Genomic DNA, 72089 nt, shown 5'->3' with positions numbered 1-72089 from the left:
CAGTACACAGTAGTATATATGCTGGAAGTCAGCAATAACTGTGTTCCAATAAGTTGATCGTTATTGTGCATAATTAATGAAATTAATCATATCTTTAATAAAGATAAGAGAAACAACCAAACAGCTTTTACAAGTTTAAAATGGCCTTGAGCAAATATATCACAGACATTCTGCAAATGGCTATCAAAGACACTCAAGATCTTCAGTGTCACGTTGGAGCAGGTGAAGGGGTCAACACAAAGACTTAGCATTAGCCATCAAAGCCTGTTTAATGTGCCCTTTGCATGATATGGTACACTGTATAAAATTTTACGGCTGACTAGCAGGGCTCTTATGCATGCATTAGGCCGGGATAGAAAGAGCAATCCTTATTGGTTTAGACTCTTGACAATGTATCCAAATACACAAAGCCCACAATCCCAAAATTTCTTCTCCTACTAGCTAACTTATCAGAATAGTAAAGTTACATACGTACCTTTTCATTGCAGCTAAACAAATAGATTTCATACAAGATGAAATGCAAGCCCATTAAAACCATAGTGGAGGAGCAAAAATATACCTGAACTTCTGAAATTTAAAATTTATTTGTTGGACACACAGATAAGTGATATCACAAGGTGGTGCAAACATTTTCTCCTATCAGGTGTAACTTTAAGCAAAAGCACAACCCTTGCTTCTGAATATCCTGTACTTGAAATGCAAGGTACCACTCACCTAGAAAACCAAACCGTGTATATCAAGGCCAGGGTTACAAATGAAAAAACAAGCGAACTAACGTCAAGGTCTTGAAACGCCACAACCTCTATCCAAGACTTGACCATAAACGATTGATGATGCTTTGGAGGCCTTCAAGGCAATGAAAACCTTGAACAACTTCTTAACTTTATCATTCTGGAAAACGTTCAAACATAAAAGGACTGATGCCACTAAGGCTAGAAACACTCTAAAACCTTGGCATGGTAAGGATTGCTGTTACTGAGTAATTGGTTGTCATGAAAGCTGACCACAGTGCTAAGGCATGATTATCATAAATATAAATAAAAAAGTATTCTACCAATAATCCGAGTAGCTACTCAACTCATACTGAAGGTTGACTGAAGACTTGGTCCTAATAACAAATAATAAGGAAATAATATGATGTATAATTTTACCAGAAGTATTCTGAAACATCTTCATCTTTAAAAGTGCTCTCAGCTGGGAATGTCAAGTAGATCTGTCTTGAAGCCGAGCTCGCCTTTTCAACTGAAGACATTGCCAAAAGGTCGTTTCTATCAGGTCGACATCTCCCAAACTTGTAAAATTCTTCCCCCATCATCATCGCTGCCACTCTACAATGCAACAGAATGCCGCCAGGAAAAAAAAATATATGAACCCGAAAAGAGAAAAAATCAATAACCAACACAAACCACACTTAATGACAAAGAAAATAATCTATAAAGAGCAAAATGGGTTGTCTCCAACAGACTCAAAATCAATAACCACACCCAAATAAAAGCAACAGCAAACAGAAAAATGGACCACTCCAATATACCTCTGAGGGTCATTTTGTTGTTGCAAAAGGAAATTCATGTACTTGCTGTAAGGAGTAGGTGACCCTCCACCCATGAACTGAGAAGCAGCAGCTAATCTCTGTTGCTGGGCAGCCTTCAACCTCATCATCTCCTCGTGCTGCTCGAAACTGTCTAGATTACTCGGAGACCCCACAATGGCACCAGAACCGTCCAAGGAATCAGCAAAACCGCCATGCACAAACTTGCAATTGCTTCCGTTCTTGCAAAACCCTCTGGCAAAGTACAGGCATGGCTTGAACCCCCCTCCCAAAGCAGCATCTTCGGACCCGAGACACGCATCGCTAGCCGAAAAGCTCCTTCGGTGGAAATGGGCATCACCATTGTTGACAGAATGAGCCCAATCAGGAACCACCTGACCCAATTCGAGCCGAGGATCGATGAAATCCTCGGGCCTGGACGAGGACGAAGACTCATTGAGAAATGAGAGGTACTCATTGAGTTGGTGCTCGTCAATGAGGTCGCCGCCAGGCCAAACATCACCCCCACCATCCTTGCTGTAGCGGGGTGAATGTACTGGAAGTGAAACTGACCCGGCTCGGATATTGTCGTAAGAGAGTAAAGGGCTTGACTTTGGGCTAATGGAGTTGTTTGGGAACCCAGAAAGTGGCCAGGCATTTGAGGAGGCAGAAGATGGGTTTTTCCCAAAATCAAAACCGTTCGGGATTCTAGGGGAAGACTGTGAAAATGGGTTGGCGTTAGTTGGTCTGGCTATGGGATTTAGCGGTGAAGGAGAGGAAGGTGTGGAAGATGTAGTCGAAGTGCTCGAGCAAAGGCCCAACTGGATTTTAGCCCTCACAATCAGCGAGTGCAAAAGGGTCTCCGGACCATAAGCCAAGCGAATCAAATCTTTCTCGGCAAGATCTTGTATGAGAAGATAACCCATGATTTTGATGGCATTTTCTGGGTCTAAGGCCTTGATCTTAGTGAAGAGTATGTTTGTAACTTCATAGGAACCCATGAGGGGTTTTCTTGGGTCTGCCTCTCTCTTTCAGAGAGAGAAAAACAACAGAGTGAGAGAAAAATGGTTTTTGGGGCTAAGACAACACAGTTGTTACTCAGTATATCACTACTACTCACTCAGTAGGGTTTCAAGTGTAAACAAGCGGGTTTTGCTCAGTGGAGAGTTGGAAAGTCTCTCTCTTTCTCTCTCTCTCCTTCTGTCTCTCTCTCTCCTCTCTCTCTCTGGAATCTATCTTTTGAGGGAGACTGGGGAGTGGTAGATTTCAGATCTACTTGAAAGGTTAATTGTCAACAGCACCCCGCTTGATTGTATGTGTGGCTAAATATATATAATTAATTATATATAAATGTGTGATTACAGTCATAACACTCATCATAACCCTACTTCCAACATTGTCCCACGCACCCTCTTTTTTTAATAACTATTTCAAGAATAAAAAGTATTTTTAAAAAGCATCCAACTTTTATCCCAAAATTCAAATTTTGAATATAAAATCTGTTCCATTTCAGTCAAAGAAAATTGGGTGCTGCAATTTGATAAGTTCTAGGCCAGTTTGGATGGGAATTAAATATTCATTTTCTTTGGTAGGAGGGAATTAAGTATTTTTTATTTTGTGGATATGAATCATATGATTATATACATAACTTGAACTCCCTCTTGTTGAGCATTTCTAGTCAAAATTATTTCGTTTGAATTTATAAATTACTAACCCAATTTTTTTTATATATAAACTTTTTTTTAGGAAGTTATATAAATTCATGTTTTCAACATTGTGTTGAATATTTGATCAAAAACATTGTGATGAATAGTTAGTTAAACACAACTTTCATGCAATCATTTTCAATGACCCTTGTTATTTACCATATTGATGGTGTCAACATCTAAAATTATTAGCAAGAGACTGTAAAATTTTTGTGAAATGTTTGTGTCAATGAGATATAAAATGGAAGTTCAATTTTTAGTTACCACATTGTAAAATATTTTCATATGCATCAAAGAATAGAGCTTCACTTAGATTTCAAGCTCATGAAAGGGACTAGAGTTGGAGTATCAAAAAGAAAAGACCATTCAAATGTCTGAGACTGAAATCACAATAAGAGTTAAATGGCCAAGTGGGTTTAAACGTGGAACTATTTATCCTTTATTACATCAAAAATAATAGTTATGTCACATTTATATATCACATTGTATATCACTTTTTTAATAAAGATGGACCCATTGTATTAGTGAGCTAAACCTATTAAAGACGTAGTATGCAAATGTGTATTGGTAGGCCCTACCTATTTTGTACCCCTTTTTTGAAAATTATTTCTTAATTCTTTTTATTAAAGAAGAGATTATTTCATCTTAAAGAACCCAATACCTAAATATCAAATGATAGAAGATTAGCTAATAAAGTTGCCACAATCCACTTGCAAGCCTAAAACATAAAAACACATGTTTAGCTATTACTAAATGGATCATGAGGGTCATTCACTCACTCCCGCATTGGGCGTCCCTCCCCCCTACGCTTTTTGGGCTGCGGGGGGGACGCCCTGAGTGCGTTCGTTCATTCTTTGCATTTACGTCACGTGTATTTACCTGCATTTCGTTAAATCTAAACCACTTAAACACTCTAACGATTTAACACACAACACGTCATCAAACATTTAAGTCAGATTATTTTATTGTATTTTATTTTTCCAAAACTCATTAAACCCTATCCTTAACGGCGTTGAGGATGGGTATCTTCTTTTTCTCTAGCGAGCAGACTCTTTCTCTCTGCGAGCGTACTTTTTCTTCTTCTTCTTTATGTTCTTTAACTTGTTTTCTTCCTGGTATTTGGGAGCGTGCTCTCTCTTTCTTCCCACAAATGGCAGCAGACGTCGATGTAATTAATGGAGACCTAGAGCTTTGGGAGATGATGGCAAAGATATGAAGCATCTTGGTCACAACTACAACGCCAGTTCAGGCACGCTTGGATGATAGGTATCAAGGCTATGGATTGAAAAGAGAGAAAATAACTAAAAGAATAATAGAGATAGAAAGAGGAAAATTTGCATATAATATTTCAGACTTCCCCTTAATAAGGAGCAGAGACACATGAAAGATTGAATGAATTTCGGATGTTGGCCAATGTGAGCTTCCACTTGATAGGGACCATAAAATTTGGAGGATAAGTTGTAGTTACCAGTGAAGGCAAGAGAAGTTTGTTTGTAAGGTTGGATGCGCAGATACACCCAATCGCCTACATTGAATGTTGTCTCTATACGATGCTGATCAGCATACAATTTTGGGCTTGTAGCATGTTTGAACGGAGCATGGACAACGACTGATCCCCTTATTTCATAAGCTTGCTAATTATTCTAATACTAGATTGTGATGATGATGAAATAAAGCCAGCGAATCCTATCAATGGATAATCCGACCTCAATCACTTCATGATAATTAGTTAAAATCGATCCTTAATAAGCCATTAGTAAGACCCGTGTCTTGGGAAAACAAGAACGGTGAGCAATCCCACATCGCTCGAGGAGGGAAAGGTGAAGTGTCTTATATGTGGGGGGCACTTCTCTTCCTAGTAAGAAGCCTTTTGGTCAAGATAGCATTAGCTTGAGCCCAGGAACAAAACCGTGAGGGGGGAGACTCAAAGCGGACAATATCTTGCTAGGGGAGTCGAGTCGTGACAAATGGTATCAGAGTTGGACCCCAACCAGAAGTGTGCCAGCAAGGACGCTAGGCCCCAAGATGGGTGGATTGTAAGACCCGTGTCTTGGGGAAACAAGAAAGGTGAGCAATCCCACATCCCTCCAGGAGGGAAAGATGAAGTGCCTTATATGTGTGGGCACTTCTCTTCCTAGCAAGAGGCTTTTTGGGCAAGATAGCATTAGCTTGAGCCCAAGAACAAAACTGTGAGGGGGGAGGCCCAAAGCGGACAGTATCTTGCTGGGGGACTCGGGTCGTGACACCGTTACTCACATCAATTACTAACTCAACATGATCTTCCTTTCTTTATGAACTCATATTTTGAGACCAACATTTTAAAACTAACCAGGAAGAAATATTTTATAAGAAACAAGTATCTCCATATACATATTTTGACTGCAAAATTTTGACTATATCTCGAGTCATACAAGTATTTTCACATGTTGGAAGATACATAAGAAGGCCCAATTACCATAATTACCATGAAGAAACAAGTTAAAGAACAAAAAGAAGAAGAAGAAGAGTGGAGATGGGATTGAGAGGGAAGATGAGAGGGGAGGATGGGTGGGAGGTGTAACAAAAGTGAAAACAAAAACTAAAAAATAAAACTTTTTTGAAATTTTTTTTTTCACTTACAAGTTTTTGTTTTCATTTTTGTTACTTATCCATCTCATTCTCCCCTCTCATCCTCTCTCTCAATCTCATTCTCACTCCTATTCTCTCTCATTTTCTTTATACTCTATTAGAAAAGAATATAAAGTGACTTCTCTCTCTCTCTCTCTCTCTCTAACCCTAGCCGCCACTCCTATTCTATGGGAAAAGGGAGGAAAGGTCACTGGCTTTCCTCGTCCTTCTTTCTCCTTCCCTATCCTCTCTCCTCCTCTTCATTGCTCTTTTTCTCTTGCCTTCCTTTTGGATTTTTTGGTTGCGCTTTTGGTGATTTTTGACCCTTTGAGGGTTTGATTCAGCTCTTTGCTCTAGTTTTTTGTTGCCCCAAATCTCTTTAAATCCCTTTCACCTTGTGTTACCTCTTTGTTTTGCGGCTTTGTCTTGGTGTTGTTTGGGTTCTTCTTGCTTTTTTTTATTTATTTATTTATTTATTTTGTAGTAGGTTTTTGTGTGGCTATAGTTTTCCCCTAAACCTGGGCTTTGATGGTGGTGTTCCTGTTTCTCGTGGTGGAGATGGCGGCAACTCTACTTTTTATCATCTCGGTTGGTTTTTTAGTTTTTTGGATTGTAATAATTACACCTTTTTGTGCGTTGGGTGTTCTGTTTGTAATTGAGTCTCTACTTGTATTTTTTACTTGTGAGAGTTTAAAAGTTATAGTTGTATTGGTGGTTTTGGGCGCTATGGCCCATGTCTGATTTGTTCAGAGTTGCGGCTTCATGTCGAAATTTGTTTGGCTTTATGCCACTATTAGTGGAGATATACCTTGTGGTGTATTTCTCTATACCTGGAATAACCATGCGTAGTTCCTGTGCTTCCACATTTGTATTAACCTTTTTTGGATAGTTCATGCCCTTGTTGCTGATGGTCTTGGTGGCTGAGTTATGAATACAATTATTGCTTACTTTAAAACAAATGAAAACTAAAAACTAAAATTAAAATGGTTATCAAACGGGCTTTTAATTAATGAATTTTATTTTAAGATTTGATGAGCAAGTCAATACATATTGATTAAGAAACAAGCACTTTGTATATCATTTTATAAAAAAGGAATAACCCAGCAAACAAAGTATAACAACAATGCAATTTGAGACACAATTAACTAATATATCTACTATAGACATATTACATATGGGACAACATATAATAATAAAAACAAATGTTGATGATAAATATAATATTTCAACCATGCACCTACTAGATTAAATGAAAATCCAATCCATTTGTTGTTCATTTTGATTGCTATATTGTCTATATTAGGCAATTACTTCAACAAATAATCCCCAGTTAGAAAGTTGATTACATTTTCAACCTTCTCAAAATGCAATTTTCCTTTAATATTGTCTCTTTTATTCATGTCTAAAATTTCCATGTCATATATTATTAATTTTTTTTTAGAGAGTAAATTGTCATGTCTTGCTTGAATGGCAGCTTGTCACTTAAAAGACATGTGTATATGTAAGTTGTGCTGCGATGACACTAGTTCATTTAAATAATTCGAATCATAACGACGGTATCTTCTTTCAATGAAAATATATTCATGACGATACATATATATGACGATACTAATTAGTTAAAAGTGTACACAAGTTTATATAAGACTTCATGCGTATGCTGTTTATGTCATATCATGACTCCATTCTGAGCACGAAACAGGTACATAACACAATCACACTTATATTACATGACCGGTCCATGGATTTTTACGTCCCTATGCGGGAAAGAAAAATTGAGGTCCTTTTTGTTTTTACTAACAAAATATGTAGTAGAATATATAATTATATAGTTGATTTAGCTTTTTGAAGAAAATGTCCACCTTTTGTGGAAATAAGGAAAAAAAGTCCAAAATTAATCAACCACACAAAAAATACCTTTGTGCTTTTATAGGAGGCATGCTTAAATAATTTACAGGAGACCCCTTTTTTTGTGGGACCCTATGCGGTCACACAACAGGCTCACCTTATAAATCAGACTTGTCCATTTATGCTTTGTGTTATGTCAGATGACATAAATGTTAAATGTGACACGGTCACGTAACAGAAGCACATTCCTATTACAAAGCCAATTAACTACCAACTTCTAAGTAAAATGTTAAATGAACCTACAAAAGTACTGCCCAATTTATGCTTAATGTCATGTTAAATGACCTAAACACAAGTACATCACTATCACATAGTACAAGTACATCACTATCACATAGTACAAGCACATTTGTATTACATAACTACCAACTCATAAGTTAGAATGCTATGAGTTACAAATTACCCAATTTCTAAGTTCATTTATGCTACAAAACTACTAATTAGAAACTTTTTAGTTAAAATATTATATAAGTCTACAAAATTATTAGTCCATTTATGCTTGCTAAGGCATTAGCCTATTTATGCATGTTACGTGTTGTGAATTTTAGATAAACTATTCTAAACACAAATTATACTAGCAAGTGCACAAGGTCAATAGTAATTTAGTATAGCAAGTACGAGGTCATTCCCACTAGGATTGAGTTTAAATTTCAATTAATTTAACCTAATTTACTTCACAAAACACTTTAACTACTCTACTTTATATAAACGAGACATAGTACAAGCACATTTGTATTACATAACTACCAACTCATAAGTTAGAATGCTATGAGTTACAAATTACCCAATTTCTAAGTTCATTTATGCTACAAAACTACTAATTAGAAACTTAGTTAAAATATTATATAAGTCTACAAAATTATTAGTCCATTTATGCTTGCTAAGGCATTAGCCTATTTATGCATGTTACGTGTTGTGAATTTTAGATAAACTATTCTAAACACAAATTATACTAGCAAGTGCACAAGGTCAATAGTAATTTAGTATAGCAAGTATGAGGTCATTCCCACTAGGATTGAGTTTAAATTTCAATTAATTTAACCTAATTTACTTCACAAAACACTTTAACTACTCTACTTTATATAAACGAGAAATTAAACACATAGCATACTCACGTAAACACAAAAGGAAATTTTTGAATAAGTGATTTAATTAACTAGAACAACGAAATTAAAAGATAAAACAAAGTAGAAAGTCATGAAACACAAAGACGATAAATTTAAATTGATGAAACTACTAGGACAATGAATTCACCAATAATAATCTGATCTAGCCTTTTATTCACCCACCTATTAATTAACCAATTGATGTTGCCGCTTAATTTTTCTTTTTCATGAATTACCTATGGTATTTAGGCTAACCCAAATATTTCTACATGCAATTCACCTATGGTATTTAGGTCAAATATGAACACACATAGAAACTCATTAACATCAATGAAAACCTCTAACAAGCATGTAAACCCTAGAAGCATGACATTTAACCTAGAAGAATCACAGTTATTTTTTTTTCCTTTTTTTAGGACATTTTATAGGGGCTTTTTCTTCCAACTACAAATAGGCTAGGCTGCCGTAAGGAGCGAACTGATGAAGTTATCCCCTGTGCCTGAGTTCAAAGATTAAGCCCCAAGAATGCTTCAAAAGGATAGTGAAGCCTTAGGAAACACCTTGATTACCTTCACAAACAAAAATAACAACAGCTTACAGATAAATACTTGGCTTAGCACGAGAAGCTTGTGGCATGGGAGCTGAGCATTCATGAGTTTAGCATAAGAGAGAGAAATGGCTGCGATTTCCTATGAGAAACAAAGTTTTTAAGGCATGTGGGAAGGGATTCTAAGAGGATTCGTTGAGGAGAGAGATGAGGGCAATTGGTGGCTTAAGTGTTTTTTCGGCAGCTCGACAGAGGTGCTGTCAAGTGCTGGAACAGTTTGCCATGAGAGAAAAATGGGGGAAAAGGATGAACTGAGCCCGAAATTGCTGGGTTTTGGAGGTAAGAGAGGAAGCTTGCTCTCTGGATGTGGTTGTGGGTAGGCTGAAGTATTGGGTGTTTTGGGTACTTTTTCAGTAGCCTGACAAAAGCTATGTTAGACTCTGGAATGGCTTGCCAGAAGAGAAAATGAGAGGAGATGGAGGAATAGGGCCCGAAATTGCAGAAGTTTCATATATGAGAGATGAAGCTTACTCTCTGAATGTGTGTTTTTTTTTTTTTGGGTTGTTAGATAGAAGAGGCCTTATTTATAGCCACTGTAAGTTATTCTTTTCCAAGAAACCCTAATGGTTTCTATCCAATTTGGACAAGCTTTTCCCTTTCTTTCTTCTCCCTTTCTTTGACTTATCTTATAATGGTAAAAATCCCTATCTGCCCAATCTCACAAAATCAGGGATTTTTGGGAGCTCAATGCTCTTCCCCAACTACCTTAGTGGAGAACCCCCATTTTTAGCCATCTTTCTTCCATCTTCTCCCCTCTTCTGATGGGGGGAAAGCAATGGGTATGTTCACTGGTTTGAAGGGTGTTTTGCTCAAGTATCCCTTGGTTTTTTAGATGTTTTTGCTTGAAACTTGTTTCCCCCATGTGCTGGAGATTCCAACCGCCTGCAGATGTGAATGGCTTTTGGCTTTTGTCATGGTTTTGTCTCCAGCTATGTGGTGAAGACTTTCAGATATTTTGTAGGTCACTTAGGCCATTCTTTAAGGTAATGGGCTAGTTCACTAAAGGGATGGGCTAACTTCCCAAAGTGATGGGCTATCTTTTCTAAGGTAATGGACTATTTTCTCTCCTTTATGCTTACCCACATATTTGGGCTCAAGAAATGGGCTTGAGTTTTGGGGCTCCCAAGCAGCCCAAAACTTTCATTTCTCGGCTCATCAATGGGCTTCATGAAAACTCGTAACTATCCATACCACAACCCTCTCAGCAAGCCTCAAGCATCTTGCGTGGCTTAGGCCCACTTAAACTTGTAGCATGGTGTGTTGCTTATTTACTTGGCATGGCATGTGTGCAAGCACATATGACGAACTTTCACGTGCCCAAATGGGGTTTCTCCTTGGTAAGGTATCGCATTGGGACGTGAATATATTTGGGCCGAACTGTGGATTTTTTGGGCTCAACATTAGCCCCCTTGATTATTGGGGCCATGAATGTGTATTGAAATGGTCCAAATAATCAATTTCCAGCCCAAAATAATGGCAGTGGCATGGCATGGTTTTAGGAACAACTCAAGGATGACTAGTTAAGTGTCTATGAAATTACAGCCAAGTTTCTTCCGGGAAAGTTGGAGGGGTTGCAATGGTCCCGCTTAAAACCCAATCCTTCTTAAACTCAGAGGGTGTTGCCTTGAAGAACTTTCCTAGACACTGTAATTTTGGAGGTCACTTACTAGAGTTACCAAGAGTTGACCTATTTTGTGGCATGATATAGAAGAAAATGCTTGGTGGATTAGCTCAAGATAACTACTTAGCTTGTGTGATTTATTTGCTTGAGTGACTAGAGAGGCTTGATTTTGCATGATTGTGGTTTGCAAGAGTTGCATTGACTTGTGTGTCTGTATGCTTGATTTTGGCTTGCACGCTTGGCTTTGACTTGTATATTTGGTTTTGGCGTGTATGCTTGATGTTGGCATGTATTCTTGGTATTTGTCTTGATGCTTGGCATTGGCGTGTATGCTTGATTTTGGCTTGATGCTTGGCATTGGCGTGTATGCTTGATTTTGGATTGTATGCTTGGATGCTTGGTATTGGCGCGTACGCTTGATTTTGGCTTGTATGCTCGGATGCTTCGCATTGGCGTGTACGCTTTGAGGCCTAATCTCTTTATACACAAATCTAAAAGGGAAGAAGAATGAGAAAATACCCTTGAAGCTCATAACCAAGTTTGAACAACTTATGCAACGCTTTCTTTCTTCCTTGAACTTGTAGATATTCTTCAACAAAGGCACCAAAGAAGAAGCCCTCTATTTCAACACACCAAATGCAAAGAGGATGAAGAAGGAAACAACCAAGAGGATAGAGATGCAAGACTGCCTCTTGGTGGACCAATTTTAGCTAAGGCGGAGGAGAGAATTTCTCCTTCTTCTCAACACCACAACGTAATTTCTTAGAAGGCCCATACCCTAACTTGAGAATAGCCTAAGTGTGGCTTATAAAGCCAACACAAAGATGACAGCCATGGGTCTATTTGGGTTCCTCTTGGGCTCATTGAACTTGTGTTTTCATACAACACTTGTTCCTTGGGCTATTTTTCCCTTCTGCCCAAAATGCATTTAAAGCCCAAATCGAGTCCAACTGTCAAACTGACTTCGTAATTAAAATTTTAATTATGATTTGTGACCTAACCATTAAGTCCTAACCATAGTCTGAATGGTTTGACTTGGTCAACAATTTTTGGTCATACTATTTTTGGAAGTATGAGAGGTATCCTTATATCCAATATCATTGCATAGCCCTCATACTATTTCATATTCCAAGGACTTGTTGTTTTACTGTTATGATAATAGACCAAATATCATGATTGAAAACAACGATCTTGCCCATTAGTGATGGTAAAATATCCAAAAAGCAATTTCACATGTTTGGTTTTAGGGCATATTTCTAACAAGTATGTGCTTCAACGACTTTGTAGTTGGTGTTTCGTTGGATATGTTTTATCTCCACAGTGTGTTTTGAATATGTACAAAGGACTATGATGTTTTCTCTAGATCGTAGGAGGCCTTCTTTGACAATATTAGCGGAGTGTTGGGATTTTTTCTCCAGGGTTTACGGGCGGGGTCTATGTTCTATTGATTTTGCATAAGCTGTTTGATTTATCTATCTAGTCATTAGCATGGGTGGTACTCTTTCCTACCCTAAGTATTCTTTTCTCCGATAAGGTTTTAAGGAAGCTACCCTTAATCATGCTAGTTTGTTCTCATGTATTGTTTCTTATGCGTTTTAATGAAATATCATATTTTCTCAACAACAAAAAATGCCCTAAAACCCACATAAACCTAAAAAGCAAAAGAAAGTTAACTCAAAATGTGGAGAGGATATTCCATAAGTTTTTTTTTGTTAAATAAAATAATTTAAGGAAACCAAAAAGCTACATACATGGAGGAAAACCAATGGATCAAGGAGCCAACAAAAGGTGGGGACACCCCCAAAGAAACTGTAACATCTTGACCCGAAATTTAATTTAATTTTCAAAATTCTAAATGAAAGGACGACTTTGCCCTTAGGTTTTCTAAGTGGTTCGGGGTTCACTCTTTGTTTGTGATTAGTTTTTGAATTTTCCTTGGTTCCATTCTTTAGTGCTCAAGCTCACGAGTTCATAGACACGTAATAGGCCCAAATTGGAGTTGAAACGAAGATGTTTTGGTCAACGGAAGTTCCTTGATTCCAATTCAGTTATATATTTAGTTTGAATTTATAAATGTATAATATCTAATTTTCATAATGACTGTGCTTGTATGAAGTTTGTAAAAAAAATGGTGTTGATTTATTTTTTATGAGCTCAAATTCATTCTTGTTTTGATCAAAGGAAGTACTTTAAAGACTTGTCTCTTGAAAGGGTTTTGAGTTATAATTGAGTGAAATTTCGGCTTGGGAGGAAAGGGTTTTAGGGAAAGAAATTTTCTGAACTATTATCGAGTTTTAAAGTGTTTTGAGAAAGTTAGGCCCAATGAATTGAGTAAGAAGGGATTGTGGCTCCCTAGAGTGAAAGACCACAAACTTAATCAGGGTTCGTTTGGGTGTACTCAATGACCACAATCAGAGACGGTTGTAGTGGCTGATGATTACAGTAGCTTCACCGAGAAGCCCAAGCCCGAGGCTGGGGGGAGGCCAAGCGAAAAATCCAGTTCCAGCAGGCCACTTTTGCCCTGGCTGGATGTGGGATCCATGAAGACGGGCTGGCTCGAAGGCAAGTCTCGCTCGAGCTGCAACCCGAGGGGGAGGATGACGTCAGCGCGCAGTTCAAATGTGCATTGACGTCATCCCTGCGCGTTTCCAATGGCTAGAAGACATGTGTCTTCGCCTGGGCGCTTCGATCTTCTTCTCCTCCTCCAATACAACGGCTGGCCTTTTTTTTGCTATAAAATTATGAAAAAATTTCGAAATTTTTTAAAAAAATACCCAAAAATTCTGATTTTTTTTTTTCTTCCTATAAATACCTATCAATACCCTTCACTTTCAACACCAATCCTCATACATTTTCTTCTACTTCTACTATTATTCACTCTTTACTCAACATTTTATTCTCTTTCAAATTGTATTTTTATTTCTTATCTTTATGGCTTCTTCTATCGAAACCGGAGGGGCGTGGAGCACCATGGAAGATGTTTCCTTGTCTGAGGCTTGGCTCCAAGTTTGTCATTGTCCCATGTCAGGCAATGAGATGAAATTTTTTCATATGTGGAAAAAAATTCATGCCGAATTTTGTGAAAAAATTCCGAGGTCGACTCGTACGGAAATGACATTGTCTAGTATGTGGAAAATTCTCAATAAAGAGTTGGGAAAATGGAGAGATGCCTTGGCAAAAGCGAGAGACAACCATAGAAGAGGGGAAAATCTTAGTAGCGAGGTAAGTATTTTGTAATTTTCGTTTTATTAAGTTTAATGTCCTAATATATATATATATATATATATTTTAATGTTTCTTGCATTTTCAATATTTTGTTAATATTTCTTGCATTTCCAATTTGTTCTTCATATTGCTTGCATAAATAATATTTTGTTAATATTTGTTGCATTTCCAATATATTTGTAAGGTTCATTGCATTTCCATTATGTTTTTTTTTATGTTACTTGCATTTCCAATATATTGTTAATATTTCTTGCATTTCCATTATTTTATTTTTGTTAATAGATTATGCAAGCACAGATGGGGTTTGGTGCAATTGGACAAGGCAAAAAAACTTTCAACCATCATGAATGTTGGGAGGTGGTGAAAAATTGCAAACGCTTCAGAATTATTCCCACGGGTCCCCCCGTTATGTTAAACGAGACGCCACTCCATGATTCAACGGCATCGAATTCACCGGTCGATTCCCCTATGAGTCAAGACTCACCCATTGAAAAGGAGCCAAGGCCCATTGGCCGAAAGGCTGCGAAGGCGAAGAAAGGGAGTAATTCTAGCACTAATACATCAAAAATTTTGGAGGAAATTGCAAGGCAGAGCGCCATAAGAATTGAAATTGAGAAGAAACACCAAGAGAATGAGATGACAATTCGAGCAGAATATGTACAAGAAAGGGAGTATTTGCGCAAACAACACATTGACAAGACGGATCGGGAAACCATGGCCATGGATACAAGCCATATGTCCCCTGAAACAAAACAATTTTGGAAGCTAGAACGAAGGGATATTATGAGAAGAAGACTTTTCTGTGACGATGGACTTAGCAACATGGATTGGTTAAATGATCAAAACCATTAAATTAGTTGGCATACCTTTTATTTATTTGTATTTTTCATGTTTTGTATTAAAGTTGTTGTAATTCATGTATTTTATTTTAGTAGTAGTAATTCTTAATGACTTGTATTGGCTTTCTTTATTTAATAAACAAAGCATTCAATAAAATACCTTTTTATTCAACATATTCCATACATCATAATTAAAAGGAAAAACCACAACCAAACATAATAAAAAATAAAAAAAACTTCGACCAAAGCACAATAATAAAAACAAACCACAGCCAAACGATAATAATAAAAAACAACACAACCAAACCATAACTAAATAAAACCTAACCAAAGCATCTATGCTTATCATTCACCGTCATTGCCTTTCATTGCCCATAGATCTCCATCAAGTCAACTTGACGCCTTTCATGAATATAAGAAGATTGCATCTCTGTATATCGATCAATCATATGGGTCATGAAACGACCATCCCTAACCAACGGTTCCTGCTCCAATGGTTCTCCACTTGGCCCCATGGGCCTTTCATAAATTCGTGTCAAGGCTGTGTTCATAGGATCTGGTTCGTAGATCTCTGCAGCATCGTAATCATACTCATCCTCCACAATCATATTATGGAGGATGATGCAAGTCATCATAATGCTCATCAGCACCTCCTCATCAAACATACGGGCACACCTCGAATAATTAACCACCGAGCTTGGAGGATGCCAAAACACCTTTCGACATCTTTCCTGTATCCTTCTTGATAGGAAGCAAATAATCTTTGCTTCTGGTATCGAGGATTCGGAATTGATTTGACAAATGTGGTCCACCTCGAGTATATGTCGTTTGCTAGATAATACACAGTCTGGTACACGGTATTGTTGATTTGATAGGTGATATTCGGGGCTTCACCTCTCAAAACATCGTTGAAAACCGGGGATTGACCCGGCACATTGAGGTCATTTTGAGATTCAGCAACTCCGAAGAAGGCATGCCAAATCCATGTATCGAAGCCAGCAACGGCTTCAAGGATGATACTCTTTTGCCCTTTTCTATTTTCGTAATCTCCTTGCCAAGAAGTTGGGTAATTCTTCCATTGCTAGTGCATGCAGTCGATGCTACCAATTATTCTTGGAAATCCTCGAGCTTTGGCTTTTTGTAGAAGCCGTTGGAGGTCCCTGGGAGTAGGTCTGCACAGGTAGCCCCTAGTGTACAGAGTTTCGACCGCATCACAAAATCTTACTAAGGCCATCAACGTAGTGGACTTTCCCATATGGGCAATCTCATCCACCTGATCAGCAGATGAACCATACGCCAACATTCGTATAACAACTGTAAGCTTTTGCTTCGAAAGAAGTCCCAAAACCCCAGCAACATCACACTTTTGAACAAAGTATGCATCATAATTGCAAATATCATGCATGACTTTATTGAACAAATAGGGTTGCATTTTATATCGCCTTCGAAAATCAACATTAAAGTACAAAGAAGTTGGGATAAAATAATCTTCCAAAAGATTCTTACCCCGAGAATGCTTATGTCTGTCCACATTCGGGCCATGGTCGACTTGTGAACCACAGCAGCGACCTTGGTTCTCTTCATCAAGCAAAGCCACTGCTATGACAACTTGTTCATCTTCTTCTCTCTGCAACCTTTGCCTTTCAGCTCGTCTACGACTTCTCTCATTTGTTTCTCACTCTTGCCTCTCTAAGCATCTCCTCATGTCTTCCATTGAGAATGGAGTATGAATTCTAAACTTTGAGAAATGAAAATATAGAAATATGTGGTGTGAGAGGTATGACTGAGCCTCTAGTTTTATAGAAAATTTTGGCTAGATAGAGATGACACGTGGCTCGATTTTAGAGGGTGAAAATCTTATCTGAAATTTGAAATTTGAATGTTGAAATTCATTTGAAATTTGAAATTTATCTAAAATTTGAATTTTGAAATTCATCCGAAAAATTTTGAACCCAAAAATCTTATCCATAAATTTTATTAGATATGAATAGTCTTGACGCGTAGGAACCCCAAAATCTTATCCGAAAATATTATCCAAATTAATTATTGAGGTAAAAAAATTTGTGAAAAAAACAAAAAATGAATAGTAATTGCCCTTTGCCATGGCAACGGGTGGAAACACACATTGCTTTTTGCAAGGGCAACCACTATTCATGTGAATAGTGGCTGCCCTAGGCCCCCCCTTCTTGCCATGGCAAAGGGCAAATGGTGGAGTTGCTTTTAGAGCTCATGAGTACGGTGTTCGGTTACCTAAGAAAAGGCATTTACTGAGTTTTTTGTATTTGAAACAAGAGGGACCTCCCTTACTTTATCTCTTATAAACTATTGTTAATTTACCTATTTGTGGTACTAAAGCTTGATTGTAGTTTGACTCATTGTATTGCTTGTTTGTGAATGTATCTTCTACCTATTTATGCATTCTAAGTGTATGCTTGTTGGAATCTTGATTTTAATGAATCATTTTGTTATTATTAGGAATTATTATTGTAATATATTTACTTTCTAAATTAGTCTACGTTAAATCCCACTAAAAGTGGATCTCGGCTTCTAAGCCTTAAAGTTAGACATGATTGAATGTTGTATCTGTATATATACTTTGTACTGTTGATATGAGAAATATACAAGAAAATATTCATCCAATTGTTCATCGTCTGTTCTATAACCCTCAACCTTACTTTAGCTTTCTTAAAATGGTATCAGAGCTCCATCCTAGTGCCTGATTTCTTGAATATTTCAAACCCCCAGCCAACTTCCAACACACCATGCCAAGTGAAGATCAAACACCACCAACAAACAAAAATTCCAATTCCAAAAATTCAAGCAATAACAATAGCAATTCCAGTATAGATACATCAAATCCATACTATGTTCATTCTTCAGACCACCCTGGTTAGCTTTGTCAATGGTTCCATTAAGCCGCCCTAAAAAATAGAAAAGCTGATAGAATACGCTCTCTGGAATCAACGCAACAGTGATTTTATCATGGCTTGCTCACTCTGTGGAACCTGATCTAGCCAAAGGGGTAGTCCATGCCAAGACCGATCATCAAGTGTGGGGAGATTTCAAAGATCAATTCTCACAAAAGAATGCTGGTACAATCTATCAGATTCAGAAGTCCATCGCCTCTCTCTCATAGGGCAGCATGATAGTCTCGGCCTATTTCGCAAAACTCAAAGGCCTTTGGGACGAATTAGAGACGCATCGCACTCTTCCCACCAGCAACCAGATGAAAGCACAAAATGAACAAATAGAAGAAGATCAGCTGATGCAATTTCTCATGGGTCTCACCGATACTTACAGTGGAGTTCACATCAATATTCTCATGATGACTCCATTACCTAATGTTCATCAAGCTTACTCTCTCGTTGTTCAAGATGAAACACTACAAAAAATGACATCGGGATCAATTGAAAATTTCTCCATCGCTGCTACAATCCAGAGTCGACCAAACAATTCCTCAAATAATTCCAAGGGGCATTGTGAACACTGTGACAGAATATGCCATACAATTGACACTTGTCGGACCCTAAAGTTTCATTGAAAATTCTGTGACAGAAAAGGTCATACTGAAGATAGATGCAAATTTAAGAATGGAGAATGGATTCTTAATAGTGCAGGAAACCAAGGCAGCCGATACAAATAGCAGCCGCAACAGAATGGGACCCAAAAAGGATGTTCTTCCTTCCATACTGGCAACGTTGTAGACTCTTATGCAACCCAGCCACAAGACTTGCATCCCGGACTTCCACTTGGGCACAGCAGCCGCACGTTTTCCACACTCCTACCTAGTTCTCCAGCTCGCAGTCTTCTCAACAAAACCCATTAAATGGGTTTTCTGCAGAACATCTTCAACAACTTGCTCATGCCATGTCCCTGATGACTCCAAACCATACTTCCGGTAATATCCATGCTTGCCCACATGTAGCAAATATATCTTCTTTACCTATTGCTTCAATTAATTCTATATTCACTAAGCCTTGGATTTTGGATAGCGGAGCTACTAACCACATCACTTTTCATTCCACACTTTTCACTAAGACAGAATCCTCACCAATACCTATTGTTAATTTGCCAACTAGTTCTTTAGCCCCAATAATTTCCACTGGCACTGTATCATTCAATTCTTATATCACTTTAGATAAAGTTTTATGTGTTCCTTCTTTCTGCTTGAATCTCATGTCTGCCAGCAAAGTAATTAATTCTCTCAATTGTTGTGCCATTTTGTTGCCCACTTTTTGTGTCTTGCAGGACTTGGCTATGGGAAAGATGATTGGTACGGGTAAACAACGTGGTGGTCTCTATTACATGTCTCCGTTATAAAGAACCCCTGTCTCCTATCAAGTTTCCCAACCCTCCAATTTATGGCATATGGGACTTGGACATCCGTCGCCTTCTCGTCTTAAATTAGTGTCTCCGTTATTGTCTCCTCATGGTATTTCTTTTGATAATAATTGTAGCACTTCCAATGGCCAATCAAACAAGACTACCATTTTCTTTAAGTTCAATCTCAACTCATGCTCCATTTGATTTCTTATATTGTGATATTTGGGTTCCGTACAAAATTTTCACACATTCAGGGGCACGTTTCTTTTACCATTGTCGATGATTTTACTAGATACACATGGATTTTTTTGATGCAACATAAGTCTGACACTCAACACATTTTAAAATCTTTTGTTGCTTTTACTCATACTCAATTTCATGTCAATATTAAAGCCATTAGAGTCAACAATGGGTCTGAATTTTTTTCAATGAGAGATTTCTTTCAAACTCATGGCATTGAATATCAACGCACTTGTGTTTATACTTCTCAACAAAATGGAGCTATCGAATGCAAGCATCGCCATATTCTCACCGTAGCAGGTGCCTTACTTTTTTAATCTCATTTACCACTTTCTTTTTGGGGAGAATGTGTCTTGACCACTATTTATCTCATTAACCGCCTCCCATCACCATTATTATCCACTAAATCACCTTATGAATTGTTATACCACTATCCACCATTATTTACTCACTTGAAAGTTTTTGGTTGTCTATGTTATGCAACTGTCGCCATCCTACTCACAAATTTGACCCCCGTGCCAAACATTGTGTCTTTGTTGGATACCCGACTAGTAAAAAAGGTTACAAACTTTATGATTTAGACACAAAAAAAAATTTTCATAAATTGTGATGTTAAATTTTGTGAAAACACTTTTCCATTTTCTTCTATTCTACCACTACTTGATCCCAATTCTATGTTGTCCTTTTTATCCACTGACGTCACTGATAGAGACCCACCACCACCACTTTTTCCCACCACAAATCCACCTCCATAAGCCCAGTCAACCCTACAGCCCCATCTACCTGACCCAACTGAGATAGCCCATATGTCAGCTAGCCCTAACCCACCAAACAATCTACCTGCCCACGCGCCTGACAATCACACCATCCTTGCTCCACTCGTGACCCCCCAACCCACTCCTTCCGCACCCTCTGATACAACCACACACTCAGTGAACTAGTCCCTTATTTCTTCAGCACTCCCAGATTCTTCCACACAATCCATACCCCTACTCCGTCAGTCTCTTTGTCCTAAGCAACCTCCAGCATGGCATCATGACTACCACATGTCCAATCACGTCAATCACTCTGCCTCGGCGCCTAGTCCTACCTCAGGTACTCGATATCCTCTTTCTTATTTTCTTTCTTATTCTCGTTTCTCCTTTGCCCATTGTGCTGTTCTAGCTAACATTACAAGTCACACCGAGCCCACATCTTATGCTCAGGCACTCCTTGATCTTAATTGGCAACAAGCCATGAATATAGAATAAGAGGCATTCCAACACAATAACACGTGGAGTATGGTTCCTCTGCTCGTTGGTCATAAATCGATCAGTTGCAAACAGGTCAACAAAATCAAATACACGTCTGATGGCACCATTGAGCACTATTAGGCTCGCCTTGTTGCTAAGGGATACACTCAAGTTGAGGGAGTTGATTATCAAAAAACTTTTCCCCTACTACCAAACTCACGACCCTCCGATGCCTTCTTACTATTGCTACTGCCAGTCATCGGTTCATCCACCAATCGGACATCCAAAATGCTTTTCTTCATGATGATTTGCATGAAGTGGTTTACATGGAGCCTCCTCCTAGACTTCGCCGACAGGGGGAGAACATTGTATGTCTACTCCATAAGCCCCTCTATGGACTCAAACAGGCATCTAGAAACTGGTTCTCCACATCTTCAAATACCATTCAGAAAGCAGGTTATCAACAATCAAAGGTTGATTATTCTCTTTTCACCAAGGCTCAAGGTACTTCATTTACTGCAGTTCTTATCTATGTTGACGACATAATTCTCTCAGGAAATAATCTTCAAGAAATGGAACGTCTCAAAAATTTCTTCTCAAACGCTCCCGTATCAAAGATCTTGGAGATTTGAAATATTTTTTGGCCATTGAATTCTCTCGTTCAAAGAAAGGCATTTTTCATGTCTCAGAAAAAATAGACACTAGATATTGTGCAAGATTCGGGACTTCTCGGCACACCTCCAGAAAAGTTTCCAATGGAGTAGAATTTGAAACTCACTCCCACTGATGGAGCATTGCTGAATGATGCAACTAAGTATAGAAGACTGGTTGGCAAACTTATTTATCATACTGTCACAAGGCCTGACATAGTCTATTCTGTTCGAACATTAAGTCAATTCATGCATCAACCTCGCCAACCTAATTGGGATGCTGCCATACGGATCCTTAAATACATCAAAGGCACTCCTGGCCAAGGTTTGCTATTTCCTGCCACCAACAATCTTGCCTTGAAAGCCTTTTGTGATTCAGATTGGGGTGGTTGTCGGGCCACCAGGAGATTGGTTACAGGCTACTGTGTTTTTCTAGGAAATTCTCTTATCTCATGGAAATCTAAGAAACAAGCCAATGTTTCTAGATCCTCATCAGAAGCCAAATATCGAGCTATTGCTAACACATGTTTGGAGTTGACCTGGCTATGCTATATATTGCAGGATTTAAAAGTCCCACAAATAGCTCCTACACCATTGTTTTGTGATAATCAGGCAGCTTTGTACATTGCATCAAATCCAGTTTTTCATGAGCGTACAAAGTACATTGAGATAGACTGTCACATAGTACGAGAAAAATTGCAAGGTGGAATGATTAGTCCTTCACATGTATCTACGCGCTTCCAGTTCACAGATGTATTTACAAAGGCCTTGGGGAAAGATCAATTTGTGGCACTACGCGACAAGTTGGGAGTTCATGATATTTACTCTCTAACTTGAGGGGGAGTATTAAGAATTATTATTGTAATTTATTTACTTTCTAAATTAGTCTACGGTAAATCCCACTAAAAGTGGATCTCGGTTTCTAAGCCTTAAAGTTAGACATGATTGAATGTTGTATCTGTATATATACTTTGTTCTATTGATATGAGAAATATACAAGAAAATATTCATCCAATTGTTCATCGTCTGTTCTATAACCCCCAACCTTACTTTAGTTTTCTTAAGAGTTATTCCTGCAGAGCTTGTGAAGCTCACCTATTTTATCATTTTAGGACAAGAGCAAAGGGATTATGACATGACCCATCCTAGATTCCCCTTTGGAACCTGTGACAAACCATGTGCATGTCCGACATCTCACTAATGTTGGGCCCATTTTACTAGAATGCCCTTCTTTCTCAATTTAGAAGCAAAAATGCAAAGACCTCTACCGAAAATTTGGCAGAATCTCCTCTCTAAAAGGAACAATTCCTAAAGAAAATCCACATGTAAAAACAAATAATAATGAAATCCCCAACTTCCAACACGCACAAGATAAAACACACAAGCTTATACACAATTCTACAAGCCTCAGACCAGTAATCCAAGCCTAACATGGGTAATACCAGAGAACACTAAGCACTTAGATTTAATTTACAAAACAAAGGTGGTCAAAAAACTATTAACAAGAAGTCCTATGGAAGAGGAAGTGGAGTGTGCTAGAAGGATGGCTAAATATGGTTTTAGTGTAAATAACTCTTGCACATGCACCCTTGAGGTCTAAGCATTGACGTTGATATTGTCATATGAAGGAGTTTTATTTAATGAAATCATCAATTTTTTTTACAACAAATTAATTTTTTCAACATTCTTATCCAAGCAAGAGCCAGAAGAAGATCTTTTGTTGTACTTAGTTATATCATATGTTGCAGTTAGTTCAGCTCTTATTAGAGAAAGTTGGGCCCCATAAGCCATTATTCTATGTCTCAAAAACTCTTCTCGATGTAAAGACTAGATATTTTAAGATGAAAAAAAGTTTTACTTGCCCTTGTTATTTCAACAGGAAGATTAAGGCCTTACTTCCAATCTTTTCGAATTATTATTGTTAATGAGTATCCACTTGGAACAATACTTTATACCCCAAATGCATTGCAAAGGTTACCCACTGGGTCAAAGAACTCAGACAGTACTATATCATCTATATGTAGACCATTAAGGATGCATATCAAAGAACACTAACCTTGTTCACTGCGGTTGATGATGTTTCTAAAGATAGCTTGCAACACAAGGTACTTCTCCTCAATGCCAATCCTTAATACTCTCTCGCAAATAGGGTTTGAGTTCTCTCGAGTAGTGGTGATCGATTGAGCATGGACCATGTATTTATATGCATCATCAAGGTTTCTTGTCCATCAAGAAACTCTCGACATCTTCTAGTTGCATTGGTATTAGGAGTTCTAGCTTAATTGCACATAGGAAACCTCTTGGCTCTAGGAATACAGTTAAACACAACATCCTTAGTATCAAAAGTCTGATTTACATCAAGCTCCTTAGTCATTACAATAACCTAGATCTCCTACGATGATTAGAATATCACACTTGTAATAACCCAAACCTTAATTAATTTATAATTATTAAATTATTGGAGGAAAAGGCTAAAATACCCTTTGATTATTTTAGTAGGATTAAAGTTGACTTTTTGACCGAGAAGGAATTTAGAATTTCCAACTATATCTTTGCTTAGAGCACATCGAGACAAGTCCGTAGACACGTAGTGGGCTTGAATCGGAGTTGTAACAAAGAAATGGCAATCAAGAATAGGCCAGTGGCATAATCGTAAATATTTCAAAGTTCAGTTTTTTAAAAACCCAGAATTTCTTCACTTGGGACAGCCGCGACAAACCCCCTTCGGATCCAGTTTTGCTGTGCCGTTGCCACCACTGACTGTCGCTCGTGCTAGGACCGGGCCCAATCGAACCGCCATTGCTCCCTCTTTCCTTCTCGACCAAGCCCCGCCCTTGCAACTGTAGAAAATGGCCGGATTTTGCAGAAAACCGACCTGTTTTCATAAGAATTTCCCGGAGCTCGTTCTAGTTAACAGGACCCGACCCAAATTCCACTTTGGTATCTGAGTCGAACCCTGTGCGTGTCCGACACCTAGCGGTGCTGGGCACAAATGACCTAATTGCCCTTCTACTAGAACTCAAATCCATTTTAGGTTTGGCACTTGTAGAAATTCGGCAGAGTTTCCCCTGTAATTCGAGCATTCCCAAATTTTACACCTGTCAACAAGGATATATATACAATCCAACTGCCAGCATGCGTGTATATATATATATATATATATATACATTGTAACAATAAATTCTAAGTCCGGGTTATCAGAGCAACCACTAAGAAATTACAAAAGAAGTCAACTAATTTACAGAAGAGCCCTACATCAGAATGGGGAAGCGCGGGAAGTGGGAACAGCCCTGTGGTGGATCACTGTGCACGCATACTGCTTGGGAGCACAAAACATTGAAAAATGTAAATGGACCAAACACAAAGTTTTAGAAAATAGTATAAGAACGTATTAACCCCACTGTAAAAATAATTATAAAAACTTAATCAAGTTTTTCAGCTATACTCGTACTGAAATCATGCATTCATATTTATACATATATTACCATTCACGAACTTATGCAAAACTTAATCTTGCTGAAAAACATTGAAGGTATAATTCATCCTATCACCTAGGTATACCTATTTATTTCCGTCAATTTCCTTTATTACTGTCAATTCCTCGTGTCACCGTGATGACACAGCCTTGCAGGATTGAGGAGACACTGGGTCAACTTGATCCGCCCTCCTTGCAAGACTCAAGGGACACTAGGCCCACCTGAGCTGCATTCCTCACTCCCACAGTTCGAATATCCCTAAGCCTCATGGGGCAAAAGTCAAGCATGCTGACTTAACTGAAGACAATACTTAATATACTTGGTTAGCTAAGGTGATTAAAGAAAATATAACTTCCTAGAAGGTTTGGAATAAACAAAACTAACTCCTCTAATCTTAAAACTCTGCTGCCTTCCTACTTGATTTCTAAAATCCTTATTTCCACTATTCTTTAAGTATTCACGACTCGGCAGCAAATAAACAAAATACTTAATCTTAGCAACATATGCTAGAAAGCCCTCGATCTATTGGATACTTATTCAAGATCAAATAATGAATTTAAATTGCATAAAATCATTTATGAAGGCAAAGGTCCACTCACTCCTGGTCCGAGCTAGCTGGAACTCTTGAAGGTCATTATTTGATCCGTGTGCCTGATTAAAACATCAAGAATATTTATTAATATTACTGCCCGGTATAGATATTTAATTACACCCTGACCCCCGGTTCCTAAAAGTATGTGCATCAGGCACACGAGCACGGGCCGGCCCACAGGAAGGACCTTTAAGAGGTCCAGCAAGCTCGGACCGGGAGTGAGTGTACCTTTGCCTTCATAAATGATTTTATACAATTTAAATTCATTATTTGATCTTGAATAAGTATTCAATAGATTGAGGGCTTCCTAGCATATGTTGCTAAGATTAAGTATTTTGTTTATTTGCTGCCGAGTCGTGAATACTAAAAGAATAGTGGAAATAAGGATTTCAGAAATCAGGTAGGAAGGCAGCAGAGTTTTGAGATTAGAGGAGTGAGTTGTGTTTATTCCAAACCTTCTAGGAAGTTATATTTTCTTTAATCACCTTAGGTAACCAAGTATATTAAGTATTGTCTTCAGTTAAGTCAATATGCTTGACTTTTACCCCACGAGGCTTAGGGATATTCGAACTGTGGGAGCAAGGAATGTAGCTCAGGTGGCCCTAGTGGCCCTTGAGTCCTGCGAGGAGGGCGGATCAGGCTGACCGAGTGTCTCCTCAATCCTGCAAGGGTGTGTTACCACGGTAACACGAGGAATTGACAGTAATAAAGGAAATTGACGGAAATAAATAGGTATACCTAGGTGGTAGGATGAACTATACCTTCAATGTTTTTTAGCAGGATTACGTTTTGCATAAGTTCGTGAATGGTAATATATGTATAAATATGAATGCATGATTTCAGTACGAGTATAGCTGAAAAACTTGATTAAGTTTTTATAATTATTTATACAGTGGGGTTAGTACGTTCTTGTACTATTTTCTAAAACTTTGTTTTTGGTCCACTCACATTTTTCAATGTTTTGTGCCCCCAGGCAGTAGGCATGCACAGTGATCCACCACATGGCCATTCCCACTTCTCGCGCTTCCCCATTCTAATGTAGGGCTCTTCTGTAAATAAGTTGACTTCTTTTGTAATTTCTTAGTGGTTGCTCTGATAACCTGGACTTAGAGTTAACTGTTAGAATGTATATATATATACGCATGCTAGCGGTTGGATTGTATATATATGCTTGTTGACAGGTGTAAAATTTGGGAATGCTCGAATTATAGGGGAAACTCTGCCGAATTTTCGGTAGGTGCCAAACCTAAAATGGATTTGAGTTCTAGTAGAAGGGCAATTAGGTCATTTGTGCTCCGCAGGTGTCGGACACTCACAGGGTTCGGCTCAGATACCAAAATGGAATTTGGGTCAGGTCCTATCAACACTTATGTGGATTAACACATAAATACATTTTACGTTCTTCCACTTGATCAAATAATCATCAAGACTTCTTGTACTACTTTATGGCCATTGAGCTCTCATGAATCAAATTATCCTATTAAGCCTCAGTCAATACCAAAATTCCATGGAACTATCAAGATGATTTGAGCAGTAAATGCTTACGATCCTTACAATCACACACACATCTCAATTATCACACAAACTTCATCAGAATTCGAACCAAAAGAAGAACATGACTAACTTTAGTTGTGTCTTAATATATTATCATCATCAGTCCACCCTATGAGATTGAACAATATCTTTTTCTGCAAAAACAGCTCTACACTTTCATGAATATATATCTTATCCAGTTAATGAAGCTAGCTTTGACTCCATATCGATACTACTTAATTTATTTGTCAAAGTAAAGTTAATAACAGTCAAACATTCAAAGAAAATACACTTTGTCATTGAATCAAAAACTCAAACACTAGTGAAAATTTAAACTGCACTAGTTAAAACATTGTCTACAAGATTAACAGAACCCAAAAACCACCAACATGAACTGAATTAAAACATGACTCCCACTAATCCAGCTTAAACTCAACACTAATCCCATGTTTCTGATATGTCCATGGAAAACACCATTTGGCAAACCTTTAGTGATTGGATTAGCTATCATCGAATGAGTGTCAATGTCATCAATCCTTACAAAGCCAAACTTGACATTCTCTCTTACTGACAAATATTTGAATGCCAAGTGCCTAGTTCCCGACGACATTTTATTGCTTTTGGTAAGGGAAATTGCAGCACTGTTATCATTCCAAATTTGAATTGGGCTTTCAATTGAATCTACAACTTTCAGACTCGTGATAAAGTTCTTAAGCCAAATGGCTTGACTTGTTGCTTCATAACATGCAATGTACTCTGCCTACATTGTTGAAGTTGCAGTAATTGTTTGGTTCACACTCTTCCATGAAACATCTCCTCCTCTAAATTAGAAGACATAACCAAAAGTAGACTTCAATGAGTCCACACAACCTCCCAAATCTGCATCAGTATAACCTACCAACTCCAAAGTATCATTTTCCTTATAAACTAACTTACAATCTTTAGTTCTCTGCACATACCTTAGCACTTTCTTTGCAGCTGCCCAATGTGCTTGACCTGGATTGGATTGAAATTGACCCAAAATACTCACTGCAAAAGCCAAGTCATGTCTAGTACAAACTTGAGCATACATTAAACTGCCCACCAATGAAGCATAAGGTTTATCTACCATCTCCAATTTTTCTTGCTCAGTTTGTGGTGACTGCTCCTTGCTTAATTTGTCTCCTTTAGAACATGGTACCATATTAAACATTTTCAACAGTTTCTCTATGTACCCTTTCCAAGATAAGCCAAGTGAACCTCTCTCCCTATCAAGATTGATTGCAAAGTCTAGTGCATAAGAGGCTTCTCCAAGATTTGTCATGTCAAAATCTTGAGATAGAAACACTTTAACATCATGTAGTAGTGTCAAATTCTTGCTTGTCAATAGTATGTCATCCACATAAAATATGAGAAAAAATAAAATTTCTCCCACTGACTTTAATATAAATACACTCATCCACAAGACTTACAGTGAAACCAAGAGACTTCACCACTTCATCAAATTTTAAATACCACTGTCTAGAAGCTTGTTTCAATCCATAAATAAATTTTCTTAACTTGCACACCATTTCCTCTCTCCCTTATTGAATTAAACCCTCAGGCTGCCTCATATAGATCTCCTCATAGAGATCTCCATTCAAGAATGCAGTCTTTATATCCATTTGATGGAGATACAGATTGAAATGAGTAACTAAAGCCATTAAAACTCTACATGAGTCTTTTGTAGAGACTAGAGAGAAAGTTTCATTTAATCAATATCAATTTTGTTAGGTGGTATGGGCACATTTGGTATTTGAACACAAAAATCTTGAAACAACAAGGTTTGTTGGCATTTGTTCCAAATTTTTTTTTTTTTGGGGGTCAAAGTTTGGAAGGGAGGGGCCGATGGGATTCGAATATGAGACCACTGATATGTAGGCAAATGCTTTTACCATTGAGCCATGAAACCGTTGGCTCATTTGTTCCAAGTTAAATCATTTCGATCATTAAAAAGAAAATATAGAAATTATGTGAAATTTAGAGATCATAAATTCCAACCTTAAAATTTCATTGAGTTCGTAGCTATTTTAAAATCCAAGAAAATGAGATTCAAACAAAAAAATATAGGACAAGCCAACCTCCCCCACACAGCCTCTCCCACAACCCTTTCTGCCAATAGCACCATCCCCATCTCAAGAATGCAGTCTTTATATCCATTTGAGGGAGATACAAATTGAATTGAGTAACTAAAGTCATTAAAACTCTAAATGAGTCTTTTGCATAGACTAGAGAGATAGTTTTATTGTAATCAATTCCTTCTTGCTGTGTGAATTCCTTAGATACTAATCTAACTTTATATCTATCAATAAATCCCTTTGAGTCTCGTTTAGTTTTATAAATCCACTTGCACCCTCTAGGTCGACATCCTTGAGCCAATAGAACCAATTCCCATACTTCATTTTTGCTTCATTAAATTTAACTCAGCCTTCATAGCTGCCAATCATTTTTCATATTATGAACATAAGGTAAAATTTTCATTTTAGATATGACATTAGAAAAAAAAAAAAAAAAAAAACCAGGAAACCCAAAAAGAGTTAAGTTTTGGTTAAACAATTACCATGCTATTCACGAGTCTCCATGATTAAAGTTGATAAAGGAATCACAAAGCACACAAGAAAGTGCACAAACTTAGCAACACCAGTCTATAATCAATCTACTAACACTAAGGAGAAACACATTAAAAAAATTCATAGGATGATTTTTTTTCTCTTTGTGATTGTGACAATTTGATGTAACAGCTACATGAAGCTCCCCACTAGAAACAGCATGCCACAAAAAATGACATGGAAAATATCACTAATCTCCTCATTAGGTTGATTTTGACACTACACTAAGCACAATATAAATCAAACTAATTTCCAAATACGCAAACTGCGGAACAAAAAAGCCCATGACACCATATTGAGGTGGCCAGCTATTTGCAAGAATTTGGGTCCCTAATGATGCTGACATCTTAACCACATCAAGGGGCAGCACTATTTTAACAACACATTAGTACAGTTATCCAACATGACTATCTTTATAGTGGTCCTGCTGTATCTCTACATGTTGGGCTAAACATCGGCAACAATACCATCTACAACAACAAACTCCTACAAGTTGGTCAGTAATCCAAGTATGAGAAACTATTCCATGATATAATTCATGTGCTCAAAAGCTTCCAAGGAAGGAAAATAACTTCCCGTGTCACTAGTGCAATGTACTTGTGCGTTTATCTCGCTCATCACATGACCGAAAAATGCATGTGTTGCCCACGTAGTAACACCGAAGTTGCTCTCTGCTTTATTTTATATTTTCTTTTTGAGATAACCCAAAAATTGGTCATCAATCAATCCCTACAACAACTATTTTCTCTCTGTTTTTTTGTTTCGTAATGATGGGCTGTCCATATTGACAGTGCTTCAAGCGGTGTTGTTTAGAAGGAGGCAGACCCAAAGATTTGGACACATCAACAGGCAAGATATAGCTAAGCATGAACTCAAATCCATCATTTGAACTTTTCAAACCATGCCAAAACACATGGGAATAAAAACCCAAAAAATAAAAAATAATAAAATAATAAAATAATAAAATCAGAAAGGGGTTAAAGGCACTGAAACTGAAAGGGAAAGGAGTGCGTGGTACCCAGACAGGCAGATACCATTCAAATGGTGTCAGGCACCCATGTGAGAGTGTGGCCCTTACCCCTTCACATCCATCTAAAAGAGAAATCACAAAATGAGACAAAAGAGTCCCCTAAAGAAAGAAAGCCTTTACTCACATGAAAGAACAACTTTTCTTTTTATAATTTTTACTTTTAACCCCCTAAAATTTTTTATTTAATTTTAAAAATTATCTAAAAGTCCTCTTTTTATGTTCTGCCTATTTCATAATCTAAAATGCTAGATAGATAGATGCTGCAATAAAGACAACAAAAAAACTAAAGATGGTGGCAGAGACACAGCTTTTACCCTCCACTTAGTCATTCATCCCCACTACTTTTTTGCCCCTTTTGGGGATCCATTTCAGTACAATAGTTATGCTTCTGCTACTGTTGCTCACCCTTTATTGGGTCTGCACAAGAATCAGGTCTCTGATAAAAAATCTAAACACACCTCACACAACACAAAAAAAAGAGAAGGTAAAAGATGAAGTAAATTTAAATATCACATGAAAGTTACTACTACTAGCCCTTTGTTGCTATGTTACATTGCTACTTGCTGTGGTCCAGCACATACCTAGAGAGATGGGGTACAGAATTGTATATAGACCCCACTCCAATAAATCAGTCCATCTGTTCTTTTATGTATACAATTATGTATTATTCTAAACAGTATTTATTTATATAAATATATTAATGACAGTAGTGATCTTGCTGAGATCTTGTCTAGAAGTTTCTTTTGATGTAGGTATGCTTTTGGCTATATAGCTAGAGGATCTTCTTTTTTTTTCTTCCCTGTATATGTTTCTCAATTGTTTCTGCAATGTAGAAAAAAATGGACAAATTAAGTAATTATCATCAGCAATAATCCCTTTGACCAGAATTGCAATTGATTACAAAAATCTTGTGAGAGATTGAAGTGCTTACCCTAGCAAAGTCAATCTCCCCATTGCTGCTGGCCATGCTTAATTGCATTCCAATGGTTCCATACCCAAAAGAAAACCTAAAAAGTTAAAATTACCAATTTATTCTGTCCATGGATTTTTAGTAGTAAGTATGTGTTTTTGCTATATTTTGTTAAATAGGGAAAGCAGTACCTGGGCATTTTGAGAGAACAGATTTTGGGGAAGTTGCATTTGCATTGGAGGAGGTAGAAGTGGTGGGCAGTAAATTATTATTATTGTTGTAAGAAGAAATGGTTGTGACTCTGGTGCTTTCAGTACTGACTTCTGCAGAAGTAGTAGTTGAGAAGGCATTTATTTGGTCAGCCGCTGATTTTTTTGGAGAAGCAAAGAGGTTATCAGGCAGAATGTGCTCCATACTGTTTTTGAAACCAATTTGAAACCAAAAAAAACACATTAATCTCAGAATTGAATAGATTCTGACCGACCAAATATATAATTCTGACTGAATATATAAAAGTTTAATACCATTCGAGGAGGTCAAAGTCATTGCCATTGTCATCCTCACTGCCATGGTCAATGAGATTGAAAGCTGGATTCACCATCTCCTGCTGCAGTTGTTCAGCTAGACTACCTTCAAATTCTGCAAGAAATGCAATATCAACAAATGAAACAGAAATGACTTAACCACCCTGAATTAGCTTCTCTTTTTACATCAAGAACTCCAGAACATATTGATTAGCCAACCTTCTAGGACTTCTTCTTTATTCCCATTTGGTGAAACAATGAGGGATTGATTTTTGGGTGTATGAGATAAAGTTGGTGAGGGAAATGGAGACCCTTCTGAAAGACCATGATAGTATTGATGTTGATTATGATGATGATTGTTACTCTTGATGCCTAGAAGTTGCAGGTTCATAAGCCTTCTTTCTTGGAGTTCAATGGCTTGCTGCAAATTAGCTTGTTCCTCTAATTTCCTCCTTAACACCATCTCATGGGTATTGTAAAACATTCTTGATCCTACAAAGAGGTCAAATCAAAACAATTCCTCAATATATAGGAATTTTTTTAACACCATCAAAGGAACAAAGTTAGTTTGCCTATTTTCTTACCAAGATTGAGGTCAGAAGGCTCCCTAGAATCAATCCCAGACAGGCTTGTGCAGATATGATAGTCTCCCCTCTCCAACTGTTGGTGTTGTTGCTTCCTGAAAATGTGTAATTCAAAGCAAAATAAACAATGTGGAAGGAGGGCAAAATTTGTAAAACAAGACAAACCAGAAGACTCAAAATTGCTATTTACTTGTCTGGTAATTTCCCCTTCTCCTTGTAAGGCTTCACAAGCACCCGCGAATCACAGACAAAATGAGGGTTCCCTTTAGCCAGAATAATCTTCACAGTCTCTGAATACACAAATGTAACAAATCCAAACATCCTCTTTTGCTGGTATGGAATCCTCACATCTTCAACTGGTCCATAAATGCTTCAAAACCACATAATTATACAAAGAAACTATGCTTTTAGTTCAAGTCCTCAATGTCAAACACTTCATCATAAGATTGCTAGAAACAAAATGATCAGTAAATTTACCTAAAATAATTAGAGACATCTTCTTCTCTAAATGTACTATCAGCTGGGAATGTCAGGTAGATCTGCCTAGAACTGTGATTAACATTTCCTCCCAAAGTTAAAGTTGAAATGTCATTTCTCTCGTATTGGTATCTCCCAAACTTGTGAAGCTCATCTCCCATCATCAATGCAGATGTCGCTGACCTGAAACACATCAAAATGCAACCAAAGATTCCCCATTAACACACCAAGCCAAGACCAAAACTCATTAAAAAAGCAACATAATACTTTTTCTTGCAGAATTACAAGCATATACCTTTTAGTGTCATTTTGTTGCTGCATAAGAAAATTCATGCACTTGTTGTATGGAAAAGAAGTACCACCGGCCATAAAATGTGAGACTGCGGCTTGTTTCTGCTGCTGGGCAGCAGCATTGGATCTGAGTAACTCTTGACACTGCTCAAGTACATTGACATTGCTAGGAGAACCAACATCAACGGGGGCACCATCAGCATTAATGGAGCCACTGTGGAGAAAACGGCAGCTGCTTCCATTTTTACAGAACCCTCTTGAGTAATACAAGCATGGCTTCCATCCAACCCCAGAATTTACATCTTCAGCTCCAAAACACGTGCTGGGTACAGAGTAACTTTGCTTTTGCAGTGAAGAACTGCTATGAGCATTTTGGCTTCCATCAAACAAATCATCAGTCTTTGGATCACTGAGGAAAGAAAGATGGCTCTGAAGCTGGTATTTTTCAGCAAGTTCACTGGTAGAAGAGTGGTAGGCTGAAGATAAAGATGATGATGATATGGTGGGTGACAACAAAGACCCAGAAACAGAACCAGGGTTACTGTTTTTGCTAACAATATTGGCATAAGAGGGTGAAGAAGTGGAGCTGGGGCTCATGGGATTGCTGAGGCTCCAAAGGTTTGAAGATGGGGAGGAGGGATTAGATATGGAGCACAGGGACAAAGGGTTGGGCCTTGAGATGGGGTTGAAGGTTGAAGGAGAAGAAGGTGTAGAAGAGTTGGGTTTTGACTGAAGAAGGCCAAGTTGGGTTTTGGCATTGATGATGAGATTGTGCAGCAGAGTCTCTGGTCCAAATGCCAAGCGTATCATCTCCTTGTCACCATGGTCTTGTATCAAAAGGAACCCCATGATTTTTGAGGCATTTTCTGGATCCAAATTTTGGATCCTTGAGTAAACTATCTTAGTAGCTTCATAAGAATCCATGGAGAAAAACAAAGAAACACTTGAGTGTCCTAGAGAGAGAGAGAGAGAGAGAGAGAGGAGAGTGGAGTGGAGTGTGAAGCTGGCCCTTGTTAATTTATAAAAATTCAAAGAAAAGGAGAAAGAAGCAATAATGGGCAGATCATTATTTTAGTGTAATCATTGTAAGGCTATAGAAATAGAGAAGCAAATATATGAATGAGTAGGTGAAACTTTATTCCGATGAGCTCAAGGAGTAAGCTTAACAACGAGCGGGTTTTGAACTTTGAAGATGATTTGATGAAGAAGAAGAAGAAGAAGAAGAAGAAGAGAGAGAGAGAGAGAGAGAGAGAGAGAGAGTATTAATTCAAAGGTGCTTTGATGCTGCTACTGCTCTTGCTGCTCTTCTCTTTATTTTACAAATTTTAGAACCACAACTTTGATGACAGTACAAAAACCTGCACAAGCAGCAGCAACCTTCTCTCTCTCTCTCTCTCTCTCTCTCTCTCTCTCTCACTCACTCTCAGTACTTTCTCTGTCTCTCTCTCTCTCTCTCTCTACTTTCTCTCTCGTTCATTATTTCCTCTCTCTTTCTTTAAAAAATATTAATTTCGAGGTTTTGTTGTCTTTACAGAAAGAGACAAAAATAGACAAAGTGGGAGAAAGGATTCAACCTGGTTTGAGAATAGAAAGGGCAACTCAAACCAAAAAAGAAAAAAAAGAAACAAAGAAAAATTAGAAAGCGAAAACAGTAAGATCACTCGCTTTTATTCATGTGCATTCTTTAATCACACTCCCAAAATAAACCATGTGGTCTTATAGGTTTGGATGGACATTCCAAAACACTTTTTGGATTTAGATTTGAAAATTCAACTCAGAACATAAAAAGTTTATATAATATTTCAGGGAAAGTTGAGATCTGGAAAAAATAATCAATATCAATTTTGTTAGGTGGTATGGGCCCATTTGGTATTTGAACACAAAAATCTTGAAACAACAAGGTTTGTTGGCATTCGTTCCAAGTTTTTTTTTGGGGTCAAAGTTTGGAAGGAGGGAGCCGGTGAGATTCCAATATGAGACAACTAATTTGCAGGCAAATGGTTTTATCATTGAGCTATAAAATTGTTGACTCATTTGTTCCAAGTTAAAATCATTTCGATCATTAAAAAGAAAATATAGAAATTATGTGAAATTTAAAAATCATAAATTCCAACCTTAAAATTTCATTGAGTTCGTAACTACTTTAAAATCTAAGAAAATGAGATTCAAACAAAAAAATTATAAGACAAGCGACCACACAGCCAACCATCACCCCGCTCCCACAACCCTTTCTGCCACTAGCACCATCCCCGTCTCCACCACCGAACCACCTTGCTACCTGCATCTCATCTCCCACTCCCTTCTAGCACCACCACTGTTACTATATAGTTACTATCAACACCACTGTTGTCGGCATCACCACCTCTGTTGCTGCCATCACCATAACCATCATCTAAGAACATTGGGTCTTGACAATTTTTAATTTTTTTTGCAACATTAGAAAAGGAAGTACCACTGAGAAAGAATTTTTTGGTTGTTGACCTTCGCCCAGCCTCTAACACAGTTTTAGTCTTCTTAAGCCTTTGGAGTGCTACTCCTTGGTACAATATATACACGATCATCACTTGTGTACCCAAGATAACTCTTATTTTTACTTCCTTGATGTTGCTTCCATGAGTTATAACTCCACAAAGAACCTTTTCCTTAGTGAAATTGGCAACTACCAGACGGTTGGCTGCTCCTATTTATAGCAAGAACCGCAGAGACTCTACAACATACCATAGATTCCACCATTGGCTGCCTCCACCCTTCAGCCATGGAATGAGATTCCCCATCAACAGTTCATAATCATATTCTAATGTTCCAAAACAAAGTCCACATGACATTATCAGCATAACATACAACAATTGGGGGGGCAAGAAACGAGGAAAAAAAAAAAAACTTGAAAAGATAAATTAAGGTTAATCTACATTACAATTACAAAAATTATGGTCTTAGCAGCATCTTCAAAGTCAGATAAAGTAACCACGCTAGAGAAACATACTCATGTTAATAAGAACCCATGACTAAACTGGGAAATCACTTCGAATGCATACAATAAGGGGAAAAGAAGGTGAGAGCTCTGAGGCAAATTGAGATGAATCCATAAAATAGGTGAATTCCACACATTAACCCAAATCTTTAGTAAGTCAATGATAAAATATCCAACCCACTGTTCAAAATCCATGCCCCCTCACGACCAAACTATGCATGCCACATTAGTATCTCCTCCTAGGGGGACTCCTCGAACGACGTTCTCGTAGAGATCTGCAAAAATTACAAACGTCAGCACAAGATATTTAAAGAAAACCATACACTTGGAACTAAGTTATAACTTGTATCATATAGGGCTCTTCACAAATAAGTCCCTCAAAACTCTCTTTCATTGTCAAAAGCACTTAGCACTATTTTGAAGAAAAAAAAACCCGGAGCCAACAGTTACTGCACCCAACATTAACAGTTGATAGGTGATGGATTTTTTTCCCCCTATAGTTTGAGAACTACACTAATTAAGTATATATGACAAAACAGTAATCTTGACGGGACTAAACAGATCAGTAACAGAAGACATTGTACAGGTCTTAAGCAGGTCCCTATAGGATCAGAAAAGTCCTTGTTCTACTGGTAATAAAATTTCAAGGCATCAAGCATTGGATCCAGGTTGAAAGAGACCGCACCTTAAGGGACAATCACAAAAGAGATATACAAATATATTGATAGCGTGAAGCAGGGGTAACTAGGGGTGGAACATTCTCTACCATCTAAAACCATTCTATTAACAGCTGCCCACATCAAAGGAGCACCACTTTTTATTTAAATGAAAACACTGCAGCACAGGCCCAAAAAAAAAATGGACGAGGTGTGGAGGTGATCTAGATGCAAGAAGTTTCATATAAGTCCTTAGTTCATTAGGGATTGCCCCCTGACATTTATAGATGTCTATGGATAACCTAAAGTTAAAAAATCCAAAAATGGCCTAAATTTCTTCTGAACTCCAAGATGTGAATTAATTATTGGCAAACACATTCATCTCTTTAAATATGCAATTAGAACTTCTTTTTATGTGAAAAGAATCATCCCTTAAGAATTTCACAAGAAAATTAGGTGTAAAGTAAAACCTTGTGGTCTTCTTCCTGGATCCATCAAGGAAGGATCCATTGCTGAAGGCCCAATCAACATTAAGAATCTGTGTAAGTAATGCAGCTTCATTCATTCCAGATATCGCAGCTTGTGCCTCTTCAAAACTCTCATATTCAATCAGCGCATATCCCTAGCAGCAAAAATAATTCACAATAAGTCACTGAAAAACAATTGTCAACTTCTGATGGACTCAACCAGTCAACAATATCTAATGCATCATCATTTGACGGACTCATCCAATATTATCTTTAAGGATATAACTACTCCCAAATGCATCATCAAATCAAGAGCAAGAAACAACTATTAGTCCATTAGGTTGTCAAATAGCTTTCTAATCATCCCATATTGTCATATGAATATTAATTTTTCCCAAAATAAACAAGAAAAATTACCTTAATAAAGAAATTTAGGCTCAAACAATTTATTCATTAGATTGTTTAAATGCTCATTATGAGATGCAAAAAGAATGCGGTTCGAGAAAGATAACTGCTGTGAATCTTTTGATACAGAAATAAGTCAATATTCCTTCCATTTACTGGAACAAATTTATCACACATAGATATATGCATTTAACATCCTGGCAACAATACTCAGCATCTTTAAATCTTCATTCCACCTAAGACCATTTTCCATAATTGATCCCATTCGGGTGATTAGGATGTAAGAACTTCCAGTTGAGCTGCTTAACCAAAGTAAGGGAAGGTCCATGCAGATAATACATTATTATTCTAGCTTTCATGTTGGTGAGGAATGAACCTACAGCCTCACTCAAGCCCCTGATTAATAAACCAAAAAGTACTGATCTTAAATAAAATCCCCATTTTAAGAGTCTCCATTTCACGTCAATTTTTGCTCGAGAAACATCTTCTTCCCATTTCATGTCAGTTGACGTTTCGCGAAGTTGACATTCTAACCAAAAATGATATTCTGGGGTTTTGGGTTTATATTTCAAGACATTGGCTTCAGTAGATAATACAGGGCATACAAAGTTGGCAATAACCACTTAATAGCCTGAAAAGATTATGTAGTCTACACTTAGGTTACAATTCTGGCCAATATACCAAGGGCAAAACTGAGAACAGGGTGAGAAGGTAAACTCATCCACGCTGTTACCTTATGAAAGTCAACCAGATTCTATAAGGCAAAATCAATTTTTTTTATTCAAGCTTCAGAATTGATCTAAGTAGGTGATGTGGTTTGTAGAGTATGTTTTAGAAACCACTCAAAAGTGATGAAGTGAATTGGCCAAGAGACAAGCTAGTATGTGGGCTACTTTATATGCGCACACACAAAAAAAATGGCAACTTTCTAATTTTCCTCCTTACCCTTTTCTTATTCAAAAGAATATGCCTGTTTCTGATTTCCTTTTTTAAACAGTCCAAATAGGTCATGGACCTATTGGGCTTCACTTCTTAGTGTTAATTGCTTACACGCATATATGCATAATGCATATGTGCATAGTATATGCCTCGTTAAATAGGAGAATTGCCAATCTGGCATATTGGGCTTCATTTCTTAGAGTTAACCTCTTATACACGTTTACATATGTGCACATGTATATGCACCATATGATACAAGAATTTACAATCTTATAATTTAAATGGGTGCCAATCCAACAGCTCATATTTCCTAGCATTCAATTCAAAATTCCATGCTTAATACAAATTCCGATAATTTCCATTCTTAGTCTACACAAGGTTACAGATTTCACCCATAATTTTTCTGTACTTTCTGTTGTTCTGTTATTCTCTATAGTTTATAACTGATGAACGACTTATTACCCCAGTTTTACAAATTTCAATAATAAGATACAATATTCAGAAAAAACAAAAACAAAACAAAAAAAAAAAACAAAAAAAACAAATGCATATCCAAATTCCATAGTATACATAATGAAAGTCCTATCGTACCTTCACAAACCCAGTGCGGCGATCAAGATTTAAATGCAAATTTTTTATCTCTCCAAATTCACCAAATGCATTATGTAGATGATCCTCTTGGGCTTCCTCATGTACCCCAGTGACCAGAATAATCCATCCCTCAACAGCTGCAGACATTTTTAAAATGAAATGAAGAAATTGTCAGGGGATGCAATGCCAACTACATGTAAGTAGGAAATATGCTCCTTACCCTATGGTTACAAAAATATATGAAACTCTAATAAATACATAAAAAGGTTCTGTGTAAACTGGAAAACAAGATTATCATTCTTGATTTAGCAGAATTAAAATCAGGATGGATACTGAACAATTGAATTGTAAAGGCCTTGACATTACTGCAAGAAGTCAAACAAGAAATGGAAAGCAAGAGTGGGCCAAAAATATGTAAATATAATCCCTTTTAATTTTTTTTAATCAATAATGGAAATGAAGGACGAATTTTTGACTTGGTACCCATTCAGGCAGCTTCTTGAATAGGTGGCATTACAGGGCACCTACCCAAAATCTATGAGAGGACATATTATCCACTCGAGGTTAAAATCAAAGACATTACAGTTGAAGTTGAATGTTTAAAATTTGAACTAGTAGTAAAAAGAAATTTCAAAGAGGTAGGTGAGATAATGAACAGACCATGAGGCTATATCTGCACCACAGAGAAGGGAAAACATGACTTCCAAGGAACTAGGACCCTGTTATTTACACAGAATGCAGAAGAGCATTCCAGACCTAGACTGAACATATGGTAGGCTATGCTTAACAAAAGAAGACTAGCCCCTGGAAGTTCTATTAAGAGCCTAGACAGGCATCTAAAGTCAGCAATTAATACACAAGACAAGATTTGACCCATAAGCGCAACAAAATGAGATCCTATTTTCCCTGGAAAGGAGGAAAGAACTTACAGTATTAAGCAGTGAAATTAAGTACAATATCATAGCCTACACTGAGAAAATGTGGGAATTGAATGATTTCTGCTCCATGGAGGAGTTTCCCATATTCTTTATTTTTTTCAATTTACCTAGAGAAAAAAGGAAAAAAGAATCTCTCTCTTATCACGTTCCTGCCAAAGTTCAATATGAAAAGGCATACTTGCTTACAAGCTCCATAAAGTCCCGAAATTAAAGTCATAAACCCAGCTTTTCTACACATCATATGCATTTTCACTGTTCGTTTCTAGTCATAACGAAAGATTTTTTATACTGAACTTAAACTATTTAGACACATTTTGACTGTCACTATGCTCCAAACTTTCACCTTGCTGCCACAGATTAATGTCTCCTACAGACATGATTATTTGGTTCAACCTGCAACCTACAGCTGTTGCACACCAATTAAGGAGCTCTATGGCATGCACTATCCTCCAAAATTCATGGCCTATTAAAACTGCACTCTCACACATTTGATAAAAAAAAGCAGTTGAAAACTGTGTACCATGAAAATATGCTTGACCCTGACTTCTATAGACACATATGTGAATAACGGAAGTATACTTCCACAAAATAATCCCTCGACATAAATCCAAAGTCCAAACTCAAAAGCACAAATCCAAACTTCAAACTAAAGAATGGAAATCCAAAATCCAAACTAAAAAAACTGAAACTTCCGTGAACCTAATCACTTTTCAGCATAACTGAATTGCAAAACATACACACCTGCTTAAATTTCCCCAATGAATCCGGGTGAACAAAAGCGAAGAATTCTACAATGCCAGCTACCAATCCAATCAAGACCTCTTCCATCAGGGAAAGAAAAAAAAAACCTCCAAAAATCCCAAAGCCCTAGCTACCAATCAATTCTAAAAAGTGAAATTTTCCCCGAAACATACAACCCAAGCTACAATTTCAATCAAGAAACTCTTTTTATCAGATAAAACTCCAAGAGTCTTCAAACCATAGCTACCAATCAATTCTAAAAATTCAAACTTTCGCTAACACAACAAAACCCAAAGATGTACATAAAGAGACACACAAATATATATATATATATATATGTGTGTGTGTGTGTGTATGTGTGAGAGAGAGAGAGAGAGAGAGAGAGAACTTACATCGTTGGGGTTCGAGGCCGTCTGAGGAGTTGAGGGAGTCGAAGTCGGAGGCAGCGAGGCGGTTGTTACGGTCGGGATTGAGATCTTCACGAAATCCGCGACCTTTAGTCTTTTTAGGGGCGGCGGGTGAGGCGGACGCGCCGACGCCGGTGATTGCGGACTTGAGCTTGGGTTGTGGGGCCCTAGGGGAAGCCGAGGGCTCCGCGTCGGCGGCTCCTTCCTCGTCCATGAGATCGTCTTCTTGAAAATCGAAGTCCACGGTCTCTACGTCTGCGCTCGCCATATCTGATTCTCTCTCAGTTCCAACGCTTCTAGTTACCTCTTCAGAAAGTGCTTGTTCTCTCTCTCTCTCTCTCTCTCTCTCTCTCTGTAGATGAGGAAAGGCACAAAGGTTTGGGTTGGGATTTAGGGTTTACCTTGGGCTTTGTCTCGATGGCTGTCTCTTTTTTCTTTTTTTTTTTAAATAAATAATTTTATTAGAAGAGATATGATGGTTATTTCTTAAATAATTATTTGTCTGAAAAAAATAAAAATAAAAATAATAACCGACATTAAAACCTAGCACCTTGATGATGGCCTTCCGCAAATAGAAGAGGTATGATGGGTAGCGCATCTGCCTCGTGGCATTTGAGTTCAAATTATCCCTTCTATAAATAGTTTACAATATCACATATATATAAAATAATAATAATAAAAAAGTCACATTTTCTTCTTCTAAATTTTTTTAAAATATTAATGTGAAACCATAATATTTAATCAGAGCTTAAATGAACATATCATTATTTTTTTACTTGTGAACTAAAAAAATCTAAAGTGCTAACTAAACTAACTTTTGTAGTGTTTTGATGGGGGGAAATAAATTTGGGTTGGGATTTGGACAAAAGTCAGAATTTTTAATTTGACATACACCAATTTTTCGTGTTTGGATTAAAAAAAATATATAAATTTAGAAATTTCCCGTGCAAATAACATATGAAATTTGGAAGTCATCCTGACTTTAAATTCTATCTAAATAGTTATCATTTTTAAAATTCCAAAAAAGTAGAAGTTTTAAAATATGAAATTCTTGTTTTTTTGAATTGAAGTGTTGCATTCAATAGACAGCAAAGAAACCGCTACAAAGCTACAGATCAAGAGGACTCTGCCACAATGGGAAACAACATGGTGCCCAAGGTTAAAAACCAACCAAATTTAACAGGGGCCAAAAGTAAAACACTTCTAGTGCCAAGGATAAAACAGCTAAAGGAGTTACATGAGCAAGGACATAGGCAGAGCCTAACAGGCGTCCATTCCTTTCAGCTCGAAATATGGAGTTAAATACCTGGAGGGCAGGGGAGACCATTTTTGTTTAGAACATGGGTCAGAAAAGATGGGGGTCTAATGACCCACACTTCCGTGCGCATCATTTCCTTTGCTAGCGTTGCAAAAGATTGGCCGCTTCCTTCGCTGAACAAGGAATCCAAGAGCAATGACAATTAAAAAAGTTGGAAAGTTGCTCCTTGAACTTGCTCAGGATGGGATACAATGTCCAAGCCCCTCTCGCAATATTGACATTCAAGCATTGAGTCATAGACCTTGAATCCGATTCTAGAATTACATGTCTTTTCCCCTTCTCTTGAGCAAACAAGCTTCCCAAACCCTTATTATGAAATTCTTGTTAGACAAGGTCTTTATGTAGTATCAAATTCAAACTCTTGATGTTATATGTTATTTAGGGCCCCTCTGGTAACATTTTCAGAAATTATTTTAGTAGAATATTCTCAGAAAACGAAAATGCATTTCCAAGATTCGAGAATGCTTCTGGTAGTTAGTACGAAAAACAGCTTCGAAGAACAATAAAAAATGAAAACACGTTTGGCAGCAATAAATAAAAATGATAAAAACAGTGAATATGCATTCGATACAAGAATTTTTAAATTCATTTTTTGACATAATATTTTCATGAATTTATATATATAATTAGTCAAACTCATTTCCCATTATGGATATTAATGACCTAAACATATTTTCCTAAACTCAATTAGATAAAATTTGACTTTTAAAGAAAATTAAGAATTAACCAAAACACAATTCCATATTTTATGTGTATCTCCAAGTTATCATTGTAAAGACAAGCAAAAATAGGTTTTCATAGTCATACAAATCTCTAGACAAAATATTACATAAACGTGATCATTATAAAAGTTACATAATATTACAACATAATCAAGATTCTTGAGTAAAATCACGCCATAAATATATTGCAATCTTATCTCTAATGGTGCCCATTTGTGCAATATTTCCTGAAGATATATCTATATTTGGTGTTGCCATATTTTCATCATCGACAATCATGTCTTCTACTTGAAACTCTTCAAACATTTTATCACGACATGCTTCCCTTATGATAAAATTATGTAACACATAACATGCAATAGGGATACGTCGTTGTCTACATGGAGGGTAATTAGGCATCAACTTCAAAATTGGAAAACGAGCTTTCAATACACCAAAGAACCGTTCAATTACATGTTAGTAGTATGCCCTTAAAGCCAACTAATTATATGATAATTAATGTTAAGGACATCATCTTATGTAATTACTTATTAAGTTTGTTAATGGGTCATATAGCTGAGCCTATCAGAAAGCACCATGTGGTCAAGAAAGGCTAGGTCATTCATATACCGTCTCGACTAGGTTGACCACCACAGGTACTGCTAGTAGGTCTTCCAATCGGGCTTATCGAGAGACGTCGCGCATCCCAGAATTTTGGTGCTCATGTACCAACCCGACCAAACTAACCGCCCTAGATCCACTGTGATGTCTTGTGACCAAAAAGGTTACGGAGGGTGCTTGCACGAGGGATTGTGGTGTGGAAGGTTACGGAGGTCCGTAAGGCCCACGAAAGCTCTTGGATAATGGAGACTTTAGACTAGCTACTTGGGAGCACCAAAGTCCAAGCTCATTACTTGGAGTTTTTTAATGTGGGTGAGCAAATGAAATATTTTTTTAAGCACTTCCATTTACCCATAGTAAATAGTCATTTTTCAATGCCTAGCTTTACCTGCTGGAAATAAAAATGTCCCAATGCTCCTTATTACCCGCTGGAAATAAGCCAATTCCAACACTTCCTTTTATCTATAGGAAATAGTCATTTTTCAATGCCTACATTTACCTGCTGGAAATAAGAATGTCCCACTACCACAAATATTCAAAAAGACAATGCTGAATACACAACGGTTGGCTCCGAAACCGTTGTAGTTGTTTTTTCCACAACGGTTATTACGTAACCGTTATTAAAAGGGGTTTTTAAGTGTTGTGGTTTAGGGTATGTGATTTTCTAATTTTTTTTTTTCACAACTTTACACAACGGCTTTCATTTGAACCATTGTAATTGAAGCTTTTATAAATAAATAAAAAAACACGGAGTGAACAGTGCCTCAATATTTTTTTCTTAATCCCCGATAGTTCTCTCTCATCTCTCTTATATCTCTTGTCTCTCTTGTCTGCCTCTCTCCACGGTCTTGTTCTTCCCACCTTGTCGCCTTGCCTTCGCCACAACCATAGACAGAGAGACTCTGTCTCTCGTGTCTCCCTCTCTCCATGCTCTCTCTCTCCCCCTTTCCTCTCCCGTCTCTTTCTTTCTCCTCCCCTCTTCTAGTTCAGAGGGATTTGGGTTTTAATTTTAAGGTTACTGATTTGGGTTTTATCTAACCATTTGGGTGTTGGCTTGCTGTTGCTCTACCTTGATCACAAAAGTAAAGAAAATAAAATTAGAGTTTCAATTTGTTTCGAACTGTTGTGATTTGGGTGTTAACCATCTCTCTTTGTTTCCTCTGCAGGTGCTTAGCTTTCTCATCTCTCTTGCCCTCTGAAGCTTCGATAGGTAAGAAATCTGGAGTGCTTTTCTTTCATAAGAACTCTGGCCAGCCCCCTTTTTCAGTCTCACTCAGTCCACTTTCTTTCATATGAACTCTGTGGTTTGCGAATTTGAAGGCAGGGTTCAGATAATCTCAATTGAGTCTTGCTAATGTTGTAGCTATTTCATATGTGTATTTTAATTTCATTTGAGATCTCTTTGTCTTTTTCTAAAATTTTGGGTTCTCTTTCTTGATCCACGGTATGCCTCAAATTGTCTTTACTTCTTGTCATTGTTTTCTTTGTTTATGTTTCTCTTTTTTTCCCTTTGTTTCCTTGTTTCTCAATCACGATGGCTGCCTCCTCTCATCTGAATTTTCCGTTTTGTCCCTTCCTTTACTCGATTCAGATATGACCAATGCCTCATATCTCATTTAACCAAGTCAATTTTGATCCCCAACAACATGAATTTGCATTCTTCTCTTGATTTGAGACCATACCTTATTTTTAATCAATTAATTATTTGTGTTTCTCAAAATGTGGTTATTTTGCTTTTTTTTTTTTTTTTTGGTATGCGAATTTGTTGCTTTCGTGCATTGAATTTTTATAATGTGCTATATAGCCTGCTATATATGGAATTTGGAGTTGTCAATAATGGACGTTTTAGCTATCCCGTGACATTTCAAACATGGAAAGTTTTTTAGTACAAAATTGTAAGGAGGAGCCTCATCACAAAACCAATTTAGATGAAATGTGATCTTCTGCTATTTAGCTTTCAAGAACTATCTTCCTTCAAAGCTTTGTAGATAATCTCTGTCACTGAATTTCCACAGTATGTCTCAAAACACATAAGATATACTCTGAATTTGTATCTAGCTGACTACATGGATACATGATGGATATGCAAGGGATACAGGAGGGATTATTTTGTATTTTCTTTTCCAAGAACAATGGGGTGAGGGTAATTTTTTCTAGAAAAAAAAAAAAAAAAAGGGTTGTTTGGAATTGTTTCTATAAAAGAGAGATCTGAGTGCTAGTTTCAAATGTTAAAGAAAAAATAAGCAATTAATATTTAATGATTGTATTGTACCAATAGTGATAATCATGTCTAGCTTGGTAGAAATGGATAAGATAAGTGAACCATATTGGTGGGATTACTGCCATGGCTCTGTTCTGTATGGCAGAGGTTCCATGGACTTCTCTAAATTGTGCAAGGTCTAGATCTGGGCTAGCTTCTAAATATCTACTTCTTCTCTTGAACTTGAGCTAGCTTTTGTCGTACATACCATATGGTGCCGTTACAAAGTTAAATGCAGATGTTATCCTTTTTGTTTTTAGTTTATACATCATCAGCATCATGCATTTGGAGTTTCTCATCCATAGTTTTAGCTATTCTAATGATATTTTTGCAAACATGTTATTGTGAATGCAGTACTATCTTGCTAAGAAAAAAATTCCTTTTATCCATGGAAATACAATGGGAGTAAAACTACAACAGTTCATATTTGATGCGTTTTCATACGCACCTTCAACTGCACATTTTGAGGTGACTTCATTTCCCCCACTCCTTTCTTTATTTTTTTTATTTTTTTTTCCATTAATCTATAATTTACTGTTAAGTTTTCAGACTGTCCTGGGCTTCCTAAACCACAAAATTTACAACCCAAAAAATAATACATTCTTAATTTCCTTGCCTCCCTCTCTAATAATCTCCATAAGATTTACAGTTTACAATTGTTTGTACTTTTTGCAGAGATTGTTGTGTAGTTTTTAGCCTAAAAATACAAACCAAAAAGTGGAGTGGATGCAGAGATAGTTGTTTCACGAGCCACGCCGCTCATCTTTATTACTTTGCTCCTCATGCGCCTTCAAACCCTTCACTTGAGTTGAGAGTTGAGATCTTCAGCCCAACCTTTGGACTTGGCCTCCAAAACTGACAAGTATTTGTAGCCTTTGAGTTGAGAGTTGATATCAGGCACATGCATAGTGGTATACATGAGGTAATAGGCCACATTTAATAACATATATATTTTCTGTAACAAATTGATTTTACAATGCACAGGTACTTACATGAGGTGCTAAAAACGTCAAACATGTTAAGCGTGATTGGGTTTGTTGACCCTGCTATAATTGGTGCTCTAGGGTGTGGAGACATTAGTCAAAGATCACGTGTCTCAGCAACTCGGTTTTCATCAGCACATCCTGACAAGATTTTCTTAATTCTTTACAACTCCGGGTCAGTCTAAAATGCTATCTAAGAGGTTTATCTAATTACTTAGAAATAAATAATGTGAAAAAGTGAATTGGTTGCCTTATGATGGATTTATTTCATATTCTACTACGTTGGCAGAAATCATTGGATGTTGACTATTGTTAATGTGGACAATGAGACCATTTATTTCATGGATCCCCTAAATAGGATCATCATTGATAAGGAATGGAAACAAGTTGTACACACGTATGTTTCTCCCAATGCTCCTTTTACTAATTGGCAATAGACTAGCTCCAACACTTTCTTTTACCTATTGGAAACCAAAGAGAGCCTTTACCTTCTATAAATTAAGAGGCATTGCCCAACCAAAACCAAGCCCCCTTGGTTGTTGCAAGCCTCTCAACAATCATGAGAACTCACCTTTCTTCAGCTGTTGCAAGCATTCCAGCAGCCACCAATTTTTCTTCAGCTATCAAGGCTCCTCTCATTCGGCTGCTGCAAGCAGTACAGCAGTCATCGACCAATTTTTCTTCAGCCATCAGGCCCTTCCTTTAGCTGCTGGAGCAGCACAACAACTTCTTGCTTTGGCTGCTGCAAGCATCCCAGCAGCCATCAACTCCCTTCTTTAATCATCACACCTCCTTCCTAGCTGTTGCAAGCACCCCAACCATAACCTCCTCTCCTTGAAACTATTCTCCCTATAAAGCCTTACCAAGCATAACTCCAAGCTTTTCCTTCCTCCTCATACCCTTCCAAGCTATGAAAACCATAGCCTTCAAGTCTAAAGCTTTTCTTCCCATCCTTCTTCTCTTGAAACTCTTAAATCCATAAAGCATCACCTAACTCCAAGCTTTTCCTTCCTTCCAAGCTTTAAACATCATAGCCTTCAAACCTCAAGCTTTTCCTTCCATCCTCATTCTCTTGAAATTCTTAAATCCCCATAGCCATAGCCACAAACAACAAATTATCAACACTCAAACTCAAACATATCCAACACCAAGACAAGCACATGCATTCTCATTTGCTAAACTTGTGGGTCTTTAGATGCCACACTCCAAGCTGTCATGCTAAGCTTATATAATGTAATAATCCAAATTTAAATTAATATTTAATTATTAATTTATTAAGAGGAAAAGACAATTTTGCCTTTGGAATAATTTATCAAAGAAAAGTTGACTTTTTGATCGAGAAGGGATTTGATACTTTCACACACCATTGCGTAGAGCACGACAAAACGAGTCCATAGACACGAAGTGGGCTTGAATCGGAGCATTAACGAAGAAAATGCGGGTAAATATTACGAGGGGCAAAATGGTAATCTGAAAAATCAGATTTTAAACCTCACTTCTCTCTACTCTCTCGGCCACCACCCCCTCTTCCCTTTCCAATCGATCTCAGCCTCTGGAACCACCGGATTTCGTCGGAAAAAGCCCGGAATCCCGCCAGTTTTGACAGAAATTCGCCAACTGCGTTCGTCGTCGTACAGCCACCAAATTGGATGATCTAGGTATGGATTTTGAACCTCTCGAGCTGCTCTATCTGATGGTTGGGTAGGATTGCATTGATTTTGAATGTAGGTAATTGATTTTCGAATTGAAAATTCGGTTGATTTTGGGATCTCGATTTGGGCCACTTCCGGTTAGTTTTTGGGGTAGGTCCAAGAACAAAAGTGGCTCCAAATAGGGTGTTATACCTAGGGTCGGAGTTTGGAGCTGTGGTTTTGAGATTTTCCGGTGGTACGTAATCGCTTTGGACACCCAGCGCTGCCGTAGCGTGTGGCGGTGAGTGCGCGAGGGTAGTGAAGTGGCACTATGTCTCGATGAGATCCTTAGGTTGTCACGAGCGCTTAGGAATTCGTGAATCTCAATTTGGATACCGTTTGAGACTCGAACGAATTTTACATATTGTGCGATTTTTGGGTTCAATGCTGTGGAGCCGTTGGATCGTAATCTTTTTTAGATATGTTACTCTAGACAATTTCAGAATCGTGTAGGATTCGACAGATAGTGAATCAGAGTCCCGGATACTCCGAAATCGCAAACCCTATGGTTAGGGTTTAGAAATCGTGCGATGGTACGGTCATGATCAATCTGACCGTCTAATCGAGACCAAACCTTCGTGACATGTGTCATAAGTATCTTGGAACTTCTAGAGGCTCCCGGATCATAATTGCGAGGTCATGGGCCAGTGTGGTCCGGGGTTGACTTTTTGGGACTTTAGCACTTTTTGAGTCCTAAGATACTGCTAAACTATTCCAAGTGGAAGGAAAGCTTTTATGGGCATAGGAACAACTTTAATCTGACACACGTACTTTTAGGAGTTGGGGGTCAGGGTTTTTAAATTAATACTATATTGTATTAATAGAATATTATGGTCATTGAATCAGGCACCTGGGCACCAATTGACCAGCAGGAGGGACCTTCAAGAGGTCCAGCGAGCTCGGACTACCAGTGAGTAGACTCATTGTTTTTATAAATGAATTTAAGCAGTTCAGTTTCAGTTACAGTATTTGATCTTGAATAAATTTTATTCAAAGATTAGTGTTATAAGCTGTTCTATGCTTTTGAATATTTTATTTGGCATACTGCCGAGCGGAATACCCTTTAAAGGATATAGGAAAAGAAATTCTAGTTAATTATCAGATAAATGGCAGCAGAATTTGGAAGGTTACAGAAACTTTATATGTTCCTAAACCATCTTGTACCCAGATATACAAATGTTGCCTTCGGTAAATACGTTGCCTTCAGATTGTATTGGTTGCCTTAGTTTTAGTCAGCATGCTTGACTGTTGCCCCACGAGTTCTTTGGTACTCGAACTCGTGTGGAGCTAGTAATGTGGATCAGGCTGATTACGATCCCCTGATTACTGCGCGTTGCGGCTCGGACTGACCTTGTGTCACTGAGACCTGCGAGTACGTATCACCCATGGTGATGCAAGGAATTGACAGATATTAGGAATTGACGGAAATAAGGGGTACACCTAGGTGGTAGTTTTAAACTATTTTCAATGCCTTAAGAAATTAATATTGACCATGAGTATGCTTGGTTTATATACATATAAAATTATATGAGTGCATTGATTTTAGAAATAAAGAGAATAATTTAGTTTGCATAACTGTTTTTTTTACAGTGGGGTTCGTATGTTCATATGCTATTTTCTAAACTTTGTTTTTGGGTCCACTCACCCTTTTTAATGTTTTGCGCCCCCAGGCAGTAGGCATGCACAGGAATCCACCATCGGGCCGTTTTCCAACTTCCGCGCCTTTCTTTTGATGTAGGACTTTTTGTTTTGTAAAAGGATCGACTCCTTTGTAAATTCTTAGTAACCGCTCTGATGTTTTGCCCTAGACTTAGAAATGAACTATTGGAATGTATATATATGTATGCTGGCAGTTGGTTGTATATATATATATATACTTGTTTGGCAGGTGTAAATGTTTTGGTATTGAGCCAGTTACAAGGGAAAATCTGCCGATTTTTCGGTAGAAGTCAACTTTGTTATTTTATCGTGCTTTGCATAGAAGGGCAAGTAGGTCATTTGTGCCCGACATCCGCCAGGTGTCGGACACGCACAGGGTCCGGCTCCGATTCCAAAGCGGAATTTGGATCAGGTCCTGTCAACTATCTCATATCAACATCAGCAAGTCATCTTCAACTTTTCGTCGAGCTGCCGGAAACATCAGCACAAAATACGCAGTCTTTGGAAGAAGAACAAAGTACTCCTCTGGGACTTGCTTCTCTCTCGGGATACTTTGGGCCTAGTTCTCACTAACTCAGAAAAAAGGGGCAACGAAGGCTTGATTCACCACTCTATGGCAATCCAGGAATCAACAAGCCCGGACGAGCCTTTCGACGAAAAAGACACCAACTGTGATAAATGGAATGTTTTTATTTTTTGCAAAAACTTTTGGTCGACTCAGCTTACACAATCCTCACACACCAAACTTTAAGACTTGTAAATAATAATATGAATAAAACATCCACGTATGGTAAACCAAACATCCAAACAATTTCTAATCATAATTAAAACTTAAAGAAGCCAAAAAATACACTAACATGTCTCAAAATTACACCAAGCTGACCAAAGGGTTGCCACATTGTTTAGAAATTTTTATAGGAACTACAGTACGAATGGGGTATAATGCAAACTTAAGTGTCTTTAGCATCAGTCTTAACAGTTCAGTAACTACCCCAACCTCCCCAACTGGGCCGACATCTTGAACAATTGAGTGGGCACCTCGAGCAATCGGGTCGTCTTGGGAGCTACCACCTCAATGCTCGACCCTTCACCTTGCCCTGCTTGGGTCTCCTTAGCATCGTCATCCAGGAAGCTCCAGTCCAAGGAGGGGTATTTTTCGCCAACTTTGTCAATCAGGTGTAAGTACCCCTCAACCCTCTGACCAGCGAGCCTATCCTGATACTCAGCCAATTAGATGAAGTCCTTTATCGAGTCGTCATAGCTCGATCAAAACTAGTATGAAAAAGTTTCAATCTGCTGCGCTTTTCGTCACACTATTTCTCAACGGCGGAAGACAGCTCGAGGTTCTTCTTGATCTTTCTCAAAGGCAGAAGACTACCTCGAGCAGCTTTTAGCTTCTCCTCAACTCGCGACTTCTCTCTGATTGTCCTGTTAAGCTCCGTTATGGAAACAGTCTGCTCGTCCCTTTTGCCCCGATCAAATTCAAGATGAGCAGCCACGTTCTGAGCAATAATGTACAACTTCATTGTAGCTTGTATTGGAACGCGGTGAGACTGACAAACACAATAAAATGATTGCAGACAAGGGGACATCAGAATACACCACCTTAATTTGATATTCCAGAGTCGACAGGGTCATGCCACTGTATCCTCTCTCTTCATATAATAGTCCCACAATGACCTTTGGCCTCAAGACCCTCTTGCTCACCTCCTGATATGAGCTCAAGGCCAGATCGGCATCCACCCACGGCTCCAACGGACAGCTGAAAGGCTCCACACTCTTTCTTTTTTCCACCTCTTAGGCAGATGACTCCACCTGCCTTTTTCCCACTATCTCTTCTCAGCTGTTCTTCAACCTGCCTTTTCCCAACGTCTCCGGCTAGTGGTTCATCAGCTCATCTTTTTTGGGCTTCCCGAGAAGACACCATGGCTGCATTGAAAACTCATGCTGCACTGAAATCATGTATGATCAATAAGATCTAAAAACTCACGATGTTTTGATCGCAATCTATTAAATTTAGTTTTGAGTTGTACAATAGTACATCTCTTTCCAAATTCTGCAAACAACTCATCGCCTATTTCTAACCAAACTTTCCTTTTGAAAGTAGATCTCTGCGAGTCACCCTTTTTTACATGGTCATGCAATATACTTATAAATATTTCCTCATGTTTTGAAGGCCAATCAGCTCCCAAAATCGGTTCGTTAATAGCATTCTTGGTGGCCATCTCTAAAAAGGAACAACAAATGGTCTTTGAGTCGTATACTAACAACAGAGGAACAAATAGATTGCATGCATACAGTTATGGATCTATTTAGGTATACCAACAACTATTGCTAATTAATTTGTAATTAATAACTACTTTATTAATGTGAGAAAGAACCATGATACCATCTTTGCAGACATTGAACAAACGAAAACAACAAAAGCATTCCAAACCAGATATGCACCATATCAATTTTTGAACACTTGGATAAAAATTAATGGAGTAAAACACAAATATGCCAAATCCATATCTAAACCCCTACACTCATAGAGAAGAAAAACCCTAAGTTAAACATAACCAAACTCACAATTACAAAATTTAGATATGAAACCCACAACAAATCACAGCAAAAAAATGCCAAAATTTTAGCCAAACACATTGAAACAAATTTTACTATAGTTTTGTGTAGATAAAAATTTAGAACTAGGAAAGATTTGGTTAAAAAAGAAGACGAAACTATTTGTGTTTCTTAATGAACAATTTGTACCTGTTTCAGCAAACCAACTTTTGAAAAGGAAGATGATGGAAGATACAACAGTCTAGCACCAGTTGTGGAGATCAATCATGCAGGATGGAGAACGATGAAATGAAGAAGACATGAGATATGCTTGAATCTCGTGCTTTTGAAAACAGCGTGCTTCGTATTTGTTGAAAATACAGAAAACATCTTTTCAGCATTTTCACTTTTACGCCTTGTGTTTTATTCATTTCCAAAAGACCGTATTCTGTGTTTTTAAAAATGGCCCACCGAACGCATATCCATTAGATTTTTAATTTTGGAAAACAAAAAAGGGGCATAGAAAACAATACCAAACGAGCCCTTATATTTTTCAGACTATAGATAAGTTATTGTGTTGTGTTTGAAGTGTTGATAGAGCTCACTTGTAAATAGGGATTTACCCTACTTGTTGTAATGGATGTATATGATAATACTTGTAGGATGACTAAAACCTAGGGGGAGGTGAATAGGCCAATTTAAGATTATAATCAATAAACAAAAAATAAACTTCGGTAGCAGGATTGATATGGCTTATCAATCCTAAAATGTGTTGTACGTAAAATAAAGAAATAAGCAGAGAATTATTTTACGTGATAAAACCCCACCTCTAGGGAAAATCCACGGGACTCTTCAGTCCAATTTAAATCCACTATAGAACGATGATTACAAGATGTACTCACACACTTATCCTAGACACATTCTAGATAATGTTTATCGACTTCTTTATAACTCAACTTCTGTCACGGGATGATCTTTGACACTCTTTATGTTGAACGCAATACTAGTCACGATTGCTTCAAGCTCGCTGGAGGAAAATTGCCACCACAGTCTTAGTGCCCTCAATCGTATGAGTCACCGACATGCAAATGAATGCAATATGAAAAAAGAAAGGCCAAGTAAACAAGGAACACTTGATGACTTATCTAAGAAAATAAGCACAGCAGCTTTCTCAAAACAGATTCAATATTTTAAGAGAAAAACCAATACGTTGAAAGCTACTCATCAAAAGAAACAATAATGGTTTTATTCCATGCAGGTTTCTCTCAATTGAGAGAAACCCACGCGAGTACACTTCCTATGCAACACGGATTCACAAAACCAATTCAACTAAGACTTCTAAACATCATGCAAAAAGGTCTCTTCATTGAGACGCCAACACATCAGCCAAACATTTGTCCAATTATCAATATAAATTCTAATTCCATTCACATGCTATGTGATGACGCCAACTAATGCAACAAGTGATGAAACCTAATGACTTTCCACTACAGCCAATTTTTTAAAATAATATCTACCTAAACAAATTCATTAGACCAAACCAATAGAAAATAATATCAGGAGATAAAATCTAATCCTATTAAAAGTATGATTAACATAAAAATACTTGAGTGAAAATAACTCCAATTAGGAATCCTATAATGAATGCATGATTATGTCATGATTTACCTGAAATCAGTTTCTCATATCGGTCAAGTCATGCCTCGGAAGTATGGGATTGAACGAGTTGTGCCAAAAACGTCCAGTAACAATTCTTCACACACTAATTTTTCACATACACTAGAGTCTAGGAATGACCACTATTTTCATACTAACAGTATAATCACTATTGAACTATCAATACAATGGCTCCACTAATGGATCAATTGAGCCAAATCATTCTTTTGTGGTTCTTAAGTTTTAAATGGTATCACGAGCCCTTTGTCTTATGACTTAATCACCAATTTTTTTTCTTTCTCTTTTCCCAAATGGCCAACAATAATTATACAAGCACCAACAACGCCCAACTCACCCCTTCCCCCATTAGTGCCACGGTTTCTCCTATGAATGTGGTTGTTACTATTAAACTTGTTCCCTCCAACTACTCGCTTTTGTTGGCTCAATTTGTTCCGATTTTGAGGAGTCGTGATTCGATGGGTTTTGTCGACGGCTTGAATCAGTGTCCTTCAAAACATCTTGGGTGTAGCAGTACCAATTGTTTCTCAAGTTGATCAATAGTTCCTTGACGCATTCTATTATGTCCACTACAAGCTTAAGTGGGCCCAAGCCACTCGAATATCTGGGATCTTACTGAGCGGGTTGTGGCATGGATAGTTACGAGCATTCATGAGGCCCATTGATGGGCCAAGAAGTGGAAGTTTTGGGCTCCTTGGGAGCCCCAAAACTCGAGTCCATTTCTTGAGCCCAAATAGAAGGTTGGCCCATCCCCTTAGTAAACTAGCCCATTACCTTAGGGAATGGCCTAAGTGACTTAGAAAAATATGAAAGTTTCCAGCGCATGGTTAGAGAGAAAACCATGACCGAAAACCAAGGGATAGAGACTTGCACAGGCTGTTGGGAATCTCCAACACATGGCCAAAGAAAAATCCCAGCACAGGCCATCCAAAAAACCAAAGGATACTTGAGCAAAACACTCTTCAGACCAGCATCATTACCCACTCGTTTCTCCCACCAGCTCTTGCAATAAAATGAAGGAGAAAGGGTAGCCTATAATAGGAGATGGTCGCAGGGACAGCTGCAGGAAGGCTATGGAGCCTCCAAAAATCTTGTCTCTGTGTATTTGGACTGAGAAAGATTTCACAAAATATGGATGAATCAAAGGAAGAGAAGAGAAATGGAGGGGAAGACTTGGCTGATTTGGGAAGAACCAGCTAGGGTTTTATGAGAACAAGGAGCTTCCAGCGCCTATAGAAGGCGGCACCTTCTACCCATAGCAAAGAAACTCATTGAAGGCAAGCAACTCCGTCCAGAGAGAGTAAGCATCACCTCTCATCCCTAGAACCCTTCAATTTCAAGCCTTATTCCTCCATCTCTTCCCATCTTCTCTTTTGGCAAGCCATTCCAGAGCATGACGAAGCTTTCGTCAAGTTGCTGAAAAATTGCTCAAACCACCCACTTTTCTTCCCTCATCTCTTCCTCTCTCTCCTCAACAAATTCTTCCAAAAACTATCTCTTCCCTTACTTCAAGCCTTTGTTTCTCATAGAAAACCCAAGCTTTCTTTCTCTCATGCTAAACTCACGAATGCTCAGCTCCCATGCCACAAGCTTCTCATGACAAGCCATAATATTTATCTATAACCAACTGTTGGTTTTGTAGGTAAAGGAAGTCAAGGTGTTTCCTAAGGCTCCACGAACCTTTTGAAGCACTTTTGGGGCATGATTCTTGAACTCAAACACAGGGGCAATTCCAGCCATTTGCTCTTTACGGCAACCCAGGCCCCTCTGTAGTTGCCGGAACGAAAAAGCCCCTACAAGATGTTTGTAAGTTCTGCTCAAGCATGGGATACGCTGATCACTTATCTAACTCTCGAAAATCTTCTCCTAACTATTGAAAGAAGAATGGCGGATCAAGCTGTTCATGTGACTGGAACATGCCTTGTTGTAGCTGCATTTGTTGCTGGTCATGGACGTGGTGCTCATCCTCGAGGAACTGGACGTGGTCGTGTTTCATTCAATTGTGGAGGTTTTTGGAATCAGCGAGGAGGTGGTACTCGTAGTCTCTTCTCCTCATCAGCGTACTTCTGTTAATAATGGTAAGCCTTTTATGTCGCAGACTCCAAGAATCGTCTATCAAATTTGTGGTAAAGATAGCCATTCATCTCTTGATTGTTATGAGCAAATGAATATTGCCTATTAAGAACGCATTCCTACCAAACGCCTCACTGCAATGGCTTCCTCTTCCACCACAATCACTCATCAGACTAATGGAACCTGGCTTCTGGATACTCGAGAAAATGCTTATGTCACTCCCTCACTTCAAAACATTGTTAATCCTAAAGAGTATCACGGTGACGATAATGTTGGTGGTGTAGGTAATGATTCTGGTCTACCAATTTCTCACTTTGGCTCTAACACTATTCAATCTAATTCATGCTTGTTTCATTTGAATGATATTCTCCATTGCCCTTCTGTTTGTACCAGTCTCGTTTTAGTTCATCGTTTCACTTCTGATAACAATTGCTACATTCTAATTTTCCCTGATTCTTTCATTGTCAAAGACCTCAAGACACAGAAGACATTTTTCCAAGGAATGTGTGAGAATGGATTGTATCCATTTCAACTAGGTGGTGGACTGTCCAATCAACAATTTTTAGCTTTTGCTGGAACTCAGGTAACAACTCAAAAATGGCATTTTTGTTAGTTGAAGTTCACTCAAAAGTGGCTTTGTCCAATCTACATTCTAACTTTCCGATGTTTTGAGTTCACCAGTTGTTTTAGTTGAAGGTTATCGTTATAATTTTCTTCTAGTTGATGACTTCTCTCATTATACCTAGACATTCCCCATGAAAAACAATGATGAAGTTTGTGAAATCTTTGTTCGCTTTAAGAAAAAAGTTGAAAAATATGTTGAACTGTTCCATTAAAACTTTCCAATGTGATGAAGGTGGTGAATATACTACTTTTCAAAATTATATGGCTTCTAATGGGATAACTCAACGTTTTTCTTATCCAAAACATCCTGAACAGAATGGTTCGATAGAATGAAAACATCACCATTTAGTTTAAACAACCATAGTTTTAATGTCTCATGCATGTGTGCCTTCCAAATAGGGGTGGCCATCAATCCGGCCGAATCGATGAAACTAACTGATCTAAACCGTACTTACCGGTTTTGGTTTGATTTTGACCCAAAAAAAGTCAAACGGTTTAAAAATTGAACCAAACCGTATATAGTTTGATTTTGAGTTTTTGTAAATTGGTCTAAACCAAACCGAACCGTTTATATGTATATTTATTTATCTACATTTTATTTTACACGCGTGATACTCTAATTAGGTAATAATTATATATGGATATTTTAATTGAGTTAAATTAGTTATTGAAATTTGAAGTTTTTTGGCATGTTGAGCTTTATGATGGTTTCGTACTTTAGAAAATGATTGAAGTATGGAACAAGATGTGAATTTGTTGGTTCTAATTGGGCTAACAATGTTGAAAAAGTGCAAAAGGAAAGAGAATTGGGCTTAAACCCAAACCGACCGAACCAAGCCGTCTTAAATGGGTTTGGTTTCCTTTGTGACTTTTGCCAAAATCGTACCAAACCATTATATTATAATTGGTTTGTTTGCAATTTTAAGGTAAAACTGATCTAATCCGAACCGTGCCCACCCCTACTTCCAAGTATTGGTTGCCAAACATCCATTTATCTTATTAATAGGTTGCCTACCAGAGTTATTTCCAATCAACCCCCCTTTAAAACATTGTTTCAAATATCTCTTAAGTATGAAATGCTTCGAGTTTCTGGGTACAGTTGTTATCTGTGGTTAACTTAGTGCCCTAAACATAAGTTGCATAAAAAATCCAAAGCCTGTGTTTTTCTAGGGTATTCACTAAATCACCAATGATATAAATGTTTGGACTTATCCACAAGCCAATTTTACTTATCACGCCATGTCCTATTCAATGAGGACTCTTTTCCATTTAAGGAACTCACATCTTCTGAGGGGGTCGTCTAAAAACTAGGTACTCTTTCTGATCATGCTATAACCTTATTTCAAGTTTAGGTCTTGTAACAACTACTCCTACCACCACTGAAATTTCTCAGGCCACCTATCTTGTAGAATATGTTCCAATCTCTTCTCCTTCATCTCAAACAGATTTAAATATTCTATTTTCTTTGTCTGCACATGTGTAAGAATCAATGAACAATAATGTTGGTGAGCAAGGAATAGAAGTTGTCGTGCACTCCTCCTCCACTCATGCAACACCTGAGCAATCTACTATTCATCTTTATTATATGATGACACGGTCTAATGGGCATTCAGAAACCCAATCCTAAGTATGCCACTAAAAATGTTGAGTCCACTTGTTTTAGCCAGGCTGTGAAACATGAAGAATGGTGCAATGCAATGGTTAAGGAGTTTGATGCATTGCACATATGTGGTACTTGGAATTTAGTACCGTATCAGTATCAAGCCAATATGAATATGTTACCTAACAAATGGGTGTTCAAAATCAAGAGACAATTTAACGGATCCATCGAGCGGTACAAGGCCCGACTAGTTGCAAATGGCTTTCATCAAAAGGAAGGTGTTGTCTACACTAAAACTTCCATTGCAGTTGTAAAACATAGCACCATTTGAGTGGTTTTGAGTCTGGGGAAATCATGAAACATTGGCCTATTCAACAACTAGACATGCATAATGCATTTTTGCACGGTTATCTCACTGAGGAAGTCTATATGAGACAACCTTCTGGATTTGTTGATCAACAGTTTCCCAATCATGTATGTAAGTTGCAAAGGAGTCTTTATGGTTTGAAGCAATCGCCTAGGGCTTGGTTTCAAAGATTTTCATATTATCTACTAGAGGTTGGCTTCACAGAATCTTAATATGATTACTCATTGTTCATGTCTAATCATCATGGTGTTTATCCCATTCCGTTGATCTATGTGGATGACATTTTGCTTACAGGAAATGATCCTGCTCTAGTTTCAAATCTCATTCAATGACTAGGTACTTTGTTTAACTTGAAACTTGGGGCTTCTTCATTATTTTTTGGGGATTGAAGTGCATTATAATGGTAGCTTTATGCATCTAAATTAGTCTAAATATACTTTAGACCTGCTCCAACGTACAAATTTTACATATGCCAAATCTATTTCTACTTCAGTTTATTGTGGTTAAAAGCTTTGGACTCATCTGGTAACGTTTTCAAAAACCATTTTCATAAAACATTTTCGAAAAATGAAACAAGAAAACAAATTTACATTTTCAAGATCCAAGATTGCGCCTAGTAGCTTAACTCAAAAACAATTTTTCAAGAACAAAAACAAGAAAAAACATTTTCGTCCAATTTCCCCAAAATTTGTATTTAGTAAACATGTAAGTTTTTCTAAAAGACAATTTGGTCATTTCTATATTTAAAAAAACTAAATAATGAAAATAAGAAAGAAGAATAAAATTACCCTAATTAAAATCATCATCAACCTGCCCTCCACCCCTGGACCTTCCACCTCACATGGCAACCTTTCCCCCCTCCTCCTCTCTCACCCTTGCATATATGCGTACCTTTTTATGTTTGTGTGCCAAATTTAGAATCAAATCTTGTGAATAATTGTTGTATTGTGCACTGGCACTCAGGGCGAAAGCTTTTATGGAGTTTCTTCTTTGGTTGCCGCCATTGATACATATTTTTTTTTAATGAAAGCTGCCATTGATATTTGATGTTGTCATAATGAGTTGTTATTTGATAAATGACATTAGACTTCCATAAAAGGTTTGTAGAGCTTCCAAAATCAGTTTGGAAAGGAAACTCTAAAGAGAAAAGGACGAAGCAAGACATGAGATTACACTTTTCTTTCGAAACATAGGCTGTGTGTTTGCTAGAAAGGATTTGGAAATGCAGAAAACGTCATTTCAATGTTTTCAACTTTAAAGAGTAAAGTGTGAATTTGTTTTCTCAAATCATTGTAAATTGGTCAAACGAACATCAATTACACGCTTATTCATTTTGGCAAAATGAAATTTGGCTTCTAAAATGTAAACAAACTACCCTTTAAGGCCTTCATGGGTGAACACACTCTGATCCGGCCACCTATAGAAGTGTTAGTGGGATCATTGCAATACCTCACTATTACTAGGCATTACCTATCTTATGCAGTTAATCAAGTTTGCCAAGTCATGCACTCTCCCAAGTCCATGCATTGGTTAGCTGTCAATATAATTTTGCGTTATCTCAAGTCCACCTATGATCATGGTCTTGTATATAAACTTGGTGTGTTACAGCTTACTGCTTTTTCAGATGCAGATTATGTTGGTGATCCAAACTGTCGTCATTCTTCTAGCGGCTACTGTGTGTACTTGGGCAACAACTTGGTATCTTGGAGCTCCAAAAAGTAACGCAGTCTCTAGGTCAAGCATATAGGGTGAGTATTGTAAGCAAGCCTACATGGAAGCAAAGATATCTTGGCTTAGATAATTTTTTCATGATTTGTAGTTGCCTTTATCTTGCCCAAGTATATGGTGTGATATATGTGTCCTCTATTGCTATGGCTTCCAATCATGTGTTTCACTCCAGGGCCAAGCATCTTGAGGATGACTACTATTATATTAGGGAGAAAGTGATTTGTGGTGAACTAGTTGTTAATTTTATATGCTTCGAGGATCAAGTTGCAGATTTGTTCAGACAAAGGTTGTCCACCACACACTTCCAGTTCTTCCTCGACTTGTTTGCTTGTGGGGGGACGTTAGACAAAGTTTCATCTATAGTTTCAATTTCAAACTCCTGATTTTATATGTTGTTTATATTTTTCAAATTCTAGATAAGTTGTTGTGTTGTGTTTGAAGTGTTCATAGAACTCACATGTAAATAGGGATTTACCCTACTTCTTGTAATGGTTGTATTGTATAGCACTTTCCAATTATAAATACAAGGGCTCCATCATACTGATGGATCAATTGAGCCAAATCATTCTTTTGTGGTTTTTAAGTTTTACAATTCCATGTTTAAATCCATTAGCCAAAGAATAAATTTTACAAATTCTAGAACATTAATTTAAATTATTTTAAATTCCATCATTTATGAACACTTTTAAATTTCCTCATCCAAACACTCCATAAGTACCTACGATCTTCTCGGGAACATTTCAACATCGGAATATTTTTTTTTTGGTGCCAAAGTTACAAGTTTGGGGGGGGGGGGGGGATTTTCTTACACACACAGCCATGGGAGTTAGAACCTAAGACCATAGGTCTAATGTGGGATTTGGGATTTAAGGTATCAAAATCTCCACCCTTTAGGAATTGGTGTCCTCATCAAGTTTACTTATCCAATAGGCTGGCCTTTCAGATATAAGACACAACATTTTACCTCATAGTGAGGAGCTACCTTTCTTTGATTCTTCATGACCATGACCATGACTGATGAGTACCACATATAGGTTGGGTTGTCCTTTAATACTATTTGTAACAAGCCAAGACTTCATCCAAAAGACCCAAAGTTGACTTTTCGGTTCCCAGATCTTACTAAAGTACTCAACATTTTCCTAACATAGTTCAAATATTTGGATGACTCTAGCAAGTTATATTGGACATGTAAATCATAAACAACATGATTTGATCAGTTAACGGATTTGCTCGTGAGAATCTAATTCAATCCAGTTCAAGATTTTTTTAATTAGTAATTTTGAATTGAATTAAAGGGGGCCATAAACTTATTCTCATTTGGGTTTCTCTATCGCTACGCGAGGACAGGCACGTTATGAAATACAAGCAGCCGGATTAAATTCAAGCATGGCTAGAGTCCTTGAGGCCGTTTCGAGACTGAAAATGCTTAAAAGGGATAAGAGATTTGAACACGGCCGGACTACTTAGCTGAAGAATGTTGCCCAGTTTTATAGCTAGAGATGCGGCCGGGTTTTATTGGAGTCGCAGCTGGGATTTTTCTGCAAAATCACGGCTGGATGGAGCTGGCCAATGTTTGGAGCTGTTAGAGAGGCCTGGGCTTGTGAGAAGGCAGTTGGGCCACGTGTGGAGCGGCTGATATTGCTGGATTGTAGCAGCCGGGTTTTGCTTCGTGCTGGGCTGGAGGCTTGAAGAAGCCGGCTGGAGCTAGGCTGCCGGGTTTTGGAACTTTGGGGCCTGCGTGAACACGGCTAGAGTTGGGGTTTTCACGGCCGAAGGAACTGGGGTTCAGCGGCCGGAGCTGTTGGAAGATCACAACCAGGTGTCTTGAATTGTTGCAGCTGGGCCTTTGAGTTGGGAGTCTTGAAGCTTTGGCGATCTTCCAGTAGTTCCGACATCGAATTCCAAGCAGCCGAGAATTCCAAGCGGCGGAAGAATCTTCCAAGGAAGAATTTGGAAATTGCGGCTGGAGTCTTTGAATTTGTTGCAAATTGGGCTGAAGAGTTTTAGGTTGAAATCTAACTGTTTTCTTATATATTGTTTGGGGGTGGTCAAAATTCACCCAATCTTCCAACGAAGAATTCCTAGCGACCGAAGATTTTCTAGTGGCCGAGAATTCCTAGCGGTGAAATTCCTGGTCGAGAATTCCTAGTGGCCGAGATGCTTTCTCAAAAAGGTGACCGAGGTCTTTTCTTCAAAGGTCATGGTGCCTTTTCATAAATGCGGCCGAGGTGTTTTCTTCAAAGGCCGTGGTGCCTTCTAAAAAATATGGTTGGGTGCTTCCTTTTGCGAAAATGGCAGAGCGCTTCCCTTTGCAAAAGTGGTCGAGCGTATCCTTGTAAAAATGGCTGGGCATATCCTTACAAAATTGGCCGAATGCTTCTTTTTGAAAAAGTGGTCGGCCACTCCTCTTACAAAAAGCTGGGCCGGGGCAGATTTTCTTCTTGCACACCTTGGCCCCCTCCTCGCGGCACTTGAGCAAGCAAAGTTGGGCCGAGGAAGTTAAAGTTCGGTGGGAGGTATTTCCACCGAGGGAGTGGGAGGTATGTCCTCTGAGTTCCCAATATTCGAATATTTTGAGAACTCAAAGGTAGTCCAACGTGGGGCTAAGCCCAACATCCAAATATTTCGAGTTCCCTTACCACCCACCTTGGCGGATGGTCAACCAACTTTAGAGTTATAAAAACTCAAAGGGCACGAGGTTCCACCAGATGTCAAGATGAAATCTCGGAGGACCAAGCCCAAGCCACGTATTCACGCCCAAGATTTCTAGAGGTCAATGTGCACATGATGGAGGCCTGACAAGGAAAGAAATCAAGGAGGTTGATGATGATTCGGAATTTTCCAAAACGAGAGAAAATCAAGCAACCATAATATCTTCTCTGACATGATCCACGGATTTTGGGGGCTTCAAAAGAAAAGAGTTTTAAAAGAGTTGACATTTGGCCATTCAATGGCCAGCCCATGGGCCAATAGACGCCCTATATAGACTTCACCGAACGAAAGCAGAAGGCACACATCATCAGACGCACAAACCTATTTTTTGTCTTGCACTTTTCTATTCCTAGACTTAGGATTTTACTTTTAAAGAGTTCTTCCGTTTTCTAGTGTAAGTTTAATTTCTAGTTCAATTTACATTCCTCGCCTTTTAAATTCAAGTTTATTTCAATTGCTTTACTTTTCATTGTTATCGCACTTTCATTAAGTTTAATTTAGCTTACCGTTCTTATTGTTCTTATTTTATTCTTGTTTATTTATCACTTTGATCTATTTTATCGCACTTTAATTCTCATCTTTACGCACTTTACTTTACGCATTTATCTTTAAATTATATTTAAGTTTAAACACCTTTACTTTACGCACTTGTTCTTCGTTTCATTACGTTTCACCTTCAATCTTCATCTCCACCCACTCCACATCATTTGGTTGCTCACATAAAGCCTTGACCATGAGGTAGTGAAAAAACCTAGGCCATGAGGAGGTTCCTTGCTCAGCCAAACAATCGTTTGATTAAAGTTAGATCTCAAACACAACATACACTCACATTCCATTCAACCCAAATTTGTGGCTTGGTGGTGGCACGCCCCGCACTAAAAAAAGAAGAAGGACCAAAAGTTCCTTCCGTCGGCCGGCTCAGCCAAAAAGCGGGACCCCTCCCCAGCCTAACAATGCTAATTTGCATCCATGTTCAGTCGTCGTCGCTCTCCTTGACTTGACAGCGTCGAGTCACTTTTCTTCCATGTTGAGTTGCTACCGTTTCTCTTCCATGCTGAGTCGCTGCCATCACTCCTCTATTCGATTCTAGGGTGCTGGCTTCGTTGTTGTCTCCCTCAGATCCCGCATGTTAGTTTCATCATTCATTTTCTCCTCGGTGTGTCCGCGTTTCTAGTGGTTGTCTTGGTATGGTGGTTTCAGCGGGTTTGCTATTGCTATTGTGCCCACAGTCTCCAACTCCACGACGACTATGGTGCAAGCTACTTGGTCGGCGGTCAAGGTGAAGATGGCTTTCCTCACTCCCTCTTTGTCGACCGATCTGCGATCTCAAGCCTTACCTTCATAAGAAGACGACTGTTGTCCAGAGATTTGATGTGGGTGCCTCTTCACCTAGGATCTATAGCTTTGGTCATCCTTTTCACGGTGTTGGGCCAAATTTTTGGGAACTAGGGTTGTTGGGTACCATCCTTTTACCCATCTTTACTCGTTTGGTTGGTTACTCTACGATGGGGACTGTGAATTCGGATAATGTTGGTGTCCCTCCTAATAAACCTACGGAGACTGGCCGAGTAGAGTCTTCTGGGCGTATTCTTTAATGTGTTCTTGGAGCATTCGTGGACATGGCATCCGGCGAATGCTCTTGTGCATGATCCCCTTGTTTAGGTTAAGTGGCCAGACCAGTTTTGTTATTGTTGCGTGGTGTTTTCTTCGTTCTCACCTTAACTAATCTTTGATTCTCCTCCTGTCTCAAGGACTATGTTTTCATAGGAGGTTTTTTGGTTAGTGTTGAGTGACATGGCCTGCTTGGGGGCTTTTTTATTTTATTTTGTTTCCTGGCTCGTTTGCGGGGTTAGTATATTCTTTGTGTTGTTCCTTGCAAATTTCTCTTCTTTCATTGTCAATTGCTATTGGAGGTGGCTGGAGATGGTGTGCTTAGTGGATGTTTTCTTTCTTCTTGGCATATTGTGTTCTTTGTCGGATGCTCTCAATGTCTTGTTGTCACATCCGGGATCGGCTCCGCCGTAGCACGATATTGTCCATTTTGGGCCCCCTTATCTACCATCACGGTTTTATTTCTGGAAACTCACGAGAAACTTCCCAGTGGGTCACCCATCCTAGGATTGCTCTAGCCTAAACTCGCTTAACTTCGGAGTTCCCATGACTCTGAAGCCAGTGAGCTCCCAAAAGGTCTCGTGCTAGATGAAGGCGGGCATGTACATATAAGGCACATCACCCCTTCTCTGTTGGTCGATGTGGGATGTTACAATCCACCCCTCTTAGGGGCCCGACATCCTCATCTGCACACTCGCACCACACGGCAAAGTGGCTCTGATACCAAATTGTCACATCCCGAGATCGGCTCCGTCGTAGCACGATATTGTCCTCTTTTGGCCCCCCTCTCTGCCCTCATGGTTTTGTTTCTAGGAACTCACGAGCAACTTCCCAGTGTGTCGCCCATCCTGGGATTGCTCTAGCCCAAACTCGCTTAACTTCGAAGTTCCTATGACTCCGAAGCCAGTGAGCTCCTAAAAGACCTCGTGCTAGATGGAGGTGGGCATGTACATATAAGGCACATTACCCCATCTCTGTTGGTTGAAGTTTGATGTTACACTTGTGGCTGTGCAAAGGACTGTGAGTTCATAGCATGACTCTTTTGACAGTTGGTTTGTGTTGTAGTGTTCTTGTTGGAGGTCTATGCGTCGGAGATCTATGTGTCAGTTTACTATATTTTGTCTTGCTCTAGCATTGGTCTTGCGTGACTATTTCAGACTCTCTTTTTAGTCAATGACATATGTGGTACTCTTTCATAAACTAGAGTTTGTCCCTCAGTAAGATTTTAATGAAGCCATTATTTGTGTCGTTCTATGTACGTTACTTTGATTCTATGAATGAATTCCATTTCTTATAAATAAATATAAAAACTTTGAATTCAATTAAGTAGGTGTGTGAGTTACTCATTAAGAAATCAAGTCATTACTCGAGCACTCTAAATTTGGACAGTGAACCTACAATCAAGCAAAATGATCCATCATTCTACCCATGATCGTATGTATGAAATTATGCAATTAGAGTGAGGCCTTGATGACCAAGTTATCATGGTCCAAGGCATGCATGTCTCATGCCGCACAACCAAGGCAAACATGTCATTGTTTGTGAACATAATCTCGAGGGAGAATATTCGCTTCTAGATCCTTCAACCTTCGATATTCCTTCTCTCTTTCTCTCGATTCCTGTAAAAAAGATTGGAGTAAATAGACCACACCTGGGGGGTGTTGGCCAAAGGCCCTCCGATGCCTAAGTCAGTTCAAGTGTTTGTAGGAAATTAATAGCTAAGTAAAGAGTACGGAGTTGTATGTATGGTGTGAATCGGGCGGCCAGAGCCGTGTGGAGAAAATATGGAGAGTGGAGAGGGAGAGAGAGCTTTGGGTATTTTTCTCGGGTTTAGGAGAAGGTTTAGATGTACCTTCAATGATGAATGAAGTCGTCTATTTATAGGAGCCTCGGGCTAGGGTTTCGTAGAGAATAAACTTTTATTATGATGAGTTTATTCTTTACCCAAATTCGTAGGGATTGAGTCGGACTTGATTATATCTCTTTATTTTGGATAATATGATATTATCTTCTCTTTATTAGGATAATATTTGAATTAATGATATTATCTTATTAAATAAATATAATATCATATTAATTAAGATATTTATCCTTATTAATTAATTGGTCAGATAAACTGGTTCAATTAATTAATTTAAGAGATAATCTTCTTTTTCACGTAGCGTGCTGTGATTGGAGATGAAAATATTTGCTCCCACAAATGCCCCCTAGCTTCTGCATGGCGCTTGTGTGGCATGTAGGAAATGAAATTATTTTTTCGACTCTCCAATTGTGTCTGGGCTTTATTATCTGAGTTGGACTCCTTTGCAGATCGGATTCCCAATTGGAGTAGGCTTCTGACTGTTCTTGGAGTTGGACTCCCAGAAGGAATGAGCTTGCGATTCCTTCTTGACCCGAGTTGTCCAACTTATATAAGTACAAGGCTTCTCTTTACTCTTTCTCACATCGCAAACTTAACTTCTCTACCTTCTAGCTTGAGAAAGATCTTGGAGAATTTGTACTGCTTGTCAAAGAAAGTAGTTGTTGTGCATCTAAAGTAAGTCAAGCACGTATATTTTTTCTTCGTCTTCTCTTTTTCAAGGCGAGGACCAGCTGAGTGAGACCAGGATGGTTGACGTCGTGACTGGCGGTACAAGACGGTTGGAGTGAGGGTGGCCTCTGGTTGCTGCTGAGCGAGTATCCGGAAGAAGTTGTTGGTCTGCCCCTTGCCTAGGATGTTGAGAGATAGAAGTAGAATGATCCAGACTCTAATGAACTGCCGGCTGAGCAGGAGAAGTGCTCTGCTGGACCCCCTAAAAAAGGAAGGCCGAACGTCAAGTCTTCAAGATATGAAGCTACGACTTCGCTAGCGAAGGATGTGTCTCTGTTGAGGAAGAAACCAAGGATCCGTTCTGCTGAGAAGACTCAAGTAGGAGCTGTTCCCCATCATCAGTTAGGGTTAAACATCTAAACATCTCGAAGGGGCAATATTTGTGATGTTCCACTCAAGCCTCATGTAGACAAGCTTGGAGAAACAATGGGAAGCAATATTTCATCTGCTTTAAAAATGAGTAGCTTTTGCTGCTGAAATTATCTGAAACTCATCTGTTGTTGCCCCTTTTCTGCTGCTAACTTGATCAGTAAAAAAGATGCATACTTTTGTCTAGAGACGTGTCAATGAGTGTGACCCGTTTGGCCTACGTCCGGAGTCGTGTCAATGAGAGTGGCCCATTTGGCCTACGTCCGGGGTTGTGTCGATGAGTGTGACCCGTTTGGTCTGCGTCCAGAGACGTGTCGATGAGAGTGGCCCGTTTGGTCTGCGTCCAGAGACGTGTCGATGAGAGTGGCCCGTTTGGCCTACGTACGGAGACGTGTCGATGAGCGTGGCCCGTTTGGCCTACGTCCGGTGACATGTCAATGATAGTAGCCCATTTGACCTACGTCTAGAAATGTGTCGATGATAGTGGCTCACGGGCCTACGTCCGGAAACGTGTCGATGATAGTGGCCCGTGGGCCTACGTCCTGAGACATGTCGATGAGAGTGGCCCATTTGGCCTATGTCCGGAGACGTGTCGATGAGCGTGGCCCGTTTGGGCTATGTCAGGAGACGTGCCGATGATAGTGGCCCGTTTGGCCTATGTCCAGAGACTTGTTGATAAGAATTGCCCGTTTGGCCTACATTCGGAGACGGGTTGATGAGTGTGGCTCATTTGGCCTACGTCCGGAGACGTGTCGATGTATGTGACCCGTTTGGCCTATGTCCGGAGATGTATCGATTGGTTTTGTGAACACTTCATTAGAAAGAAAAGCTTGAATTTGTATTGATGTCTGTGTGACTACATTGCTTTATTGAACAAAAAATATGAGTTGCATAAGTAACATCAAAAGTAACTTGTCTTTAATGGAGGTGAGGGAGGCATGGCCACCTGTCATAAGCCCCATTTATTAAAGCCTACATCACCCACTATGCCCATCATGGAATACTTGCACATTTGGGGATAAATAAAGGAACATGAACTTTGGAGCCCAATGTTGCAAATATGACCTTAAAGCCGATTATGTGATATAATATTTTAAGAATATTTTATATCTTAAACTTCTTTAGCTTTATTAAAAAGGCAAGTTTATTGTTTATAGCAAATGTCTCATTATAGTTATGTACTTAAACAATAGTCCAAAGAAAATGAAAGATAGGGAAAGTAATTGAATAGGTTCAGTCGACATTCCTCTCGAGCCTTCATAACTTAAATAGTTCTTAGTCATAGAATTGTCAATTGACATTGATAATTTGTAAAGTGTATATGTGCTCAATAAAGAGTGATTACTGAATGCAATCAATCAAGAATTTTTGTATGGAAGTTTCACTTACATGTGACGAATAAGTTTCTATCAATCAAACTATGAGAGATTCTCTTATTTTGGATGTATGGGTCAATTACATTTCGCACCCCTTGTGCTTTTAGGCTTGTAACAGTTTCGTTTTTATTTTTTAAAGTTGGCAAAAACAACTTTACCATCACAAATTTTTACGCCGTTGGATTAACCTTTTTTTTATGAGGCGCAAACGAGCCTATTTTTGCAACACGGGCCTAAAAGACAAGGACACCACCAGCATGATCCACCGTTCAACCAATGATCCCATCATATCTAAATTATGAAGTTAGTGAAACTTGACGAACAAGGCATCATGTCCCAAGTCAAGCATGTGCTATGCCACATAACCAAGGCACGCATGTCCTACATGCCATGAGGAGTAATCAAGGGATTAAAAGATCATAATGGGAACACTCAATGTTCTACAGCACTTAAGTCAAGAGTTTACCTAATCTTAGAAATTCTCTTACAAGCATGAAATCGTGAGGATGCATAAGCATGTGGATGTTTGGAGCCGTTGCATTGTTAACCTAATCTTCATCATTTAACCAACCATATCAATTTGGTATTCGATGAGAATTAGAGATCTCAACCCCATCTCTTGCCTAACATTTTGACTCCATATGGTCATTTCAAGTCCAAAACTGGTTAGTTCTTTTAATAATGAGAGACGCAGATTGATTATTTATGTTAGAAACCTTGAGTTTAATATTTTAATCCTATTTATCAATTCAATCCAGTTTTACAACCAAAAAAAGAAAAAGAAAAAAGAAGCTATTAAATGGTGTAAAACATGCCAATTTTTCACAAATGTCAATGGAAGCAGCCATTAGTAGGGAACTTTGGATGGATAAGTAGCTCAGAGAGATATATGTATAACATTATGAGATACAATGAAAATGCCTTCATTTATTGAATATAATGTTTTATTTCAACTTACTATCGAGTTATAGCTTTGTACAACTGTTCTGTTGGTAATGTGTGAATTTTCTTTACAGTAGCTTGTGATGTGTCTACGTTAAAAGGGCAATATTGTAGAAGAGTAGTCTGTACATGATGTGTGATTTGTACATAGAGAGCTGTGCTGTGCTGCTGTTTCATGATGCCAAGGCAGTCCAGTAACTTGCTGTGCATAAGCTTGTAGGTGTGCCTATTATACGCGACCACATCCAATGCGTGCCTTCTATTCGTCGCATTTCTGCCAACTGCAATGAAATATCAAACTCAGCAATATCCTTATTAATTTTCACAATGGTATTTTAGATTGTGGGTTTTGTTTTTTCTTTTCAATGACATTTTGCAAGAAGGTTTTCGGTAATACAAGAAAGCATATTGAAATAAAATTATATACATCTGTAGTAATACAAGGATGCTCCATCGCTAATGAGTGTTGTTTAAGTTAGAATTGATGAAGAAAATGAGGAAAATCTAAAGAGCTTATAAGTAAACGTGTTGATAAATGACATCATCATTAAGGATCTAGCAGATGGATATGGCTTTATCATCACAATTCTTAAAATGATGCAATGGATTTCTGTGACTCCTAGTTAATGTTTGTCAAAATTGCTCTTATCATGGAAGATTGTTTGGCAGTTCTAGGTTATATGTCTTTTCCCACTACAGAATATGTTCACATGGTTATGCTGGAATTCTTTTTGATTCTCTACTAGGAAAATGATTAACACAAGTAAATTAAGATAGCAATTTCTTACTCTGCCATCTTTCAGCTCAAAGATTATTGAATCTTCAGCCAAGGGAATTGGTCGTATTGGTGCCACCTGCATAAAATGAAACCAATGAGCATTAGCTTAATAACTTCACACCA

The 72089-nt window shown here is 38.2% G+C and overlaps 4 protein-coding genes and 1 long non-coding RNA gene across 12 annotated transcripts in view; 1 reads left to right on the top strand and 4 right to left on the bottom strand.

Annotated features, from left to right (window-relative positions):
* The window catches only part of LOC117626019 (zinc finger CCCH domain-containing protein 55-like), a 5493-nt gene extending 2667 nt beyond the window's left edge, over positions 1-2826 (bottom strand). For both annotated transcript variants that reach the window (XM_034357642.1, XM_034357643.1), the window contains exons 1-2: positions 1532-2826; positions 1152-1328 (exon numbers count right to left, since the gene is read on the bottom strand). In XM_034357642.1, the coding sequence (XP_034213533.1) occupies positions 1152-1328; positions 1532-2529 (1175 nt within the window). In that variant the 5' untranslated portion in view covers positions 2530-2826. The remainder of the gene's footprint in view (positions 1-1151; positions 1329-1531) is intronic.
* A 28498-nt stretch (positions 2827-31324) lies between these two features.
* Positions 31325-35024, bottom strand: LOC117626020 (zinc finger CCCH domain-containing protein 22-like). 3 transcript variants are annotated; one of them, XM_034357646.1, is made up of 9 exons: positions 33638-35024; positions 33343-33525; positions 33056-33235; positions 32866-32960; positions 32501-32773; positions 32282-32396; positions 31949-32172; positions 31779-31815; positions 31325-31669 (listed from the first exon to the last, which is right to left on the bottom strand). In XM_034357646.1, exons 1-9 carry the CDS (start codon positions 34555-34557, stop codon positions 31660-31662), a joined length of 2037 nt encoding a protein of 678 aa, XP_034213537.1. In that variant the 5' UTR covers positions 34558-35024; the 3' UTR covers positions 31325-31659. The 3 variants fall into 3 exon arrangements, with proteins under 3 accessions (XP_034213537.1, XP_034213536.1, XP_034213538.1); XM_034357647.1 differs by having other exon boundaries at positions 31328-31669; positions 31779-31854; positions 33638-35023; XM_034357645.1 differs by lacking the exon at positions 31779-31815.
* A 1475-nt stretch (positions 35025-36499) lies between these two features.
* On the bottom strand, positions 36500-42151 carry LOC117626021 (RNA-binding protein Y14). Its single transcript, XM_034357648.1, has 4 exons — positions 41734-42151; positions 39663-39799; positions 37731-37882; positions 36500-36879 (listed from the first exon to the last, which is right to left on the bottom strand). The coding sequence occupies exons 1-4, from the start codon at positions 42014-42016 to the stop codon at positions 36831-36833; spliced, it is 621 nt and encodes a 206-aa protein (XP_034213539.1). The 5' UTR covers positions 42017-42151; the 3' UTR covers positions 36500-36830.
* Positions 42152-45176: 3025 nt separating this feature from the next.
* LOC117626403 lies at positions 45177-62109 on the top strand. 5 transcript variants are annotated; one of them, XR_004585560.1, is made up of 6 exons: positions 45177-45470; positions 45555-45598; positions 47003-47116; positions 47324-47806; positions 50169-50232; positions 50993-51144. It is a non-coding gene; the product is annotated as an uncharacterized LOC117626403 (long non-coding RNA). The 5 variants fall into 5 exon arrangements; XR_004585561.1 differs by lacking the exons at positions 50169-50232; positions 50993-51144 and adding an exon at positions 61485-62109; XR_004585559.1 differs by lacking the exons at positions 50169-50232; positions 50993-51144 and adding an exon at positions 53742-54111.
* A 9044-nt stretch (positions 62110-71153) lies between these two features.
* LOC117626630 overlaps positions 71154-72089 on the bottom strand; it is a 6832-nt gene continuing 5896 nt past the window's right edge. The window contains exons 9-10 of the mRNA XM_034358408.1: positions 71977-72042; positions 71154-71469 (exon numbers count right to left, since the gene is read on the bottom strand). Coding sequence (XP_034214299.1) covers positions 71362-71469; positions 71977-72042 — 174 coding nt within the window. The 3' untranslated portion in view covers positions 71154-71361. The remainder of the gene's footprint in view (positions 71470-71976; positions 72043-72089) is intronic.

This window comes from Prunus dulcis, chromosome 4 (assembly GCF_902201215.1).
Source record: "Prunus dulcis chromosome 4, ALMONDv2, whole genome shotgun sequence".
Classification (NCBI taxonomy): Eukaryota; Viridiplantae; Streptophyta; class Magnoliopsida; order Rosales; family Rosaceae; genus Prunus; species Prunus dulcis.
This window is presented reverse-complemented; position numbering and strand designations above follow the sequence as displayed.

Coding starts and splice junctions, on each gene's coding strand:
- LOC117626020 (XM_034357645.1), bottom strand. CDS start 34,557: ATGGATTCTTATGAAGCTACTAAGATAGTTTACTCAAGGATCCAAAAT. Junction 33,526..33,637: donor CAACAAAATGACACTAAAAG/GTATATGCTTGT, acceptor GATGTGTTTCAG/GTCAGCGACATCTGCATTGA. Junction 32,173..32,281: donor GACTTTGACCTCCTCGAATG/GTATTAAACTTT, acceptor TTTCAAAAACAG/TATGGAGCACATTCTGCCTG.
- LOC117626021 (XM_034357648.1), bottom strand. CDS start 42,016: ATGGCGAGCGCAGACGTAGAGACCGTGGACTTCGATTTTCAAGAAGAC. Junction 39,800..41,733: donor CGGCCTCGAACCCCAACGAT/GTAAGTTCTCTC, acceptor AAATGTCTGCAG/CTGTTGAGGGATGGATTATT. Junction 37,883..39,662: donor GCCGCACTGGGTTTGTGAAG/GTACGATAGGAC, acceptor TTTTGCTGCTAG/GGATATGCGCTGATTGAATA.